Raw genomic sequence first — 72,089 nt, 5'->3', positions numbered from 1 at the left:
TTTAAGATGGAGCAATGCCATGAAAATTTGTGTGGATAGTATTTTTCTATGGTTCTGTAAGCAACAAATCATACTGCAAAGTAAAAGGATGCGTAGTGGTTAGTACGTTCACCTCGCACCTCCATGGTTGGGTGTTCGATTCCTGCCTCTGCCCTGTGCACGCAGAGTTTGCATGTTCTCCCTGTGCTTTGTCGGTTTCCTCCCCCAGTCCAAAGACATGCCTTGTAGTCTGATTGGCATCTCTAAATTGTGTGAATGGGTGTGTGAGTCACACAAATCTGTGCAATTGTGCCCTGAGGTGGGTTGGCACCCCATCCAGGGTGTCCCGAGTTCCCTGGGACAGGCCCCAGGCTCCCAGCGACCCTGTGTAGGTTAAGCAGTACAGAAAATGGATGGATGGACGTAAAGAATGTTAGTAAGCATTCTATGCATTTTGTTCTATAACAACATAGAACATTTGCTCATAGAACACTGGAGCAGTAACGTAAAAATATTCTTTCTGTAAAGAACAAACCAACATGAAAAATAAATCATTTCTGGACATTAGGATTTCCTATAAGCGGTTTGTAACATCTGAAATACACTGAATGAATTATAGTTGTCATCTGTCGGGTGTGATATTGCACTTTCAGCAGCTGAAGCTGAACTGAGAACAGCTGCCTGACAGGTCACATGTTAGCAATGACTAAGCGTTTGACAAAATAATCAGATACAAATGACTCTGTTTGGCTGCACTACCTAGGCTGTAGATGTTTTTATTTCCTTCTCACTGAAGTGCATTTCTAGGGGAAGTAGCAAGGCATCTGTGATCATCCCAAACAAGGACGTAAATTACAGATTATTATGCGACTGTAAATGGCCATAGCGAATAAAAACTGAGATGTAAGATCATGTATTGTACAAGGAGTACATTTTGTTGGAAATGTTTAAGACCATTTAAGTCAGATTAATCAAAATGGAGCACTCACTGATATTTTATGGAAAGCCTAAATACTACCAACTGTAAAGATGTCTCGTGTCTCATTTCTGAGCTTCATAGAACAAAGAAGATGCAAAAATTGTTGTTAATCAGATTACAGTTTATTGCAGCAAGGTGTCCCTGATAAAATTAAAAGTTTGACCAAAGAAGAAGAAGAAGAAGAAGAAGAAGAAGAAGAAGGAAGCCTTTATTTGTCGCATAGACTTTACAGTACAGTAATATTTGCATATCACATAGTGTGTTTCGAAGCTGGGGTCAGAGCAAAAGGTTAGCCATGTTACACAGCCAGAGAGGGTTAAGGGACTTCCTCAAGGGCCCAACAGTCGCACCTTGGTGGTGCTTGAGCTTCAGCCTCTGAGCGTGTCAACCTTGTGACAGGCTGTCAAGGTGGGAGCTCAGATATGAGCGCAGATATGATATTATACAGATCTATGACCTAAAACACAGCTCTTTGACCTTAAAAAACAGAAAGTGACAGGTATGTCCTCCTGCAAGTCTGAAGCACTGAGCCCAGGTTTCCCCTGCTGCTGCACAGATGAACCTAAACACCCTCCCAAGACACAAACACACACACAGACACACGTCTCTTCAGCAGTGCTACTTCTTTTCATACGCCCATGCCAGCCCTGATGAAGTTCTCCTAAAATGGTCTAATTGCTGCAAATTACCAATGCCACAAAGTGCTCTTCATTTAAACCTGGAGCAGAAAGAAGGAAAGCCAGAGTGACTACATCAGACACACAGACTCCAGAAGCAGCTGTTAAGTGCTACACCATTGCTAGCCCAAGCAGAGGAGGGGATTAGGGCTGAACATCGTTATTAGTCGTCTATTTGCATAGCTTCGTTTCTATCTTTCCCTGTCACGCCTGTTCTTTCTTCCGATTCCTTTCCGAAGAGTGCGGTCGTTCTTGGACAACGCTGTCTTTGTCTTCAGGAGCAAGAGGTGAAATGGCATTAGGAAGGAGGCTAAATGCAGCGATTACCCCCATAAATAATTCACACTGGATTATCAAAATGCATTTCAGTTCACCGCCGACTTGGAGAATAAATAAAGGTCAGGTAATCACATATTAGAGTGCAATCGCACAGATCCAGTGTGGTGTCTGGAGAGCGGCAGAGAGCAGCTGCAGGAACCCCCTACCCCCTCCGCCCCAATCACACACACCCTGTTCCTCACGCTCCCAGTCACTCATTATAATCCTGTCACCTCATCATCTCTCATCAGGCGCCAAACCACTGCAAACACTGTGTGTGGAAATCAGGCAAGCCACTTTATTATCTGTGCAATATTAGTGCCACAGCTCATGCATGCAAGCACACACACACAGACACACACAGGCGTTTACACATACACATACACATACAGAGCGTCTATCACACACGTGAGCATGCACACGTAAATTTCATTACTCATCTCTCCGTCACATGCCAATCATTTGAGATATTCCCTGATGTTCATTTGAATTAATTTTTAACAAATTAAGTAACAAGGAAGCAGATCAGGAATCTTAATAGTATCCGAGGTGCCGAGCTTCCAAAAACAGACATGGTGGTGAGGGAGGGGGGCAATAACTAAATGAACGAATGCTATGTTAAGGAGAAGCTGACTGCTGATCGTCAAGACATGAGTGATCAGGGCACATGGCAGCCCGTCCCAGAGAGACAGCTGTGATTTCTTTTTCGTTTTTTCTCCTGGATTTCTCCTCCTTATCTTCTTCTCACTCGTTCTTTTTCCTGGGAATCTGTTTATCCAGGCAGGGTGGCTTTGAACCCTGGAGTCTTTGTAGTTCTGAGGCTTGCGGTACACCGTGGCACCTGCTAATGTCAATGCTAATGACACAAGCCCTGTCCCCCTCCCTGTTGACATACTTAAAAAAGAAGAGCACAAAAAAAGCACACGGTTTTTACTTTTGAGTAGGATCCCAGAATTTATTTATGAATGCATTCAGAACACCGAGAGGGAAAACAAAGTGGAAAGGGAGCAGGAAAGTACCGGAAGAGCTGCAAAAGTCTACGGCTGGTATGAAGAGTTATTTTTCATGACAACACCGAATTAGCATAGGCACAAGGAGACAAACAGAAATCCCCTTTTTCCTGAACAAGGTTATAAGGAGCAACACAGTGAAATGAAGAAATAAGCCTGGATTTCGCTTCATTTCTGGCTGCGGCTCAGGCGACCCGGTGCAATGCAGCCCTGCTGGGCCCGTGGCTCAGTGGCCCACGGCGATGCTAAGCAGTTTTGTAGCGCAGCAAGAAATGGAGGTATATCAGTGTTAAATGAAAAAGCCAAAGCAGGTCAAGAAATATCTTGCTGCATGAAAAGAAAGGCTCCACCCCTTCGGATTTTCCATTTGAAGTTCTCCAGTTTTCATTTTTACATAAGCTGAAAGTGTGACTATGAGTCAGGTCCTCACATTTCTTCCTGCCTCTAAATCACACCTCAAAAACCCAATCTCTGATGCCTGTTCTGTTCGCCTGTTTGCTTTCTGCTGCTCCGATTTAGCAGCTGACACTAACAGGCTCTTATTTAGCAATTAGTGCCGGCTTCCACAATGAGACTAACCGCAGGTCTCTCGCCCTAAAAATATAAACACATCAAAAGCGATTCAATTAACTTGCCCACAAAACACAAATGGGAGATCATCACATTACGCAAATTAGAACGCTATGAAGGAGCATAACAACATGCTGGAACATGTTAATTAGAAACTTTCAGGCATTACAGATCTGCAGGGAGATGGGATTGACCCGAAATAAACAGTCGGCAGAGCATTACACACTGTGATTAGATAGCAGCTCTTATGTGAACAGCAATAACTCCACTCTGAGATTACAACACATTTTCCCATTTATGAGTGAGAGCCAGATTATTAATGGCAGTTAGCAACGTGTAATGGCTTTTGGCTGAGACAGCTTGATTTCAGACAGGTTTGCCCAATAAAAATTCATACTCTGTAAGCGTGTCAAGCACTTCTGAAAAAGTTCCACGCTAATAATATAACGAAAAAAGGTAGAACCTCTCACACTTGTTCATTTTCTCACCTTTGACATGTCTAGTGGTAATAAAATCAAATGAGCTGCTCTGAACAAAAAAATTGTTCCTATCAAGCAAGTAAATGAGTGTGTGGAAATATTCATTTTACATCCTTATGAATAATGCAGCAGCAATGTTCCTGAAAAATGGCACAAATGTGTAAGTGTCAACGCAGATGAAATGAAAAGGAACTCTGATGAGCAAAGCCAGTGCTTTGTCTGCTTCATTTGTGTCGGTACGGATGAGTTGAACCGTGCCGAAGGGTCTTGGCTGGACAGAGCTGCTTATCGATGGGAACAGTGTGTGGTCGATGCTGGGAGCAGTGATCCAACTGCGTTCAAAGTGCATCGCCACTGACTCGTATAACATGCAGATAGTAGGTGGCAGGTGGGTCAAGCAGGTGATTAAACTGTGTAACGCGGCATCTCAGATGTACTGGTCATTTTTATGAACTGATTTTTTTCTTTACAGTGAATTAGACCAGAAGCTACTGATGCTGTTTCAGATAAAGACTACAGTAGTAGCAGGTGGGAAGCCATGCTACAGACAGACAGACAGACAGACAGATAGATAGGGAGACAGACCTGCGGACAGCCTGCTGGATAGATGGATGGGTGGATGGATGGATGGACAAATAGATAGACAGAGTGACAGACAGATAGATAAATAGATAGATAGATAGATAGATAGATGTATGGATGGACGGACAGACAGACAGACAGACAGACAGACAGACAGACAGACAGATAGATAGATGGGTGAAGCATCGCTTTAAAACTCACCTATAGACATACTTAATTGTAATCTGTTCTTAACTTAGGGATGAATATAGCTCCTTTTAGTACGATCAAAATAATAACTGACATAACACATATGAGGTTTTCCTTTACTGTTTCACTTGATGCTTCAAAATTTCTCCCAGCCACACAGTGTGTTTGTGCGTCGTGTATACATACAGACGGGAACAGGCTGCCCAAATTAGACTTGACTCGACCGCGAGCTGACAGCGGTTTTGTCTGTGATCAGTGAGTGAGTTCAGATGCACTAGAGAGAACTTACCTATGGGCTGACAGGGGGATGTTATTGAGGGACTGCTCCTTTGATCTGATCTGCTATCAAAAGCCTTTCCACCATTTCCTGGGGTCGATACCTGACAGCTCACAACACTACGTGCAGTTGCCATGGCTTCCCTGCTGACTGTCCAATGCCTGAGCTCCTGACCCCTGGTCTCTTCACATCAGGTCCCAAAGGTGGATACTGGAGTAAAGCTGCCTGTCAAACAAAGCTAAGTGCTTGCATACCCACCACTACGGAATACAAATAAGGAACTCCATCACATATTTTATAAAGGCGTTTTGCAGAACTGGTTAGGAAAGCATGTTCTACAGGCAGCAATTCTTTGATGAATCGAACCTTTGATTTACTGCTGAAATGCTTTTAATGGTTAATGGGTCTTTGGCTTGCAAGAGGGGTTCAGAGCAGGTACTAAAAATAATCATCACCTCCACAATATAGGCCACATTAACATTTTAACCTTTATCTGAAAGGTTCAGGAGGAACGGTCAAATTCTCAACCTTACAATCTTGCTTTCTCTTGCTTGCCATCTGTTTTTATTATCCCTTCTTACCCATTCTTACTTAATTCGATTTAAATGGATACCTTCCTTGGTCCATGTGTGTACTTCCCTTTTTTCTTTGTTGTTTATTCTTTCACTTGGCACAGAAAGCACCAGCACAGCACTAACGCTGACCCCGCTGAGAATGCACTTTCAGGCCATCTCTCTCTCTCTCTCTCTCTCTCTCTCTCTCTCGCTTGCTCTCGCTCTAGAACACCTTCCGTCTATCCTAAATCCACACTGCCTTTTGCTATCTTGGCTGAGGGCTGCAGGCTGTGACCTCTCTGATCAGCCCTGGGGGAAAAAGAAAAAATGACTGGACCCCCAAATCTCCCTGGCTGAGAATCAGTCAGTGTATCTGTAATGCTCAGATGAACTCCTTCTATGTATGATTTGTGGGTCTGTTTCCATCAGTAAATATAGGCCTTATCGACCCGAGCACAAACCAAGTGCCGGGCTATTTGCTCAAAGGCCAATTCTGCCCCCTGCCACCCACCCATGAACAGGTTTGTGTTTTCTGATAAAGGACAAGGGAGAGCTGAGCATATGGCATTATGTGACCAATCCCCGATCCCTCCAGCCCACCTTTGTTCCACTGCTCTTGGACTCTGTGAACAAAAATGAGCCAAAACAGATTTCCTAAAGGGAAAGCAGGAATTAAGGAGCAGGCTGATTAGACATGGTGCTCTTGGGTTTGGGAGCTGAAGTAACAGGAATGATAAATAGTGTTGAAGAAGAAGCTTAGCCTAGCACTGCACCCCGTCTCCTGCAGTGAGGCTTAAAATGAACCCATGATCATTCCTAAAACCTTTGGAGGAAGCCCTACAGCAGCCCAAGACACACCAGCTATGTTCCTGCTGCTATATACATACATCAGCACCAGGCAAACACTCCAGCTGCTGAATCAAATCACATGGTCCTTTCTAATGAAAGATAAGCCTATTGGAGAAACATGCCACGCTTTGCCTGGGTACTGGGGACTTCCCAATATAAGAGAAATCTTATCAACTAACCAACCACACACACACAAACAAATGTTTATTGTTTTACTGTCTTTAGATAACTGTCATTATAAATACATACTACCTATATTTAACTATATCTGTAATATTCCTTCATTAACTTGAGGTGAAGTTATTATTATTGTTATTATTATTTTGAGATATATTTTAGTTTAGATTCTTTTCCCCAAGTGAAACCTGGTCTTTTACAAAATGTCCCCACAGCGTTAACATTTTCACAATTTCCTGTCACTGAGGGAACATTTAACAGGGAAATACGCACACACACGCAGCAGCGGCAAACAACTCCTCACAAAACTAATTTAATCACTGACGCAAAGCTCCTTTCCCAACATGGGCTCTGCATCCAATTATGAATTCATTTATTCCCGATTTATTTTATGTCAAACATGCGCAGCACCTCAGAATCTAATGGCGTACATTTGTGTCATGTGGCAAGGCTCGTGCTGGGTGATTGAACGGAAGCAAGGTGTGTTGAGATAGTGGCAGTCTCTCATGGGAGTTTTGAGTAGAAGGGTGAACTAGCACTGCGAGCTAATCCTGGACAAATCGCTAGGAAAAAGGCCTAAAACTGGAAGAGAGAGAGAGAGAGAGAGAGAGAGAGTGTCAAGGAAAAATGGCTTTGCTGCAGTGTGAATTCAAGGCTGAAAATGGGGCGTATAACCAAGTCTAATAAGCGCTTGGTTAATGTTTTGTATAATCTTCCCAAATTAATATGTTAGACACAATTGCCTCGTAATTAATTCCTGTGAGTATACCCAATAAGGAGATTTATTCAGAACTGTCAATCACACCATAAAATCCATCCCACCAAAGGGATTACACACCAGACAGGCATAATTCCAATTATATGGTAATATGGAATTACATGGTTCTATTGACCATATATACTATGTATGTATAAACAGCCATTACCTGGGCAGTAAAAAGCCCTGCTGACAAGGGCTGATCATCAAAAGGAAGGTCATTCTAATGGATGCACAGTCTGGCCATAGCCTTTTCTTTTTATGGCTTCATAAAGAATGTGTCTCGGTGGGGCTTTCAGACCTGGCTCTGTCTCTCTCCATTGCATCCTGCTATCTCTTGGCCACCCCGCTCTTCTTCTTCAGCTGCGTGCCTGGTGTGTGGGAATATATGCATTTATGTCCAAAAAGGCACGATGGAGTTGCAGTCTTGTGTCCTGGGAGTCAGGAGTCAAGGTTAGCAGAGGAGAGAGGCAGCCGGCTCAGAGGGATTCAGCCTTTGATCACAGGGGAGATTTAAGCTGAAGTGACAGTTCAGCTTTGCTTTGGACCCGATTCAAACCAGCATGCCACCTTCAGTATTCAACGTTGGTCGTGTGTGTGTGTGCAGCTGACATACAATATATAATTGTAATTGTGATAATTGTAATGGGTCCGCGAAAAATGTGGGAGGAATGTGATCTTGAAATTTTATACTTTAGACAGCTCATACAGGATTTTGTGAAGTTTTTTTTGTGTGATTACTGCGGCCAAAAATGCTTGATTTTGCTTCAGCTTTTTTCAAAAATTTGCGGAGTCTTTGTGTTTTTTGTGGAAAACCACTTGGTGAAATTGCAATTCCATTGCATGCTCTTTCACAGTGATGTTTGTTGGTAAATGAGAAGTGAATCGAAGACGTGGTTTGGCTATATACACGTTGTGATGACATCACACGGCGAGTTGTGATGACGTCACATGATGCGTCTTGACCCAAATTTGTGGAAAATCTGCAGATTTAGAAAAAAGCGTGAAAAAAATCGTGAAAATGGAAAGCTCCCATGAATATTGCAGCGTTTCCTTGATTTCGCATTAATTTCTGCTAGCGCAAAATCCTAGTGGGGCTTCTTAGAATATCATTTGACATGTAATATTTCATTATTAATTTGTAAACACGTTTATGAAACAAGCAAGTGCATGATACATATATTTTAATGCATTTATACATGTTTTTGGTAAATCATTGTCAGGACTTTTTCCAGTCTTCTGCCATTTCTTCTCATTTCAGTGAGCCTGTGTTCACTGTAGCCTCAGGTTCCTGTTCTTGGCTGACAGGATTTCAACCTGAAAGCATTGTAATAGCCCATCCACCCATAGGCGTCGAGTACACACGGAAATGGTCGAGCACCCACGGAAAAACACGAGATATTCTCCATTCATTTTAACCAATCAAAAAATCTATTGAAATTCGGGAACCTCTCTGATTGTGGATCTCGCGGGTCAAAATATCTACCATGCTTTCTAAGGGCATAGATAGAATGCCCGTCTTTTCAAAGTGTTGGTGGGCATGGTTATCAAACCGTTGTCATAAGGTCGACTCGTCTTTGCATTTCGCTTACAAACGGACAGGTTTGTAACTAAAACGTAAAATTTGATTGACACTAGCCCCTCTTCAATTAGTAGTAGTGCTGCTGCTACTTCAAATGACCAGTCGTCGACATCATAATTCAACAACAACAGCAGCAGTGAAGCCAGGAGGCAAATGAATTCTCGAACATATCAAGATAAATGGAAAAAACTTTCCCCTGAATAGCATACGATGCTACCAAAAGCAAGGTATTTTGTGAACTCTGCTCAAAAGCAAAAGACATACGCACTCTGCTCCCAACTACCACACATGAGCAAGAATCTTATAAGGCGTTTGTAAAAGATGGCTTTTCTAGATGGTCGAAAGCATTGGAAAAATTTAGGTGTCACGAGAGATCAAGTCTACTTGATCAAGTCTGTTTGATGTAAACATTAACTGAAGCTTTTGAATCTGTATCTGTATCATTTTTATGAACTGTGATGGTTCCATGTGATTGGCTGATTGGATAATTGCATGAATGGGCAGGTGTACAAGTGTTCCTATTAAAGTGGCTGGTGACTATATATTTTTTCTATACACATAACTACATACAACATATTGTGTATACTGTATGCATATATGTATGAAATTCATATATCCCACTATAACACAAGCACACAAAAAGACAAGCATCTGAGTCATCCAATGAACGTCCAAGTGTTTTCACAAGCCTACTGCCGAGGTTTAAGATTCACACCAGGACTGAAGGAGAAACAATGCAAGATTAATTAATGACAAATTAATGCTCACTGCTTCCTGGGCCACTAGCCATCCATTTTAATTCTATGTAAATATCAGCATTAACTGCTGTTATTATTACTCTACAGCCAAAGGGGATGTGCGTGTTGCTGTTTATATGATAGTGTTACTTCGGGCTTGTGTGCTTACCTTATATTAAAATCTGTACGCACAATTAGTGGGAGAATATCCTTAACCTCATATACCTCCCATAGCAGGAGGATATATTGCTTCGCCTCCATTATTAATAATATCTCTAGTGGAAGGGGGCTGGGGTGTAATATCAGTGTTATGTGAGAAAGGCTGTAGGCTTTGGGGGATGTGCATTATGTTGCTCTGAAGCGTGTGTATAGAACGCGGGTATCAAGCCTCATATCTGGAAGCGCAGAGCTAACCTCATTGGTAATGCCAGCCCCCCGTGAAGAGGTAGTAAAAAGGATGTTTTGAAATCCAATGCTGTTACAACCACTTTGAAGTGCCAAAGAACCCCCTACACACACATTCGTGTGCCAAAATCGGGACTTTCCCCCACATTGCCCCAGGATGGTAGGGACACTAGCGAGACATGGGTGGATTGGGGGTCTTATGGGATGCCACCAGCACTGCCCCCAGCCCTCTTTTTTAAATATTTACTCTCCGCTCAGTCGTGTGGTAATAAAATGAGAAGAGTGCTGCGGAGGCAATTTCTGCCACCTAGTCTGGGGTAGAAGACCACATATGTAGTATTCATTTTGATCTGAGTGGACACATTTTTATGTCTTGGATAGGAATAAGATAGGAATATCTGACTGTATTGACCTTGTGTGGACATGTGACTTGTCCCCATGAGGAAAACTGCTTACAAAAATATATCCTGCAGCTTTTATTTTAAAAACCTGAAGAGCAAAAGCTTTCCTTTTGCTTACTGATGTTAAGGCTAGAGTTAGATTCGGAGAGACAACAGAGAAAGAGAGAAACATGGAACTACTTCCAACCGCATAACTAGAAATCTCACTACAATGCAAATTCATTCAGAGAGAAATACCGAGTGTAGCAGAGTGGAAAAATAGCAATAATTATAATGAAAGCAATACACTGGCATGATCCCAGATCTATGAAGGAACAGGAAGAGAAGGACAGCAATAAGGAAGAAGAAGAGAATAAGGAGCAAACATATGAACAGATTAAAGAGAAAACAGAAGACTGCAATAACCAACACAGGAGCGATAAAAAGTACATTTTGCGATGAGTTCTAGATGTGTCAAATGGATGGATGTGATGCTGCGGCTGTGCGGCCCACTCACCTCTCCCCCATAATGCCTTGAGCACAGAGTGAACCGACACAGCGTTAGTGCCTGGTCTGTAGACCAGCCTCTCTGAGAATACTAATAAGATTACAGTCTTGCTGAAAAAACCTGTTCCCCACTCCAAACAGGCTTACACCACTTTCCTCGCCTGCTCCCAACATGCTCACATGACGCTTAGCATGTCTGAATGGGAAATGTCTGGACAACCTGGGAATGGCAGTGTCATCCTGTTCACAAGACATGAGGGAGAAAAGCAATAGCTTTTTAATTACTCGATAGAACCACTCCGCTCACAAACTCTCCGACCCCACAGACGAGATGGCGAGTGTGATAAAGAATGAGGACTGGCCACAATAAGTCTGCAACATGCCCCGAGCAGTTCACCATTAAGCTACGGTGTGGCCTTGGAATGCCAGATTTAATTGCCATCACATTTTGTGCCATGCCACACTATCTCTGACTCCGTGTCTGCTCTATCTCACAGAGAGAGTCACAGATGAAAGAGTACAGAGAAATGTATTCCCTTTATCATACACAGCATCAATGCTTGTGCTAAATTAATCATTCAGTTCTTTTATGAGCTCCAGATCCAAAAAAAAACCTCTTCACACAGGAGTTTTTTCCTACTTCAATGATGGCCAAAGGAAAGGGGTGGTGATGATAAAGCTTTAAGATGCGACTGTGAGGCTTTTCTGTTTCTACTTCTCTCTGCAACCTTATTCCCCCCACCTACGGAGTCCTGGAGGAACAGAAAGAGGAGAAAGTTTCTCTGTGCTTCTGTGAGAGAGGTGCTCTAATTCAAGTGGACGTTTTCATCTCCATAGGTGCACCGCAGTCCAACCTAATTGGTACAATTCCCACTTGTGATATAATTTCATTCCTACCTCAGTGTGACTCCTATGATCTCATGCTCCGATCCCCCTCTCCACTCTTCCTCTGAATCTTTCCCCCACCCCCTCACTCTGCCACATCGCTCAATCCAGTGCCAATGATCTTTGGACCAAAATAAAAGTCCTAGTCCTGACACTTTGACTTATAACATTTACAACATTCATGACTGGATGCCTTATGCTTTAAAGATCACGTTAATCGTAAACATATTGCACTGCAAAAGCTGTATTCGTAAATCAGGGAGAACGGAAACGTTCATCATCACCTCTAAAAATAATTTCCATTCTATCACCCTTTTTGCACTCTCTCTCTCAACACTCAACATATCTGTGATAGATTTGCCACTTGCAACTTCACGCTCTTCCCTGAATGCTGTTTGAGAGCTCTTAAAAATCGCATTGGATGTGCTGAGGGTCAGCTAAGGCCATGGAAAGGAAGGCAGGAGCACGTCATGATGCAAACGTCTGAGAGGTATGTTGAATGGACGCTTGGGAAATGAGCCCTTTGAGTGATCAGAGAATACAACATAGAGGAAGGTGATTGGAAGAGGTGGCACTAGGCTTCCTGGTCTTCCTCCTGTGTGTGCCAGTGGGATGTAGAAGCTGAACAAACCAGTCGCTGCTAGGGTCTATGTTCAACCCCCCCAAACACACACACCATGTGCCACACATGACAGGGGGAGGAGACAACGAGCTGTGTGTTTACACAAACAGATCAGTTACCATGGCTAACCATGCGAAGCCAGATTCACATGATGTCACCTGGGCCACATGAGGGGGAATAAACAATAAGAGCTCACGCAGCTAATTAAACAGCACAATGCAGGCTTATCTGCCACGCACCCACTGAGCTGATACTTCAGTGACGCTTCACTTCCACTCTTTGTTTGATTTCTGTTCTTCATGTTTGAGCTAATCATATTGACATATGTCACATACTCATTAGGACTAGATAAGGTAATTTCTTTTATTTCCCCATAAGTAAATACAATGCGGTACCAATGTGTCCAGTTATAGTATATAGGTATATACAGAAAAATAAAAAGATATAAAAAGTATATTATTGCACTTGTCATTAAGATCAAAAGAATTTTATTTTTTTAAGTTTGGAATGATCTTAAGTATTGACAGAATGCAATGATTTAAATTATTGCATTTTAAGATGTGTATGTGGTTAAAGAAAGAATCTAACACCCCAAGGCATACTATCTACAGCAACGTCCCCCCCCCCCCTCTTTCTCTCTCTCTTGTGCTGTGTGTGTGTGTGTGTACTATAACCATGGCCCAGTATGTGAGGTGTAGGGTCCTGCGAGGCCAGAGAGGGTACAGTGAGCACCAGCTGTTTCATACACAGGGAGACAGAGGGTTAGCAGTGGGAGAGCAACTCAAAGTAAGGCATGAAGGCTTCTAGAGTCCAGCTGTGACACAATTGCACCTGCCCTGCGCACACTTCCACACCTGCCCTCTTTTCGACCGCTCACTCACTTATACCACTCCTCTCACACCTGACCCCCCCCTCTGGGCGCATAAATCTGGCATGCTGAGAATCGCCTGCCCATCGGCTAGAGGTGTCCATCTGCAAACAGAGAGAGAGGCTAAGACATGCTATAGGAACAATACCCCCCCCCCCCCCCCACACACACACACACCCCTTCTTCCCATACCATTCTCTTCCAACCCCCTCTCCAGCTAATTCGCACTGGCAGGAAGACCTGTAAAAATCAATAGGGAAAATGTCCTGAAACAGCCAATCTAGCAACCATCTGCCCCCGGACTCAGCTGAGACAAAGACCCATGTCCCCTGGGAAAATGCAGGGAGAGAGAGGAAGCACAACACACGTACAAACTCAATTACTCTCCACTGCTAAAACACTCTATCCTACTGCAAAGGCAGGCTGAATGTTTTCACCAGAAGCCACTCTGTCATAATGAGAACCTTATTAAAAGACAGTTAAGTCCACATATTGTCAAGTCTTTTTTCGTGAACTCTGATTAATATATATTGCAGCCTAAACAAAAAGGTAAATGCAAATGTGAGTGGTAATTTATCATTCTAAGAACAGTAAGCAACTATGTTTAATACAGTCCCAGCAAGGACTGAGCCTAACCGAAAGCTGAAATAGGTTTGCTATGTTTTTGCTATATGTTATTATGGTTGAGCAAACAGAAACTGCAATTACAGTTACTGAACATAGCATTAACTTTGCTGATTAAAGCTGTAGGCTAATTAAAATTACTGTTTTATTTCTTCTAGCACTCATAGACAATATTAACAGCTTTGCCCTATACTGTTAATTGATATTAAGCATTGTTTTGGTACCTAAAGAGTTTTGGGTACCAAAGTACTCATCAGAGACATCAAACACAGACTGCAGCCATGAGTCAAGACAACAGCTACACTCTTCACAAAAGGTATTAAACTGTACCTTTCAGTGTCCCTGGGGTGATACCATCTACTCTCATACCGGTATCTTTTACATGGTGAGAATACATTGTACCTTTAAATTGATCTGAGCCACATAACTGAACCTTAAGGATCACTACTGTACTTTACCTGTACTGTACCTGTAATTAGCTTTTATATTTAATATGTCAATTAATAACATGTTACTCGAAGCTTTCTAGAGTAATATGTGAATGGAACACTTTATGCCCCTTTCCAGGTAAAGTAAAAGATACACACTAAAGGTGTGAAAGATATACCCTTTAAGATACAACTCCAGTGAGAAGGAATGGTACAGAGTGTGTTCTTTGTATTAGTCTAGCACACACACACCGCAGGATATCGCTACCTGGATTCTTACACTTCAGAGTGGCCAGGTGAAAAAGAGTGTGCTTGGCCTAGTTTTCTCTGTTCATTGTAAGTGTGATATGTGGCAAACTTAACTACACTCGGCTGGCCTGTATAGTTATGCAGTCACATGCAAACCAGATAACGGCCCTTAAAACCAGCTTTCTGCAACAGGTACCATGTTTAAGCAAGACAGCCTACACAAAGCTCCTTACACACTATATTTTTATAAGCCTTTCAAAAGGGTGCGACAGTTGTGCTGTCTAACATAGCCACCTGCAGGGTTTTAATTTAGATAGTCACTTGTCTTACATGTGCTCGATGTGCTGTGCAAATAAAAATAAAAAAATACAAACGTCCAAATTCTTGAATGTGTTTATTTATTAATTTATTTTAGGTTTATACAAAATCAATAAACTTCAGTATTGATTGTCAGCTTTACTGTGGCCTACGGGTGCCGTCAGTTTTGGAATTGTCCATTACAAAGCAACAACCAGATCAATGTGATAAATCAATATGACCAATGACGTAACATGAGCTAATGACGCGGTAGATGAATGAGACTATTAGATAAAGACTTGAAATAAAGCAGCCTTTATGTCTCTTTCTTTGTGCGCATTTGCAACCTGTAGCATATTTCTGTAGTATATGAAAGGCAGAGTTACATAACACTCAGAAAAAATGGTACTAAACTGTACCTTTCCTTATCGCTTGGGTGGTAAGCTTAAGCGCATAAGGGTATATGTTTTACCTGGAAAAGTAACATTTGGTATATATATAAAGTATTACTTGAAAAGCTAACTAAATAAGGTACAATTGTGTACCTTAAATAATGTAAAGGTACACTTCCTTCACATTACCATGTAAAATATACAAAAGCTGTACCCTTACTATTGTATTAAAAGCATGCCCAAATAGTATACACCATATGGTTACAAAAGTATGTGTAGTATGCACAATATGATAAAAGGTATGCGTAGAATGCACCATATGATTAAAAAAAAAAGTGTGTGTAGTATACACACACCATATGATTTAAAAAAAGTGTGTGTAGTATGCACAATATTATTAAAAGGTATGTGTAGTATGCACCATATGATAAACAAGTATGTATAGTATACACCATATGATTAAAAAAAGTATACATAGTATGCACCATATGATAAATATGTATGTGTAGTATGCGCCACTTGATAAAATTGTGTGTAGTATGCACCATATGATTAAAACAGTATACATAGTATGTACGCACCATATGATAAAAGTATGTGTAGTATGCACCATATGATTAAAATTGTATGTGTAGTATGCACGGTATAATAATAAAAAAAAACAGTATGTGTAATATGCAGGCTACAATTAAAAAAAAAAAAAAAAAAAAAAAAAAAAAAGTGTGTAATATGCACCATACGATAAATATAGTAACGCATGTAGCGGGTTGTGTGTGGTTTGGGATGCAGCCTACGCAATTTATTATTTCCGCCTAGGAAGTCGTCCTAAGCTTCTCTTTAAGCTGGCTCTGCTGCGTTCAAAATACTACTGTTGTTTTTTTTTTTTGTTTTTTTTTTTGCAACTCTGTTGTCAAATTCGGGGGTGTGCGACAAAAATGTAAGGGATATATGAAGAAAAAAATATGCAACATCATCCACAGTTATCAGATGTTTTCAATTACCATATCTTAGGGAAGTAACTCTCCGGTCTCGCTCTTAGCTCAGTGGCCGTTGTGTCCGAGGCGAGAGCGCCGAGGCCGTTATATAGCCCTCTAAAAATAGCTCACCTTTCACTGCCATGTACGGCCTGATTGACAACCGCATCCGACCAATCACGCTCTGTTATTCAAATCTAGTACCGCCTCTTTGCCCGTTTTATCGCCGCCTCCAGTGGGTGCCAGAGAGATCGTCAGCCCCATTTACTTTATATGGTCACGCACGGAATTGATGGACAGAAGACGACACGCCCACCTCGCGAGTTGCTCAGCTTCCTCTTACTCGCCAGAGACGGCTAAAGCCCGAGCAACTTGGCTGCTGCTGCTGAAGCACGGGCAAGTCACCGGCAAGGCTACCTGGATTTTACAGAGCAGAGGCGGCAGAGTGGCGATGCGGAATTAGGTGGCCGTTTCTTTTCCCGGGGCAAGCAGCGGAGAGAACGGGGATTGCAATTTAACTCACACGACATTTTGTTTAAAAAAAAAGCAACAAAACAAAAATAATTTCATAATTTCTTCTTCATATTGCTCCGCTTTTTGCATTATTTATTATCTTCAGATCTGTACAGGGTTTTTTTTTTCCAGGAGCGCGCGCTGGTCACGGATCTGAAGAGTTGTTGACGTTGTTGTTGTTTTCACAGATTTTCTTTTTTTTTTTTTTTTTTGAGAAAAGTGGGTGCTGGTTCGGTTATCATCACGGGATCAAATTCTCTTTCTTGAGAGAAACAAAAATGGACGTGTTGGCGAATTACAGTATCTTTCAGGAACTTCAGCTGGTCCACGACACAGGCTACTTCTCGGCGATGCCGTCGCTGGAGGAGAACTGGCAGCAGGTGAGCGCGCGCGCGTTACTATGGCGCCGTAGTTACGGGCTACGTCTCGAATCCGCGACGCTACCAAGCAGTCAAGATGCTAACCTGTGATAGACTACTTTCACGGCACGGCGCTTAGAGCTGTACGGTCTGTCACACAGTCGTAGTCGATGAACTATAAATGGAGTTAACGTAGAGGGCTTCTAATGAGTAATGTGAGCTGAACTGAACTCGGTTAATCAGGTGGAGCGTGAGCACCACGCGGGTTTCGGTGTTTCCAAAACACAGCGCGCGCCACTCTCGTGCGTCTCGTGCCGCGCTCCTGGTGCACCTCTTTGGACACGTATTTGTTTATGTTTGTGGTGACCAACGAATCGCTGTTTGTTTTTGTTTTTTTAAAATAGAAAACCGGTTGTGTGTGATGTGAGTTGGTCAATGGCGACGCTCTAAGTCGCGCGGTGAGGATGAACATTTGACTAAATAACAAGAGGCTCGTGCTTCAATAAATAATGTATGTACATCTGTCAGGCTGCTGTGCATCCAGCTCGTCAGAAATGCACAATCAAATGGCCGCCCATTCGGATGCAAACCCGCCCCCCCCCCCCCCCCCCCCAAAAAAAAACATCATGATATGAATACTGTGTGATGAAGAAAAGTATCCAAAGTAGTTTATTGTGGTTCATTGGTGTACTGCGTTTCTACCAGCGAGTCACCTCATGATGCACTGCCTCTCAGTCACACACTCTAGCCGGTTCAGCTGTACAAACACCGAGGAGCACACATGGTGAAATGAATGCTTTAGATGAGCTCGTTCAGCCCTGTTTGTTAGCCTGTTATGAACATTGGGAGTGATGTTTCATTCATTTCTGCTTGCCTCTATACTATGTAGTTTCGAATGGAAAGTGCAATGCATCCTGGCCCCCCTGCATGTTCTGCTTCACTTTAAACAGAAGGCTGTGAATTGAAACATGATTTGCCCCTAGTTTATGATTAACCCAAGATTCATGATTTGGTATCAGATCCTGATGGCTACGATTCATAATCTGGTACCAGCTCATTGCCATTTCATGTGCTTGACTGCAGGTGGAAAAAGCCAGTGTGTGAACTTAAAAGAACATCTAGGATCTTCCTTTTTAAACCTGCATGCACACACTCTCAGGCACCAGCTGTGCTCCAGTAGGGGTGATCTGAACCCTTACGACAGTGATTAGTACACAGCCTGGTCTCCGTCATCTGTTCTTCCACGCCTCCATCGACTCACATCTTTGATATATCAAACAATAGCTGGAGTAATTAGCCAGTGATTTCAATGTGCAGGTGTGTGTGTGTGTGTGTTTTGAAGTCAGTTAATAGCACAAGCACACATGGGGTCACAGTTTTTGCCTACTGATTTACATCAATTTGTACATTAGAGCATCAAAGGTTTGTGTGTGTGTGTGAGCAAGCCCCCCTGAACTCTCTGGTTTAGTTAAAAGCTATGATATTCAATTAAAACAATAGCTAAAAATTGTCCAGTAGACCTGCTGATTTACTCCAAGTTCGAGGAAAAATGAAAGAAGAGAACCAATAAATGTAGGCGTGTTTACACAGCAGTCACACCGAGGAACATATAACGTGTGTAATATCCTTGTGATGACTGGAAAGGAAACATTCAGCTGTAACCCCATCTCTTTTGACACGTTTTCTCATTCTTTGCACATGCTGTTGGGTGAACATGTGATATGGCTTACGAGGAAAAGGGAAGCAGTACTTTGGCAGTGGTACAATAAAGTGCCATGTAATAGTGAGATAGTGAAGGGAAGAAAAGGCCTTGCCTGGGTTGACAGGTGAATAAAAGAGGTGGCTGAATGGCAGCGCTGTAAAAAATCTGATGCTTTTTACTGGCAGTGATGGCTTGATAGTGTGACTTCAGATCTTCAAGGGAAGGGAAATGTCCTTTAGCCCAGGAACAAGATACATGGACACTCTCATTCCAGGGTGAGTGGTGCATGAATCAGACCCTAATAGGCACGATACGGGTGAATTAAGTTTCGGTGCTGTGGCTATGGACAGGGTTGGGCTGCGTGGGTGGGAGGGAGGGAGGGAGGGAGGGCAAGTGGGGACGAAGCACTGCACGACTATGATAAAGTCCTCACAGGGCCTGACGTGCACACCATCCATTCCCCTAACGGGACCGGCGGCTGCTGGCACCACCCCCCACCCCCCTCTTCCTTGAACAAAGACGCCATCTCTCACTGTCAGGAGAAGACAGGAAAGCAAAAGCAAGCGGCAGTGAAAGACAGAGCTAAGCGGCTCGGTGTAATTACAGCACGCCAACATCTTCTTTTGCAATGAAGGTTGGGATTATTTCAGCAGTGACCCACAAGGAAGGTTAATTCAAAGAGCAGCTGTTTGCTCAACAAGGGGGCCCCTGTTGTCTCTTGCTCGCCTCCCCTAGTAGCACCACCCAGAGGGGTCTCCTCTGGGCTCCACACTAGAGGCAGTCAGAGCAGGTGGAGAAGTCTGGGGAATCACTCTGTGGAGGTAAACAACACCATTAGAAGCAAGCATGGCAGTCTGGCCAATTAGCAAGGATCACCTGAGAGACTGATTGTAGGTGTGTGTGTGTGTGTGTGTGTGTGTGTGTGTGTGTGTGTGTGTGCGTGCGTGCATTTGTGTGAAATTGAGGGGGGTGTTTGTTAGTGTCCATCCATCTGTCTCACATGAGCCAGGAAGTCAGTTTTGGTTCGTCTTCCTTAGCTGACCATTTTTGTTTTTTTGTTTTCTTTTTCATTGGCTGTTCTAAAAATGGGTCACTCTGCATCACTTTGTCTTCCGTGCCTGGCAGAGCTGTCTCTCAAATTTGCCTCATTTTTCCTCTCTATTTAGGAATGGCTTTTCGGTTACCTGCTTTTGTTTCTCAGAGCATTATTTAAAACTCGCAGACCTGGTCTTACTGAAAAGCATGTTGCAGCAAGTGGTTAACCAATGCCAGAAGTCCTGTTTGTCCAGAAAAATCCCAGCAATAAGATGGTGATAGACATGAAACCTGGCGGTTCCACTGGTTTGACCACCTGTTCCATTAACACCTTTCATAGGTGTGCCACAAAGGGGCTTGATTTGGCTGAGGGGGTTACAGTGTGTCCAAATATAAACCTTGACAGGAAGCACACCCTTAAAGCTTTCTATTGGTGCAGTTCTACAGGGCAAGGAACCACACTGCATACATTTGAACTGGAGCATCTTGGAACAGGGTCATGTAACCATAAGAACCAGGCCGTAGACAGTCATCACAGGGCAACGACAGCACATGCCCTCATCCAGGGAGTTCTGACTGTCCCAGAGAAGGCAAGTTTGACAAGATAATGAATCACCCTGCATGCATATTCCGCTCTGCAGTTTTTCACATTTCACAGCCCAGTAACTCTCAGAACAGCGGCAGTGGGGTGGGGGAAAGCAAGTGTAAGAGCATCCAATACCATTTAAAATACATTCAAATGGATTTTGGCTGTGCTTCTGTGTTTCTGATGCTGTCATAACCCCCTCCACCCACACTTGTTCTTTCTAGCCACCTCCCTTTATCCTATCCCCTGTAGGCTTGTGTCCAGGCAATGGCCTGCTTTACATTCCACTGTGCATGCTATAGTATGCCTCCCTGGTCATGTTAAGTTTGATCCAGATGAAGTCCGCGCTCCCATTTTTGTCTGTAACAAGCAAAAATGCACATTGCATAATTCTTTAAGTAGATCTGGTTTATCACTGAGTATCCATTGAGGGTACAGAGAATGTCCAATCTTAAGTGCCCCCAGCTCCTTCTGACTCTGGAAAAGCTCTAGGATTATGGCCAATAGAGCTGCAGGGCTGGTGAGATAGAACCTGTCAAATATCCCACATTACAAATGGGAATGTGCAAAGACTATAGACACCTGTGCAGCTTTAGCACTCAAGATGCATGGTTCCATATGGGCGCTGCAGGAATTTCAGTACTCTTCAAATCTCACACAAAGACAAGTGTATATGCCTGTTTATAACTTGCTTGTCCATGCCACGCTCAGACCTCAGACGAGTTTTACCGGTTCATGCCTTGAAGTGATAACCGCGTTCTGCATGCATCGACACTCGGGCATGTGGGGGGAAACGTGAGGCTGAGATCATGTTTCAACTTTCAGCCTGATAAATCAGCTGTCACAAAACCATTTCATCCAGTTAGTGCAGGCAGACAGGCCTGACTGCCCTCTCGCATCCACTCCACCATCTCTGACCTCCGTGTCTCAAAAACACATGGGTCATAGGATGTAGGTCATGGGTCGTTGACAGTGCAGTGGTGTGTCTTGTCCTTTTTTTATTAGATAATTTTTGAATAGACAAAAATAAAGAATATGCACGTGCTCTCTGGTATCAGCCCTTTGGATTGAATGGGTTACCATGAATCAGCATGAGCCAGACAGCATTGAGTCACCCACTGGGAATTAACAGCATGATGTCATAAAGCCAAGCCATTGTACCAAGCATTTCCTGGATTCACTCTCTGCGACACAACAGAAAGAACAAAAATCAACACAGTCTGGTTGGTGCCGTGGTTCCAGTAGATACATCCATGTTTTTGTTTTTGTTTTTTTTCTCTGCTTCTCTTCATATATCTGAGAACTCCGCTGCTCATTACAGTAGAGTATACAGTCCCAACTAGACTCGCTCAGTCCAACTCCAGACAGCTGACAGTAATTAGACTCTGGCATGAGGCAGCAGACTCTTTCATGAATAGGACTAAGCCAGGTCTTCTTTGAAGTAGGGCAGCTTCACTTGCACACTCGTGTTGTTTTTGAACAAGCATGTTGCTTGTATACTCTACATTTTGCACAAGCTTGCAATTTTGTGACAACATGAAAATGTCTCCAACTTGCAAAAGAAGCTTCGTAAACAACCTGCCACACTAAAAGCGTGAACAACGTCCGATTGAATTAACCAGAAAAATCCATTATGTTAAAGAGAAGCAGCATAGATTGTACTCGATCATAATTCCTGTGGTTTGCACTGTCATTTCAACAGTGTGAAATTACCTCCAGAATTTGTTTTTGAAGGGACACCGAGACCTCACCCACACAGGTTGATTGAAAGCTGTTTACCAAACATCAGTTGCCATGAAATTTGGCAGTTACTCTATAATTTATTCTCTCAGCTAGATGTAGATCAAGGTAGGTGTCACATTGGAAGTTTGTAGGTTGTCTTGCAATGGGGTTTTCTAAGTGAGAAACTGAGACAATGATTAGCGTTTCCAATGCATTATAGATCAAAAACAACCATTAAGAGAGTTGTGTGTGTGTGTGTGTGTGTGTGAGGGAGAGAGAGCTGGAATTGGCTGTGAACAGCTTACTATTTTTTTTTTTCTTCAATAGAATCTATAGAATCATTTTATGGCTTCAGTAACTGTAAATGTGTCAAATCTCTAATATTAAGGTGAGTGGAGGATTTGGGAATATTCTTATTCCCTAATGTTAAAATAGCACAGTGTTTCTCTGACAAAAACATAGTGTTCATTGGTTTGTCTGAAGGTAAAATACTTCCATATAAAGCCTTGAGAGCAAGGAAAACTATGGCCTGACTCACAAGGCAGCTGAGTGACTTTCTGCAGTGTCATATACTGTATATTATAGGACTGTTGCTAGAGTGGCAAAGCCAAGATAAACAGTTTTGAGACAGTACGCACATTTGTTATTGGCTGGACATGTGGTATGAATTCAGAAGCAGACATTTAAAGGGTAGGTGCTTCTTTACTCATTTGATTGACAGCCGTGCTAATCCATAAGGTCGCAGGAGATATTGGAGAGGCCAGGTACGGCTTGGAACACATCTTTATGATGGTAGCCTGTGTATGGAACAGTGGCACGCTCCTTCCCTCTGTAGTGCTAGGAGAGAACAACCCTCAAGCACCCCCCTCCCCCCCTGCTAGTCTAATTATACTCCATTAGACCTGTAGTATAATAGATTCTTATTATCCCATCTCTGTTATAAGAAATAAGGAAACGGATTACTTGTTTGCCATGAGTTGCAACCCATGTTGGTGGAGGAAGAGATCCTGGTCCCTGAGAAATGTGGTTTGCTGCGGCTTCCACTATTTCAACGCAGTACTTTGGCTCGTACTTCTCCTAGGCAGGAGGTTGGAAAGGCTCGATCCAATCAATCGGCCGGTCAAGACATGCCCTGGAAATATTTTGTGATAGCTGAACATTAAATATCTCTCTGATTCCCAGTAGGCATTGGCAAAGGGTCAATCAAGTAAATCGAGCAACTTCATTTGAGTATCTCCTTTCATTCTGATGGGAGATTTTAAGTCATAACACATTGTGGGGCAGTAATCACTTTAACACAAAAGGAAAGAAGATGAAGACCCAGGACATGGAACATACTCTGCTACCGACCTGACAATTTGTCAGCCTGAATTATTTTTAGACCTAGTATGGAATGTTTGGCACGACCTCTGTGGAAGTGACCATTAAAAAAGCAAATTGGTATCAATTTCAAGCCTTCTGTCATGAGAAATTGACACAGCCCAGATGCCATACAGAATTTCACCGAAACGCTCATATCTAAAGCTAATGATAGTCCCAAGAAAATCTTTAAATATAAAATATAGACGACTTCCATTGTTTGATGATCCATGTAAGGAAGCTATAAAAGATAGCGGGGAAAAAACTGAATAATGAGTAGAGCATGAGCAAGAAGAATTATAAATGAAGTATAAAAAAGAAAGCTGGAGAAGATTCCAGCATCTCCAGCATGATAACAAGTACTCCATCATACAAAATATGGAACCTGATATTGAAAATGAAGGTGGGGGGGGAAGCAACTGTCCTCAAACACAACAGATCCAACAGCACAGCACACTCTTGACTTCCAAACAAGAAATTGCAAACATTCTAGCAAAAACGTTCGAAAACAATTAATCTATTGAGAACTGCACTCCTGCTTTCTGAACTTTTCTTACTCAATAAGAAAAAGAAAAGATTAGCTTCGGCTCCGGTAAAACCAACCTTTTACTATGGAAGAACTACAGCGAGCCATTAAAACAATCCCACGACAAAAACCAAAACCACCTGTATGCATTTCTGTCAGCTTCGTTGGCTACACAATGAACCAGAGCTGTTTATGGATGGAGTCCCCACTAAAGTTGTCAAAGAGGATAGGTTTCTTGGCATCACTTTTAACAACAAACTGTCTTTTATTCCTCATATTAAATTACTAAAAAAATAGAAATGTCTTTAAGCTATGAACGTCTTAAAGGTTTTATCCAAAACCAAATGGGGAGCAGACGGCTCAACGCTCATGAACTTGTACAGAACCATGGTATGCTCAAAGCTGGACTATGGAAGGATCACTTACAGATCAGCTAGGAAGTCATGCATACAACTTCTGCATGCTGTACACCACCAAGGTATACGACTATGTGCAAGTCTCTGTGTGGAAGCCAACGAACCTTCCTTGGAAATCAGACGCCTAAAGTTGGCCTTGTATAAAGGATACCCAAATAAAGGAAACCCAGCCTATTCAGCAGTTTTCCCACTCCAGTAGACAACAGTATATAGATCCACCTGGATCTAACAAGGAACCAAAAATCAAAAACGTAGCCGAATGATTTCCATCAACAACTTCTGGACAGAAGAGTAGTATATCCACAACATATCCCAATATACACAGAGCGATCTAAACCGGGAAATAAAGTGGCAACACCTATTGCAACAAACCGACTGTGTCAGGGTATCCGCATATCGGATCCAAGTTCAGTTTTCACTGCAGAGGCAAACGCTGTACTACTGCCGGTGCAATTTATTGAGACTGCTCCACAAAAACATTTTCTTTATAATAACCAATTCAAAATAGTGTTTTGAAACATTGGTAGCTACTAAAAGTGATCTCCCAACAATCGTGAAGATTTTAATCAAACTGTCATCGATTGAAGCAGAGTTTTAATATTATTTTCTGCTGTGTACCTGGACCCTCGGGAATCTCCGATAATGAACAAGCAGACAGCGCTGCCGGAGAAGCACTAGCTACTGAACCAGTAAAGTGCCCTATACCTTCCACAGATCTGAAACCAACTCTGAATGTATATATCAAAAACAAATGACAGTCAGGGTGGGCTCAATGTTTAAACAAATTGCGGGAAATAAAACCTGTTGTTGGGACAAGATGCGTGTTCCCTTTTAATAATCACATAATAATAAGCCATTTACACACGAGGCCGGATAGGACATACAAGACTCGCACACCAATTTTTACTATAAGGAGAAAATCTACCAAAGTGCTCATCTTGTCGGAACCCACTATCCATTAAACATATTTTACTGGCCCGTCATACCTCTACACATCTGAGGAATCTGTATTATTCAGCTACTACTTTTGAAAAGATTTTTAATCAAGTGAATCCAAAATTTATTTGAAAGTTTTTAGGATAAATGAATCTAAAACACCTAAGCTAATAACTAAACCCGGTTCCCAACATGATTATAGCCGTAGAAGCTGGCATGGCAAAAACAAACAAACAAACAAACAAAAAAAACGAAAGAAAGATATTGTTGAGGTTAACAGTTCACGGTTTGAATGGACATGTCCGGTTCCATAAGCTCTGCGGTTTAAATGTTCCTTTTTCAAAGGTTAGATTGGTTAGGAACACTTCTCTTTTGCCTTTTGATGAATACAATGAAGAGTCCTTCAGCAAGCGCTAATGACCTCTACCTTCATCTTCCTGACTCCTACCTCCTCCTTCCATGGAGAAGTACTGACCACCTAATTATCCGCTTGCCTATCGGAGCACTGATGGATGCGGCCTTGTTGTCAAGAGATCAAGAGATTTTCGGGATCTGCATCTGAAATAGGGGCGTTTGGTTAAGAGGTGAGGTGAGGGGGGGGTTGTGGCCACTTCTCTGACTGCTTTTCAAGTGTCTGTTAACCCACAGAGAGGAGGAGCAGTGAAGGGATGGAGTGAGAAAGGAGAAAAAGACGGAGTACGGAATGCATCTTTATGCATGAGGTCTAGCGTCCCCTCAGCCTGATGGAGAGGCAGCTTAGCCACTCAAGTGTTTGATTAACAGCCAGTGAGGAACCAGCCATTGTTCTCCTAAGTACACATACTGTTTAACACGCGCAGAAACAAATGCACTCCGACTGAATGGCAGCTTGATGGCATATTTTGCCTCAGTGTTTTAAAGACGACAAAATTCAAGCCGATTCGAACTTTTCCAGCAAACTCATCCATGTATTCCAGCCTAGCATGTTTAGCATAGACTGGGAGTGAGGTAGTGATGAATAATAGATAATGGTATTTTTGGTATTCCTAACCAGCTATAAGTAGCACGGCAGAATGTCAAAACAGTTGAAGAAAGAGGGAGTGAAGAAAGAGAGGGAGAGGAGTCGTGTGAAGAAGTGAAGGGCATCTCAGCATGGAGGAGAGAGCTTATGTTTATTCAACTTCTTCTGTGCTTAGGAGGGGTAGAAGAGCCTCCCACACTGTTCTTCCTTTCACTCTCTGGTCGAGCTGCTGGAAATTCCCTCCACACATCCCGCTCTTTCTTTTTTTTTTTTTTTTTTCCTTTTTTTTTTTTTTAAGCCATCTTCCAGACAAATGTGCCAAGAGAGAGAGAGCTCGAGGTTGCTTTCACATTCACTCCTGCTCATTTTCCACAGATGGGGATGACTGAATGAGATTGGGGGTGTGACTTATCAACCAGTTTGAAAATTACACTATGAAAGGGAGAACTTTTTTTGTTTTGTTAGTGATACTCCTCCTTGCTTCCTGTGCACAAATAAACCAGATAAATTTGATTTCGCATTTAAACAAAAGCTTCTCTTGCTTGTTAAATCAAGATATTCCTCAGAGAGAGGAGGAACACAAAACATGGTTAACTGAATATAACCTTGAAAAGAGAAGGCCTGGAGGAATGTGTGTGTGTGTGTGTGTGTGTGTGTGTGTGTGCGTGCGCGCGTGCACACCAGGGTAGGGCAGCAGACATTTGTTTTGGTAGCAGTGAGGTACAGTGAGGAGGCATCAGACACAACACTGGCTGTACGTTCAAACACAAACACTCCGGGACAACAGGTACTTTCCATCAAGGAGAAAATCACCTACAGGGCTCCTTCTGTGTCCTGAAATAGCCCCTGAAAGTGAAAGAAAAACCAAACCCAGAACATAACACAGGCCATGTGAATACGAAACCTGGATGCGTGGTCTGGAATTAAACACACCTCGGGGTATTTTGTTCATTCTAAAACAAGTGGTCATAGTTTTGATGAAGGTACAAAATCCTAGCGCTGCTTTTCTGACCTTCTTTCCCTCATATTTTCAAGAGCTGCAGTGTGATGATTTGCTTGTACTGGTGCGCGTGTGTGTGGTGGTGGTGGATATTTGCATATGTTCTGTGTCTCTGTGTCCAGTGACTACATGACCTGGCTGCTGTCCAGAGTCCCATTGTGTTGTGCCTGGCCTGCTCAATTCCACCGATTTCTCTTTCTCTCTCTCTCTCTCTCTCTCTCTCTCTCTCTCTCTCTCTCGCTTATTCCAAGCTGCTGCTGCAGGCAAGGTTGGCATGCATTGCCCCATGCAGAGCTTCCTGCCTAACTATAACATGTCTGCTCACTACAGAGATGGAGAGAAAATAAAAAGGACAGATGCCCCCTTGGCACCCAATCCCCGCCACTCTCTAGTGGAGCAGAGTGATGTACACACAATACTCTATGCTCTCATGAGCAGAAAATGCCCCATAGAGATTACAAAAGCCGTGTCGGAGAGATGACTTTGAGCACGCTTTTGGCATGGGACTTCCACCATTTCACATGCACAAAGCAGAGATGCCAGTCACAGCAAATTTCACATGTGGTTTCGCTGATGGGTTTGTGGCACTAAAAGATCTACATTACTTATGACGCTTTCTAGTACTCAGGAAACCAAACCTGTACATGGGTTCTTCTACTATAAACCCCATACAACTCTGCTCTTTTCACCATTGCTTTGGCTAGAGCTCCAGGTGATGACCACATGGGTGCTATGTGTTGGTTATGTTTTTTTGTATTCCAAGGCTTATGCCAGGTGGCATAATGCACGCCCAATATAGTCCTGGCTATGGATTTACCAGTACTACTGTCTTCCCTCAGAGTGTCTGCATGCGGCTCTGCTGTGAGACCCACCTGTTCCCCTCTGCTGGCATGATCCAGTTTTTTAGTGAAAAAGACAAACGAGGGGCTCCGTATCCTCCACCGTGACCTCATATTCAAATTAAAGAGCAGCCACATGCCAGCAGATTTGACATTAACATCCCCCAGACAGGCTATAAAAATACGCATTACAAAAAGAAAAGACGGGTATTTAAGCAGAACCATAAAAATGGATGAAAAGCCCTTTAGTTTCTCTCCCGTATAACAAATTGAAAGTTCTTTTCATGCTTAAAAAGATCACAACTGATATTTAGACACTTAAATATTTTAAGAGGAGCCAAATGTTTGGGCTGCGGCGCTGCAGGCTGTACTAGTAACCCTTCAACCTCCTTCTAATTCTCCTATGACATCAGCTCAACAGCATTGATTCTCTTGAAGATTCTGAACCAATAAGGGGTTTGTTGAGCGAGTGGGGCATGTGTGCTCTACTCAGCCATTAGGACTGAAGTGGGTCACATGCAGAGTGTTATCGACTTTGGGAATTCGTCCTTCTCGCCGAGACGTTCAGCCTCTCCTCTCTTGTTTTGCACAGCCACGCCGAGACCCATTTTCCGAGGGAGGAAAAAATAAAAAGCACCCCATTCAAATTGTTGTCACATTTACATGCAAGAAGGTTGATAGAAGCTGATTTGGGATTCATTTGCAAGAGCGTTTGCGGCGCGTTCGTGAGATTCTTTTTAGCACTCTCTACTTCAGTCACCTGGCTGGGAGATGTATGATGATGTTCACACCATCTGGTTGAATCGCTTTAGAAACAGGACGAAGAGGTAATTATGATCTGGAAGGTACAGCCGGCGCATTGGTGGCGGGGCACGGAGTGCAAAGTCTGTCTCCTCTAAAAGGGAGCCTGCGCCAGTGCGTAGCTATGTGGGTCGCCAGCTATTTTAATCTGCGATGTTGCCGGGAATACCTGAGGGATTGGCCAGGCTCTGTCGGAATGGGGGCTGACTGTGTGCGTGTGTGTATAAATTGCTTGTGTAGTCGAGAAAGGCTTTGTGTGTGTGTGTGTGTGTGCGTGTGTGTGTGTGTGTGTGTGTGTGTGTGTGTGAGAGAGTGAGCGAGAGAGAGAGAGAGAGAGAGACTGCTGCACGTTGATGGTCCAGTATCGAGCACTTTTCCCTCTGTCAGATTCAAGTAGCAAGTAGTGTGTGCTTTTAGGCATAGAGTGCAGCACTGAGCAAGCCCTGTAGTGTCTAACTGACTTTGTCCCTTTCCTTTAAAGAAGACACTCGTAAGTACACACACACACACACACACACACACACACACACACACACACACATCATCTCCAAATGCTCTCTGGCTCTCTGGCTTTTCACAGACAGGTCAACAGCTTAATTCTTCATGGAGTGTGTGAGTGACTCATCTTCACTCTTATTCAGTATTCAGAATGAGATCACCGAATAATTCAAAGTGCTAAGTGTTGCCCTGCACTTCCACAGTCCCATCCACACTGTAGATTCCTGTAAAAACGATGAGGTAATCCTTCTGACTAGTTCTAGTTTTGACTAGTCTTCCCAGCAACCATGCCGTCATCACAGGCTTTGTGACCTTGTGGTAGACCGATGAAGGCATGCAGGAGGGAATAAGGAGTTTAATGAGGGAGTGCAGCACGTCCTCAACGTGACCCCACCCCCACCCCTTGCAGCGCAGACAGGTGTGATGGCAGCAGGGGCACCTGCCGAACCAGCCTGCCCTGACGTGGAGCACGGTGGCTTCAAAAAGCTCAGCTCCCAGTCTGGTGTTATTTATACACTAAACAGGTTGGGGCACCTCGGGTAAGCACGCTGACGCCAGAGGGGCAAAAACTGGAGCTCCACATGGTCAGCCACAGAGACACTGCTGACTCCCCTGGCCTACCTTCACAGTTCACTCTTGGCAAAAGGGCTGCCTTTTTGTGGCTTCCATTGTAGTCAGGAATTAATGGACTGCAAAGGCATTCATCAAGTCCCAGTTAGGTTTCCTTTTTATGTCTCTGTAGCCGTTGTGTCAGACGCTGGTAATTGGGTTCAAAGTACCATCACTGTAAAAGGCTGCGTGGGAGTGAGTCAGAAGAGGGCGGGGCCCTTGCCGTCTCAGGTGACCTCACTCTCGGCCTAACTACTCTGGAGCATGCCTGGGGGGAGGGGGGGGGGGGGCAGGAGAGATGAGGTCATACTTTGAGTCTGCAGGCGTGATTTGTATAGGCAGCTTTGTGTACACGAGTGTTTGCATGAGTGAGAGACACTGAGGACGAGTGGAAAAAGACAGGAACTTTCAAGCTTTCCTTAGTTAATTTGCCTAAAAAGGCATGTTCTTTTGTGCTATTTACTGTATATATATTGTTTTTTTTATATATATATATATATATATATATAAGTTGTGTTTTTGCGGATGAGGCAGATTGTGAAAGCAGTGACAGCGAAACACAACTGATTCATTCACACTTTGGGAAGTGCTCAAAAAGGTGGCATCACAGCTATGTTTTTCTGTAATCCCTGGTTGTGGTTCTATAGAGGAGATTTTGTGTGTCATCTCATGATCGCCACCCCCCCCCCCCCCCTCTCCCACCAGACACGCGCTCACCCTGTCTCAGTGCCGACCGGCTGAGTGGCAGGCATTTTGTCTGGTGTTTAAGAGATGAGATATCAGAAGAGGAAAGGACACTGTGCACAGATTGAGACATCACAACAATGCTGTGGCACTCTGTTCTGTATTGCAAGCACGTAACAAGAGCAGGATCAGATCAGAGGAAGTATTTCTAAAGCAGCTATCTCCTTTGAGATGGCCCTGATACATGTGTTTTGTTTCTCCAAAATGGGTTTAAGACTCAGAGTTATAGCTGCTAGTTCACTTTTACTTTCTCATACTTGGGTCTGACATTTGATCTGCTTTAAAAATGCGATTTGGTTACTTTCACACACTCGATGGTTAAAGAACTCTACAACCGACAACATTCTGTGAAATGGCCCTCGGGATTTTGTATTATATAGCATAATTCTCAGTATTTATGATAAACAACAGCCTCATTGCTCCTTATAATATTTCATTGAACCACCTTGATTGTTTTTCCCAATGCCTTAAATTATCTCAAAGTGCCCATGTTTACCCCTTCTTTGACATAACCACAGGGGGAAAATAAGAGCACCGGAAAGAGCAAAGGAGTTTGTTGTCCCATAAAATACGAGCTGAGCTCACTTGGTGTAATTACCATTCTGCAAGATAATTATAAAGAGGACAGAGTCAGGGATGAAAAAGTCATTTACGTGCTCCTTAGTGAGCGATGGCAATTAACTGTGTTGCTTAACCTGGTGCTGAAAAATTGGGTTGGGACGGGATCTTGTGCAGTTATCTCACAAAACAGAACCCGTCAGGCCTCTCCTATCTCTCAGAGGTGAGCTCCTAAAAGGGGGTTCGTGTAAGTTGTTTAATTTTTTAAGCGGCTTTGCAAAATCAACATTCCTCGTTTTGTTTTGGAGCCTTTCGTGCGTGAAAAATCCCTATAGCACAAAAAGCTTTTCAGAGGCAGTGCTATAAGATTGGTTGAAGGCTTGAATATGGGAGCGACAAGGGGGGGGCTCAGGTCGGGGCTCAAATTCTTGTTATCTTAACTGCCTTTGCCCATCACTGCTAGCTAATCTGAACTCTCAAATTGGATTGGTTATAGCCATCTATGCCCTTCTTCAAACCCTTCTCCCACCTTAAGTAACATACTCACAATGGTTCACAGTGACTCTACACTGGAATGTGCCTGGCAAGGTCTTTTGTGTGTTTGTCCTTATCTGTGGGATAGTAATCAGGACATGAGGCAAGAGAGTATGGCATAACTTCAATTCTTAGCTCCAAGTCAAGGTACGGACACGCTATCTCGCACTAGTACAGGCCCCTGTGTCGTACCTCCACAATATCCAAAATCCTTGGCTTACAGAGTCTTTTAGGCAGATCAAACAGGAAAGAAGCTCATATGCATGGAATGTGTTTCCTCTCTGTTAGGGCCTCCTTGTCACTGCTGTCACACTCTCTCAATTGTTACATCCTGTGGTTGGGTACAAAGAACTATCCAGAACTTATTTACCACAACGTGGCTCAGATGGCTAGCAGAATAGCATCAGTTGTAAGACTTCTTGCTTCATAAAATAGTCTCAGAGAAATGTATTTACCAAAAACATTTGATTTGTTCGTTATTGCTGTTGACTATCCAAGAAGTCTGTTCGTTTGGTGCAGTAGATGTAGTAGTCACACCCCAGCTGCTTCGTTGTCGGATGCTTTGCTCCCAAGGTTGTGTTACACACAGACTATTGTGCTAGCTTTTAGCAAGGAAAAGGAAGCAGGAATTCCTGACTGGCCCCTACAGTGTAGTTGGGATAACAGGGGCTTCTTCCATAGCTTAATAGAGCAGGGTAAAGGCAACAAAATGAAAGGGGACAGACACGGTGAACTGACATCTCGAGTATATAAACTTGCATCGCTGTGACATAACTGTGACTAAGGGAACGCTGCCCACTGGTCCTCATGCTTGGGTAAGTTTAAACTTCCTCCATGTGGCTCCCTGCTTGTAATGCAGAAGGTTGAAAGTGCAGAGGTATCTGTTGGACAGAAGCCCAGAAAAAGTAAAAAGAGAGAGAGAGCTCAGAGCCGATGTCTTTAATGTAAGGGTTAGCAAATGGATGTAGCAGATTTTGTTCAGTACTGCTTAAATTTCCACAAAACAGAGGGGGAGAGAGAGCTCAGTCAACCGAAGTGCTCACAGCATCACAACTGATCCAGCCAACTGATGCAGGATGCTTTAATATAGTTCCTGTAGCTGTAACTGCCTCCTTCGAAGAACTTGGCCTGATAGTGCGTTGACTTGCCTGTGCCAGTGTGGATGTAACTTTCCACACAATACCCAAAGGACTATGCATCGTATGAGACAAAAAAGCCCCAGAGTCAGCCCCCGCCTCCAGCTCTCTCTTTGTTGCCCATCTCCTTTTGTCTCGCCACACTCTCTCCTCTTGTTCTCTTTTGTCTTCTGGTGTTGTATCCCCCCGCCTGAGCACTGATCTCTTTGCAGTGCGTAATGAAGATTAGCCTACACAATGGGAACCCCCCATGCTTGCACACTTCCCCACACACACACACACACACACAAAACGCACAGATACAAACACGCCAGTATCCCGCACTTAGTCTCTCGAATCTTATAACAAGCTGTTAACCCCACTTAAAAGTGTCCCCTTTCAAGCGGCTTCTGATGGGGAATAATCCTGCCTGAGCGATGTAATGTAAATCGCTGTATCCTGATTAGATTACCCCAGTGCCACCAGCCAGCGGCCATTAGCCGACCCATACACAGATAAACAGCAGCTCGTCCCCAAATCCAGTTAAAGGAAGACAGGGACCCATTCTTTGGGGCTAAGTCTGCTCTGCATGCTTAGCCTGAATGCTGTCTCGCTGGCTTTGTTGGTATGATTATCCTACATTTGGCGTCTTGGCACAAATCTTCACATTCTCATACCTTCTCACTGTGTCATCAGCTGGCATGAATTTATTTATTTATTTATTTTTATAGAGCTGGTTTTTAGACCAGGCACTGTATAGAGGATCAAAAAAAAATTGTCTTTATTATAATTTAGCTCTTAATTTGCACTGAATACAGCAATGTATTTCTTACCACTTCAATTCACAAGCCATTCTCCTAATTCTTTGCTGTGCCTTGCAAGCCCAAAGAATGGAATCTGCACACAAGCAATAACAGGCTCAAGTTTGAATGGTTTCTAAGAAACTCTTGAATGTTTGACCTAGTGTTTTTGTCTGAATGACATGTATTTATCCGTTAAACCATGCCCTGTTCTACCGCAATGGATAGAGGGGAATTGCTCAACAGTTTCCCAAAAACAAGTTCGACTGTTGTCTCCCCCACCCCAACGAAGTCAAGTGTGTTTGACTGGATGTTAATGGGACCTGTGTTGGTTTGGGACCTGATCAAGGGGACGTTGTTTCTTTCACAAGCACTCGCTGATAAAACAAATGAGTGCAGGGTTTTGTGCCTTGCACTTCTTTCACAGCCCTTTCGTCTCCCGTCACACATTTGACCACCATTTTGCGACCTAAATTGGTGTTTGTAGAACTCAGTAAAACGGGATTTGGTGGCCACACAAGCATATGTATTCATTAGCTGCAGCTGTGTAATGTCAAGCGTACAGCCTCCTTGTGTGCCTGGGTACAGATGGAGAAGTTGGCAGAAGCAGTTCTCCAGTAGCAGTGCCATTGCCCATTTATTCCTTAGAACCCCCATCATTCCTCACTTCAATTAAGAGGTAATAAGTTATCATAATAATTAGGAGTGCCAACTCTGTCTAGACAGGGATTATGCCAGTGGTCCATTAAGGCTTGTTGGATCTATGGAATAATTTAAATTGAATTTCCAAATCTAACTTGGCCTATTGACTTTTCTGTCCCAAACCTGGGAACACTTGAGTTAACCCTTCTGAGCACTACAACACAGTCTCAAATCGAACTATTAATTTACCCTGGGATCTCTATTAGTCATGTGAAAATAGGCTAATCACAGGGCACCACCGAGCTGAGAATCATATCATCAGTGCATAAGCGTGCACTGAACATGACTTGTACTATGTATAGAGAAATCAGGTGTGTTAAACAAGCATACATTTTTTCCCAGGGTCATCTTTATCTCACCCTTAATTGAGAGCTCACAGCTTTCATGTGAAAAGGTCGCTTAGTCTACGCTAGTACAAAGATACATATTGGTGGTAATCCTTACCAACAAGGGTGCTTAGTGTACATAAGGTCTGCTAATTACTATGCATGGCCAGGGTGAGCACTGTGGTTTGCTCCTTCTTATAAATGTAGAGAAATGAGTCCTGTGTCTACAGAGAAATGAGGTATAATGAAGTTCTTCCAGGCCTGTTTATGAAGAGATGATTATTTTTTTCGGTCAGCGCGTCAGTGTTTTAGTATCGAGATGAGACGAGGTGTTTTCTTCTCCTTAGGTGGCAATCTTCAGACTGCCTCGGGAAAGCTCATGTTATAATAAACCTGTCTCGGTTATGTCATGAACCTTAACGGGGGCCCTAATGTTCTGCCAAGGGCTGTCAGCATGCATCAGCTCATGCACACCTCTGTCTAATGAACATTTTTCTGTTTCTTTATCTGATTTCAGGGTAGAATACTGCAAAGGATGCTTTTCAAAGAATGTTTGTTTTACAGCACCGACGATCTCGAAGGGTTTATCATTTGGAACTCATTACAGTAAAACTGAGTTAAACGTCCAGGATATTTTAGCTATAAATGAAATATCACTTCCTAATTAAAAAACCACTCCCACAACTCTGATCCTCAGTTGATCGTGGAAACAGGAAGGGAATAGGGAAAGCCTGAATCCGGAGATAGGCAATAAGGAAATGTGGTCAATTTTTTTTATGACCAACATGTTTTTGTTGGGAGAACCACTTAACGTATCCTAATGTAAAACCTAGTAGACCCGAAAGAGATTATGACCATTTCCAGCACACTTCTATGATTCTTAAAAAAAAAAAAAAAATTAAACCCCAACAATGTGGCTACCATGGAAACCGCTTCAGGGCCTGTTGTGCTCGTCTAAGGCTGAGCCTCTGTCTGGATTTCCGTTCGTCTCCCAGAGGAGCTGCCCAGTGCTCACCAGCCACAGACTGAGAAGAGGAAGAGGAAGCGAGAGCTGGACTTCGGCCACCGCAATGCCTAAGAAGGCCAGTCTTGAGAAGCACAGCTTTAGGTACAGGAAGGAGAATGGAGGGTACACAAAGGATGAGGGTGCGATTAAACAATGAATTTGTCATGAACCGGCGAATTCGTATCGCACAATGAGCATGCAATTAGCTTTTCGGAAGAGGGTAAATATTGATACAAAGTAATGAGTGTGTTGAATTTTGCATAATCTCACACCCAAAGCCAGTCTTAGCCTTTCACCGAGAGCGTTTAGGAAGATTACGTTTACTCTGCGCTACTAGGGTACTTTTCGTTTAAGTAAGTCTTCGAAGTAACTTTCATTTCATTTTCATTGCTACCTTGAGGACGTGCTGCTCCGTTTCCCACCGAGTCTTTCATGAACATCTGGCACCAGCGCTGTAATCAGGCACCAAACTGTAGTGGGTTATGCAAAGAAACATCAGGAAAATGACACTAATCATTATCCTAATTGGCATTACATTATTAAAGGTATTGTACAAGATAGATTATGTCATGCAGACTGGTATCTCACACACACACACAGGATGATGGCATTCTTTATATACTTTATTTATTCTTCATCTCCCTTACATATGAGATATTAAATTATACACTCGTGTAACATTTGTCCTTCTTTGTATTATACAGTGTGTGTGTGTATTTATTTATTTATTCATTCATTCATTCTCCTTCGTAGTACATGTGGTAATATATCATAATTGCATGTTGGCCAGATTGCTGCTAAATTAAGTTCCGTTGCCTGTGCAATGACGACAAAAAATGTTTAGTTAGTCAGTTTTACATATATACTTCTGTTAGAGCGACAAAATCATCTCCTAAAGACTTCTATACCTCTTAGGGTATTGGTACTGTTACTTCTAGACAGCATCTTGATATTAAGTGTGGTAATAATTACATAACTCTGAACTCTGAGGTTTTGGCAGCTAGACCGCATCCCATAGGGAGGGAAAAAGGGAAAAACCCCTCAAAGTGTGTCAAGAACATGAGACCTGCCACATATAAGCTGCTTGGGTGTGGAGACTAATGGCCAGCATGTATTGATTTTCTGTTTTCTACTAAGCCTACACATAGAAGGTCAGGGTTACTCTCTCTCTTGGCTCAGTGATGTGGAACGAAAACCTTTTTGCAGTCTTATTGCAATATGAGATCCGGTAGTTAAATCCGTAAGATATACAGGTATGTGTGTAAATGTATTAGTGTAACACATATTTTTTAGGTTCTGTAGCAATGTCAAGGTCATATTCTTTTGGCGTCGTAAGCCCTTGGATTTTTCCGTTTTTTCGGTTTCGTGTTGGCTGTCTGGCTCATATACTGTAGGAGTTGCTTTTGCAGATAGACACAAGGGATTTAACTATCGCCTGGTATCCAGGCAACCACAACAATAATGATACGCATATGTAAATGCAGGAGTTGTGTGGCACACAGTTGGCCTCTTTTTTTTTTTTTTTTTTTTTTTTTTTTTTTTTTTTCCCCCCCTTTCTCTCTCTCTCTCTCTCTCTCTCTCTCTCTCTCTCTCTCTCTCTTTTTCTCTCTCTATCCCCCCCACCCCACCCCCCCGAGAAATCAAGTGCACGGTTTCCACCAGCGGAAAGATACGACGAGAAATCTGCCGCTGAGAAAGCGGCGTCAACAGGGCAGCGAGAGCCCGGGGAACGTCTGCAGTCGGGCATCGTTCACTCTGGCTTTGTCTGGCTTTGCTAAGAGTAATCTGTCAGAAATGGTCTTTTATTTCTCTTCTCTACACCCTCACAGGACAATGTCTAGTCTTGATCGCCTAGCTGTGTGGGTCAGATTTAATCTCCGCCCTGCGTTAAAATATTCACACATGCTATGAGATCATTGTAAAAGATGTGGGATCGTGCTATTCTTTCCCGTCAGAGCCTTTTTCTTGTTCTCATAAATATCGATTCCGAACCTCTGACAAAAAAAGATTTCCCTAATTTCAGATGACACCGCTTGGCTTGCTTTTTAAAAAAAAAAAAAAAAAAAAAAAACTGTGTAGCAGAGAAACAAGGCATTCGTGCCAGGCGGTTATTATCACGTCATCCAGGAAAGCACAGTGGAACGAGATATGGCTCTTATCAATAGACTTTAACAGGATTTTACACATTCATCGAAGCGTGTCCTGTTCCTTAAAAATCTCAACTGCTAGAAGTGGCTCGTTTTATATTTAATTGCCTTCGCAGTGAAATACATTCCCAACCACATTGCACGTGATTTTTTTTTTTTTTTTTTTCCCTCACTGTGGGCAAATGTCAGAGGGCACGACCCAAGATAAAAGAGCCAGCAAGTGTGAGTGTTCAGCCTCTGCATCGGTGGCCACAGGCCAAATGAAACTGGATTAAATTATCCGTCCAAATTAAAAGAGCATATCTGGGCTGTCCTAGCTAACAGCTGTTAGCATTTTTCTTCCACATGGATCGCCTACGTTCATTTATTTTATGGCCCATGTTTATTAGGCCGAGGGTGATGAGGATGGAGTGGAGTAGAAGAGGGAGAGGATGGTTAGTGCCCAGGTGCTAATTGACTTGCTGTGCTATTGTGTTTTGCGTGTGTCTGTGCGTGTTGAGGAGGGGGACAGTAAGGCTACTGTACTGAACGGGAGGGGGTGATGTTGGGGTGACACAGGTGCAGAACCAGGCAGAGAGGAGGGCCATTACACAGCAGGAGAGTCTGAGTGGACTCACTCCATCATACATTGCTCATTAAAATTTCATAGGAGGCAAGAAAGAGGAAGAGATATAGAGTCGCTTGAGAAGTAAGTTGAAACACTGAGGAATTGTCAAGACATCAGCCACACTTGTTTGTCCTTAGGTGTGAACTGCGTCGTATTGCGTTTTGGAGTTTGTCGTGAGCGGCTGTCAGCTCCCCAAGCCGTTTGCCGTTCAAAACCTTGTAGTTTAGCTTTAGTGACAGCTGGTGGAAAGAATCAGGTGATCGAGTGTGTCTCTCCTCCCTAAAAAAAAAAAAAAAAAAGATGCTGAAATCCCCTTTGTGAGACAGCGGTTGTGATTTGAGCGAGTCTTTCATTTAGAAGGCTTTCTTTGATGGTGGGAATTGCAAGCAAGATCAAAAGGAATCGCCCGGGCCACTCAGCGCTGTACCAAGCTGACGACCGTTGACTTTTCACATAAGCACCTTTCAATTTATTTGTCCGTTAACCATTTTATTGGGACACTTTTTCATGCTTTTGTTGGGTCTTTTGTTAGGAAACCGACTGTTAGGTACGCCACTTCATTGGTTTTATGGCCACTTTTCAATAGGGCAACCAAAAGCACACACACACACACCCTTACCAAAATAAATGGGCACACACAGTTAGTCAAACACACACACACACACACACACACACACACACACACACACACACAGTAAATCACAAAGTGCTCTCTGCCTCATGGTGTAACTGTATCCTCTAAATGTCAGGATTCCTGGGGCTTGGAACCAGGGGGATGGGTAGATGACAGTGAATGGAGTGAGGAAGCTCAGGTCCACTGTGTGTGTGTGTGTGTGTGTGTGTGTGTGTGTGTGTGTGTGTGTGTGTGTGTGTATGGTGTGTTGGACTCAGTCTCCACAGCAATGCTCATCGCTACTGTCTGAACAACAAGCCAAAAGTGGCAGCCCTGGCCTCTGGGTCCTACCACCCAGCCAAAAAGGCGAGCAAATCCATGAAATCCTATCCACGATGGCGTGGGCCTCAGATTACGGTGATGTTCATCCCGTTGTGGTGATAGCTTAAATGTCATTGGGAAAGATAGGATCTACCTCTGACAGAATGCGTGTGGCTGACTAGCTTCCTTCTTCTCTCTCTCTCTCTCTCTCTCTCTGCAACCTGAGGGGTGGTCTGTCATGGACGTGCAACGGAGACTCAAAGCGCCTCCTGCAGTTGATGATAAGCGTCTGTCACTTGGCACAATGGCTTTCCCAGGGTTCCTCAGTAATTGTCATGTCGTTACAGAGCTAATGGTGCAGCAGCCGCCACAGGCTCCTTAGCCAAAAAATATATATTTATATATCAGTCCAAATCAAATGAATGGAAGACCCAAACAGGGTAAAATCCTTCCTTAAACGAATCAAGGACAGAGTCCCAATTTTACAGAAGAGTGGTTATGATCAGTGGAATGTATGGGTGATAATAGCTGTAGTGGATAGACAGGAGCCGTGGGTTATTGTTCTGGGCACTGCAGGGGACGGCAAAGATGGCATATCATATAGACAGATTTCATCAACCCGGCTCATTGAAAACGACACCATTTCCATGCAGAATCACAGTGCGAGCCGGATAGCAACTCATCTCTCCCTGCCACTTCAGCCTACACGAAGTGCACAAAAAACCCAAAGTGAAAGGTTTTGTTTAGTTAAAAAAAAAAAAAAAAAAAAAAAAAAAAAAGTATTCTAATGGCAATAAAAATCAAGGGGTAGTTTTTAGTTACCGCTCCATTTTACTCACACAAACACGTACGTGATGCAAGAGTACACACACTTGGGCTTCCCATCAGCAAATTAGCTGAATAAAGAGCCTCTCTTCGCCGGGTCGTTTGAGTGGCTAATTAGTCATCAACGCATGCTGTGGAGGGGGGGAGAGAGAGAGAGAGAGAGAGAGAGAGATCAGTGTTTCATCATGAGGTAGAGCTTCAAACAGCATCTGATGAAAGCCAAATCGCTTTAATTAAAACCTATTTGTATTTAGGGAAAAAATATAGTTTCAATCCAAGGATACAGGGAGCAGGGGAGAACAGTTTTGGTAGATGCAGGCGGAGATGTAAAAGCATTAGTTTTAGATAATGTGCCGACTTTATTACGTACACAGGGAGCAGGAAACGGTGTGAGGAACCGACTCAGAGATTGGCCGTAATTTTCTCTTTGTGTCTAGTTTGGACCCGAGCCGCGTTTGCTAATAGCAGTTTGGCGGTGTTCTCAACGCATCCCCCCCCAACTATCTCTCTCTCTCGTGCTCTCTCTCTCTCTAGCTGTCTCTTTGTGTGATAACGCCTCTTAGCACCACATATATTATTGATAGAGCTCAGTGTTGCAGGTGCAGCAAATATAAGTATAACATTCTGATATTCACTTCAGCAGATATCAGTCTCAGTTAACGCTAACCTGTGACTGTGTGTTTGGTAGGAACGTGGGCGAGTGAGGTCTGAGCAGAGATATGATTTGATCTTTCATTTGCTATTCACACTCAGGATTCCCATAATGCATTATTGCTGTAGTGTGCGTGATGTAAACGATTAGGGGCAGTAAACTCACTAATATCTATACTAGTTTACTATTATATATATATATATATATATATATATATATATATATATATATATATATATATATATATATATATATATATATATATATATATATATATATATACTATTTTAACTGTGAAATTTTTGGTATATTTAAGTTTTTTTTTTAAATTATTATTATTTTATTTTTAGACATTTTGAGCAGAGTGAGCATATCGTTATTGACTTTACCTTCCAGTTATTCAGATTCACAAAGCAGTTCAATTGTAGTGTTGTTCAGATAAACATGTACTATTACAGGGTTTTTCTACCCTTGCTCCATTTGTTTCTGGAAGCTATAATGGAGTACTGTGTGTTCTCGTCTCTCTGCGTTGCACGCTTGGAGAATAAATAAATAAATCTGTGACTGCAAATAAGCTCTATAAAAACACACTGGCAACTAAAATAATTCAAGATGCAAAACTTCAGTCTACTGCTGAAATTCTCACTTGAACACCTGGATGAAAGGCCCTATATTCTCAGTACACATGGATAATTTACACACCTGCCGCATAAGCTGAAGCTCGTGCAAGCGTCCCAAAACGCACAAGCTTCGCATTACACCCGCTGTGAGGTTTCACGCTGTTTCAGGAAGATCCGATTGTTCAAATAGAGCCTGCATATAAAAAGTTTATAATGCAGGACAGAATCATGAACAATAGCCTTATCACAAATCTTTAATATGTTCCAACATATTAATAGTATAGAGTGTCGTATACATATATTATTGATTAATACTAGTTTTTAGTATGGATAATGCTGCTCTGGAGTGGTGGATATCGTTCTAGTCGAGGTGTTATGATGAAACCTGAATAAACCCGGTGTCTCAGTATTAAACTGTAACAACAGCTGCTTTTCTGCTGTGCTACAAATAGATTTTTGAGTTGGACCAAAAAAAAACAAAAAAACAAGTGAAAGCCTTTTTAACCAGGTTTGACGTTCCATTCCAAGCAGGAGTGTAAAATCCTACTGAAACATGTACATCCTGCCAACGTTTGGCTATCCAAAGACCTATAGTACCAAAGCCTTGACTATGTACACTATTTAAAATATGCTCATGAGTTGGTTTGAAACCATACCCTCGAAGAAAAACAAGGAAAATGTACATTAATATGAACAATAAAAACGTAATCCGATCGTTTTTCTTTTAACTAAACGTAGTTTTCAGCTTGTTTACGTGCCACAGACAAAACATACCGTACACACAAGCTGTAGATGCAGTCCTTTATGTTGCTTAAGTTAAAATAATGGAGCTGCTGCAGTTATAATTTGTACTGATGACATGAAGGAATGAGCTGGAGGGTTTTTTTTCTTTCCCCGACGCTCTTCCGACCTCGCTGCCAAAGTGCTTTTACTGCGACATGCGGAACAGAACGCTCTAATATCCAAACTAGTCAATGTGACTGAAGAATAATATTGTTAGACCATTAGAAAAGAAACTGCTGAATAGGCAGTCAGTGAGCCATAGACACTCACTCTCTCGCGCTCTCTCTCTCTCTCGCTCTCTCTTTCCCTCTCTCTTAATCATTCACTCTTTCGCTCTTGCTCAACTGAAGTATTTCTCCCTTTAATGAATCCCCCCCTTCAGAAAAGAAGGGGAAAGGTTTATTATCTTAAGCAAGGTGCTTGTTTCTAGTGAAAGGCCATGAAGAGGGCGGACACTGAGGAAAACCATAACCTGCATGGGTAAATACCTTCCCCTCGCGGTTAGCAAGTAATGAAAAATTCCTGGGATGTTTGATTTCTCTCCCAGAAAGACGTAGAGAGGGCAGAGCAGCCCGGCACCTGTGATCAATCACTCCAAAATACTAGTTTTCTCGCGCAAGCGTGTTTGTTGACAAGCCCACAGTGACACGAAACCCACCAGCCAGCAAGCTTGTGGGTACTGAAATTTCCTAAAGCTGTTATAATATGTACCTATTGATGGCATGACGCTTGCCCACAGGTTTAGCTACCTCTTCTGATGAAATGAATTCACTATCAAAGTTGTTAAAGTCTATTAATGGTCTATTACCATGGTGATGTTTGGTATTTTAATGGCGTAATTTTTAAATTGAGCTGTTTTTTCTTCTTCCCTGTTTAATGTTGTATTGCTAGACTTTGTGTGGCAAACAGTTGATTAAACAAGTGATTTATCAGGTAGTACAAGGTGATTAGTGTCACGCTGGAAAGTAACTAGAGTTATGTGTTTGACCTTATGTCCTTCTCCCCGTCTCTCTTTTCCCACAGACATGTCTGGAGCTGGAGCGGTATCTACAGACAGAGCCTAAGCGACTGTCCGACCTCTTCGATGAGGATCTGGACTGCCTGTTGACACCAGGTTTCATGAAGGGGGACAGTGACGAGGACCTGATGGATCCACTGCTTCCCAGCTTGTCAGACCAACCCAGTCCGCCGCCGCTGCTCGTGTCTCTGCCCAAAAACCTCCACACTCCAGCCAGTGGTAAGACCATTGAGGCAGGAGTGAAAGAGGGTAATGGGGGCGTCCACCCAGCACAACTGAGTGCCGTCACCTCACTAACGCCACCCTCCTCACCAGAACTGGGCCGGCACCTGGTCAAGCCAACGCAGACCCTCACCGCCACGCCTGACGGCACACTGACGCTCAAGTTGGTGGCAAAGAAAGTGGGGCTGGCTACTGCCAAATTGGTGGCGACACAGTCATTGCCTTCACCACCGGCCCGGGGAGCACAGAGCGACGGAGAAGGAGGCTTGGGATCAGCAGGAATTAGTGACATCCCAGAGAACAAGAAGAGGGTCCATCGCTGCCAGTTCAATGGCTGCAGGAAGGTTTACACAAAGAGTTCCCACTTGAAGGCACACCAGAGGACACACACAGGTGAGATTCAATCAAATCATCAAGGCATGTGATGCTAATAAAGGATTCGTTTGGACGTATTTGAGAGCCCCTGAAGTTCTGTTCTTCTCTCAAAAGCAAGCGGAATGAGGAAAAGCATGCAAAGTTTATATATATATATATATATATATATATATATATATATATATATATATATATATATATAAAATCCTACATTCTGCTATAGAGTAGCTTGGATTGAGGCCTGACTCTGGAAGCATGGCCAGAATGAGGTAGTTGTCCCCCAATTCACTTTCAAACTAAAATGAGTTCAGCCACACTATTCAAAACCTGTCAGCGCGGTCAGTAATTGCAGGATGATTGATAGACTGGCTGGGCTAAAATACGTATCTCGGCTAATTCAGCCACATCCACCTCTGCTTTGCTGCTGTTGCCCTCTCGCTGAACCCTGAGAGGGAGTTGCGCTCCACTGTGCCCTCAAGTCCTGCTGTGTTGATGGCCTCGCTGTGGCTAATCTTGCTCCTGAGGCCGGCTGTTGACTCAGCGGGTTTCTGCAAGCGGTAGCAATGCTAATCACTATACTAGCTCACCGGCGGTGTTCCTGACAGGGAACAGAAACAAGTAACAATGGGAGAAAGGGAAAAATAAATAAATCCAAAAACAGAAAGCTGTATGCCAGAATCTGTCAAGTTCATTACACGCCGGATTCAATGATGTAATTAGTTTAATCCTCTTTTTTTCGGTTATTATTTCAATAGATTACTGGCACAGGGACATTACGATTACTGCAGGATTCGATGGGAAGCCTACTTGGTGTTGGAAAGGTTGGTTTTGGCTTTCAGACAGTGTTTGCAAGGTTAATGGTGTGTATTCTAATATACACTATGGAGGAAACGTGGGTTACAGCCTGAACACTTGACTCTGATGTAGGGGCCGTGATCGATAACTCCTGCTCCAGGAGACGGAAGTAAAAATGCACACCCTGTAATTGCTCAAATGTGATCCTTGGCGATCATTGTAGCTGTTGACTGACTGAAGAAATGTAATTAACTGTGGCTTTAGTACCCAGGCCAGTGACGGAAGGGCAGCAGGGGGTAGTTGATTAGAAGACAGCGAGTTGCTAGGAAACCCCATCACATGCAGAAGAAAGGCAGTAACAGGCTAGCTGCTTGCAGCACTGGACACCAGTTAAAGGCTTCAGTATGCCAGTCCAGCCAGAGCTCAGAGCTTCACCAGCCTAGGGTCCAGCTTTAGACTACTGCATACCCCGCTCCACTCCGTACATTTGGGTTGCCAGGCAACTACATCCCACTCAACGAAAGCGAACAGTAATTGGCTGATGCCGCGGAGTGTCCCTCCATTGCATGCTGCAACTGCACAGCTCTCCCTCACTCTTAACTTTACACACTCACTCTCACTTTCTCTCTCTCCCTCTCTCTGACCGGTTGCTAAGCGACTCCATCATGCATCTGTGCCTTCCCAAGTTATAATTGGCTGGTGTTGCGGTTGCCGTGGTTGCAGGTCCAAGCCTGCCTTGCTGCTGTCTGAGCGCGAGAGAGAAGAAGAAGAGGGGGAGAAGAGTGGGGGCTGTGACAGAAGGAGGGAGATGGTGCATGTTTGTGAGTGTGTGTGCGTGTGTGCATGTGGATGGATGGGTGGATGGGGGTAGGGGTCTCTGGCCAATTACCCAGAGTGCAGTGTGAAACGTTTGGTGTCTCGCACCTGCGGCCCCACCACTTTGCAAATCTCAGCGTAAGGGAGGGCTCCTCTCTGGTTCCGTCCATCTGTGTAGATACACGAGTACACATTGGGGGTATTATTCACCGCTGATTTTATAAACCAGGAGAGCTCAAGGACAGGCAAATCCAATAAAAGAAAAAGGCACAAGCATTTGGAACGCTACGTGTCTCGGTCAAACTGACCAGAGAGAGACACCGCAGTCTGTTCGGCATTGTGCAAGGCGCCAAGGAAGTTTAGCGGAAATAATTGAAAATATGGTCTTGACTCCATTTGATGCCTGTAACCCTCAAAGAGCACTAAGGATGATGGGGGAAGGGAAGAGGAAACGGTTGCAGGAGTTACATCACACGGCTTGCGTTTGTCGTCTGTGCTGTGTCATCCTTTACGTCGCATTGCCTCATCACTAGCCAATGCAGGATATTCCCAGATTACACACTCACTCGCCATATTACCTCGGCTTGCGACCAAATTTGTGTGCCGAGCCACCCCTCTGCACGATGTGCTGCCATTACGTGAACATTAAGCAAGAATACGCTTCGTTTCAATCCCATTTTACAGAGAAAAATAAGTCGTCTAATTAGTAATTCCTTCCTGACAGATCCTTGGTCATTCTCCATCTGCATTAGATGGCACTAGCCAATGTCCTAAGGCATGAGTGCTACAGACAGCAGCCCTTCTTTTTACTGTACTGTCATTTGCAATCTGCTAAGCTGCACTTTTTCGATCGAGCGAGCCGAAATTTCACTTCAAATGACTCTTCAAGTCTAGTTAGGAAGATTGGCGGACATGAGGAAGAGCGGTAGCACTGGCAGCTGGCTGAGCGTGAGTACGATATTACTCCTCATTAAGCGTCATTAAGACCCCAATTATCCTTACCACCCCTGGATCTGAATCAGCACCGCTGACACCCCTCCATTTCCTTCAGCAAGCTAGGCGGCCTAGGGCCAGAGCCCCGTCTGCTCGCCACAAACGCTAGCTCGAGGCTGGGGTAGAACCGTGACCACAGCAGACACCCCACCCATCACTTTAAGCCTGATGGATAAAAAAAAACAAAACAAAAAAACCTACAGCGTGTTGAACAATGGGGATCGCCTCCCCCATCTGCTTAACTTCATCTGAAATTCAGATCTCTCATCGGGGGGTGGAGAACAGTTAATGGAAGTGGTTTCATGTTTTGGAAACGTGACTCTGGATTATAAATTAATGTTGTCACAGTGAATGAGTTAATTTGCACAATTTTTATTATTTAATTTTTTTTTTTTTTTTTTTTTTCATGGAATTTTGCAAAAAGGGGAAAATTGCTTTTGATTTGGCTCATTGAGCGTTCCAGACATTTGGGCTGCAATAAGAGATGTGAATAGCTGGCACGCAGAGAATGAAGAGAAGAGATGAGTAATCACTGTTTAATATAACAGATCGTTTTTATCTTCTGTTTCATGCAGTGGATCTGTCCTGCATAGGTGTGCGTGTGTGAAAGCATGCGAGTGCAAAAGGCTTGCTAAAGTGGAGTGTGTCACGTGTCTGCAGGTGAGAAGCCGTACAAATGCTCCTGGGAAGGCTGCGAGTGGCGCTTTGCCCGCAGCGACGAGCTGACTAGGCACTACCGCAAGCACACCGGCGCCAAGCCCTTCAAGTGTAACCACTGCGACAGGTAAGACACACGCTATCATACACACACTCGGCTTCCTTCTTAGAGAACCGTGTGATTAGAAAGCTCTCTCTCCCAGAAATTTTTTTCTTTTTTTTTTTTTCTTTTTTTTTTCTCTCTCTCCGCATCCGAGCAGCAGGCACAGCACCTGTCTCTCTCTGTCTATCAAACCTGCTTTCTCGCAATCCCCTCATGCGCACAAATAAAATTCCTTTCAGCTGGGAATCAGCAACACTAAACTGTCTTGCTCAGAAGTGTTGCCCCCCCCCTTTCTCTCTCTCTCTCTCTCTCTCTCTCTCTCTCTGAAATTCTCTCTGAAGCACAGCAGCATTTGCTGTGTGCTGGGATAGATCGTTTGGCAGTTAGTTTAAGACTCCCGTTCCCTCATGAGTAGTTCATTCACAGTCCAGTCCTGTGATACTCATTACCAAATTACTGCCGTGCTCTCCCTCTCTCTCTCTTCCAATCTGCCCCCTTCGCTCTCCCCACCGGTGCAGCGTGTATCGACTGGAGAGAACAGAGGGGGGAAAAAAATAAGGGGGCGTGTTTCAAATACACGAGTTATATAACGGCAATAAAAGAAACTTGGCGTGGCGCAGGAGGACTAGCGCGGAGAACATTCCGTTGGGTTTAGGCAGACGGACCAGGTCATGCACGACATCACGGTTATATAGAGGAAAAGGGCAGCTTTAAATACCACCTTATCAATCCAAACTCTTTCTTTTTTGTTTCTGAGGGATGAGCTATATATGTTATAATTGGTGAAACAGCAGCTGAATCAGTTCAGGACTGTTTTTTTTTTTCCAGTAAGCTTTTCAGAGCATAATCATGCGAGGGACGAGCACCTACACACAAATAGTTCATTCAGATACACACACGCTAACACAGTACATCAAACATTGTCATTACATCCCACAGTCCTGTCAGAAATGAAAGCTCTCTTTGTCTCTGTGTGATGTGACAGTGATGGGTTTGGGGAGGACTGATTGAGCGTGTGTGGATGAGTGTGTGTGTGTGAAAGTGACAAAAGGAGTGTGTGTTTCCAAAAGGAAAGAGGAGCGCAAGCAAGATTTCCATGCACACGGGGGTAGCTTTGAGTGATAGCCTGTCAGTTGACAATAGTAGGACGCTGTCATTCGGGCCAGCCGCCCGGCGCAAATTACACGGCACGGCTGCGCATGCACACTGATCCTGCTCCAGGTGGAAGCGCAATTATACACGGCTCCCCGGCTTGCTGCCAGCATGCCACCAGGGCCTCGTCTCATGATTTCAGTAGCCATCCATCCAGATCTACTCGCCTGCTCCATCAACAAACCTCTACTGTCTTCTGAAAGAATCTGCGGCCACCGAGTCCATCTCCGAACGCTGTCCCGACAGCGTCCTAATTACGCTTTACGTCTCGGTTTTGGAGATGAAGTACTGTCGCGAGGTCTTCGATACAGAATCCATTAATAAATTCACAACAGGACTGACTGTGGAAAAAGCAAGACGGGGGCCGTTGGCACGTGGATGTAGAACGCATCACTGTAATTGAGTCTCTCTGATTGCCAAGCTTTTGACAACAGCTGCTTCGGAGCCGAGAACGTGAAGTGAAGACCGAGTCAGCCTCCTTCGCCGCAAGTTAACCCCTGGGGAGCTTTTTTAAATTGGGCCCTCTGGTTCGTGTTTCTTTGAACTGGACTTAGTATTAACCCATGCAGAACCTCACTGCAGAGTCAGCTAATCCAGGTGTGGATACTACTCGGTTCATTTGCTAGTGGACTAATCCACAGGCGTAATAAAAGGAAGGTTCACTTTAAGAGAGACGGAGGTTCACTTTAAGAGAACTTGTAACAAATGTGTCTATGGATGCACCGATTAGGATTGTCAAAAGTACCGGTACTTTGGTGCCAAGTCAGTACTGAAAAGGAAAAAAAGTTGACGGTATCAGATTTTCATAAGTACCGGTAGTACCGAGTACCGGGTCAACCCTGTACTGATGCCCTGTCTGAAAAGTCTGAAACTTTTCATGGGTGCACCATACAGCAAGAAGACATTGGAGCTCCACCGGTTGCCATGACTGTGTCCGAAACCGCATACTTACCTACTATATATACCTGCGAAATACACCGATTTCTCTCGGACGCTCGTTTTCCGCTTTCAGTGCTGTTACCGCTAAGTGTGTAAAAGCCCCGCCCCTAAAATTGATGTGCAGCTAGATTAACCGTGGGAAGTATTCAAGCAGTATTTATTCAAGCAGGTGAGTTTCAGTTGTGATAGGGTTGCATTATGAAAGTTGTAGAATAGTTTCATTGGAGTGTATTATTGCAAGAAAACATCCTCGTTTTTGCTTACTTAATGTTTAGCATACGCGCGTTTAACACTAATACAGTCAGGAGTCCTTATTAACCATTTAATGCTTTAACTTTTATTGGGGTTAAATAAATGTGAGGACATGATGGGGTTTATTAATTTTACACATCAGAGGCTTTTTGATGAGCGATATATCTGAAATGTATGTGTTTAGAAAATAATCGATTTTTATGTCTTTAATACCAGTCAGTCAGAAAAATATTTCTCCTCGTGTCTGGAGAACTCTAGTAGCTTCAATAATGATATACTTGAAGTATACAGAATGGCATTATTAAAAATACATTTTATATTGATATTTAACTTTATTAATAAAGTAGTGTGTTGTTCAGTTGGCATGTTTTTTTGTTTTGTTTTGGTACCGAAAGTAGTACAGGGTACCGTGGAATTTTACTGGTATTGGTACCGACTGCTGAAATTTTGGTACCGTGACAACCCTAGCACCAATACAGATACTGGAATTGGGTATGGGTCCGATATTGTGCTCATTTACTCGTACTCGTAAAAACGGCTCCAATACCACGTGATGCTATGTGATGTGTGTGCCTAGCGTAACGTCGCGCTAATAACAGATGACATGAAATTAATGAGATTAATGATGGTGATCAAAGCAGAGCAGACTGCTAAATGTGCTGTGGGAGAACATCGAGAGGAGGAAGTACAACACCATCCTAGTAAAGTAACGTGGCATGAGGACTTCATTGCTAGCAACCAACAGTGCAGCAAATGCTGGCTAGGCAAGAAGAAACGTCTATAAACTACCTTAGTATGGAATAAAATAACAGCAAATATAACAGTTGCAGTACATTGTTCTTGAGGTTCAGGCAGTATCATCAACAACGAGGGATTCTGACGCAGTGAAACGTACTACTAGCTGTACAGAAGAGCTTCACCAAAGTGGAACAAAACCCATAACCCTTCACAATCCAGGGTAACTAATGCACTTGGAAAGAGCGCACAGGCTAGCCCAAGTGCATGAACATGGACATGTGCGATTTTTATGGCCACTGTTTAATCTGAGGAAATGTAAACAGATAAAAGAAATGATCTGTGACATTCCAGATTGATTAACACCGAGTAGTTTAGTCATTTCAGTATTGTTATCGATATTGACACGCACTGGAAAAACATACGCTCGTCTGAAAAATGGATATCGACGCATCCCTAATATCAGCTCTCGCGGCCGTACCCCGGCGAGTTAAGTTAGAAGTTAATTTATCCTAAATCGAATAGCCTCTCGCGTGCTTTAATGTGTGAAAAACGATGTGTAGGCAAACAGCTGCTTCTCCCTGTCCTCTCTATGAGCCATTCTGTTCCGCCTCCTTGAGGGACCTCACCCGTGTGTGTGTCAAGATGATCCTACATTACCATCACAATGGACAGCGGAGAGCAGCCGTGGAAAGTTTAACAGCTAATACAGTCAGCTAACACGCACACATACTGTTACTGTGTCATACGCACAGACACACACACACACACACACACACACACACACACACACACACACACACACACACACACACACACACACATGGCTCATCATTAATCCTGCCTAATCAAGTCCAGCCCTCCTGTTGGGTGTGGAGTGGGACTGAGTGAGGGTGAGGAGAGGGGGGTTATGGGTGTGCCAGCTGGTGTGATGGCCAGTGTCACAGGGCCATCTGTCCAGCAGCCCTTCACATACACACACACACACACACACACACACACACACACACACACACACACACACACGCACACACACACGCATACACACACCTCTGCTCAGTCAAGCTTTGATTTCTCATAGCAGAGGCATTAACGCACGATATGAAAAGAACGCACAAGGGTTGTTGTTATTCAGAAGAGCTCGTGTAAAGGAGACAGGGATGATGTGCGTATTACCGAAGCCTGGATCACTTCAACCAAAAATGCTAGCATTGCTAACTATATCCAAAAGCTCACGGGGACCAGTGAGCATCTTCTCATTTGCATAATGCCAATAGTGCATAATTGCACTACTACTAGATTTCCTTTTTTAAAACATTTTTTCACCGTTAGCTTTTTTTTTTTTTTTTTAAGCAAATATTTCGATAAACCCATCGTAAATGTCCACCTGTATGTCTTTCCCCCACCGCGAGTCCTCTGCCTGTTCTGAATAAGCACGCAATGGCTCACTACTAATTAATAATGCATACAGCCAAAGGCAAATTCAAATTTTAATACTTCATTTCAATCCCACACACGTTTCGCTGCCTTTTTTTTCTTCTTCTTCTTTTTTTCTTTCTTTTTTATTAGCCGTTGTGATTCATCATCGTATACGAATGTTCTACGGTAATCCTTGTAGTTTAATGTACAGTATGTAAAATAGCGAAGGCATCTCCGCTGCAGATTTTCTTTCTCTGTAGTAGTTATTAACAGTGAACTTAATCGAGTATGATTTAAAAGAAAGCCCACGGCTCAGGCCAAAACCAACCATCATGATTCAAGTGCTATATAACTAATGCGACAGTGTGATTTATTATAGAGTAGTTTCACCACCAGTGTTGAAATAAACCCCCCCCCCCCCCCCCCCCAAACAAAAAAAAAAAACTCCAGCTGGTCTCAGATTTCTCCTACATTCCAAAAATATATGTAATTCAATTTCTTTAGCAAAGAACAGCAGAGTCGCAGCATGTATCAGTAAGCTGGCAAGCTTTCGACTTTCGACGATCTGTCGTTAACTTAGGGAGAAGAATCTAGTGCTTAAATATTCATTTTTATTTATTTTTTTTCCCCCTGAAAGCCAAATGTTGTTTTCTTTCTGCTCTGAAAGACTCCATCTGCAAAGCCTGGGCTGACTGTCATATGGTCCCCCATCACTGTGAGACCCCAACCCGATTCATCAAATGCTGTTATGCTAGGCTAGTATCTCATGATTAGCTAACATTGTGTTTCTCTCTCTCTCTCTCTCTCTCTCTCTCTCTCTCTCTCTCTCTCTCTCTCTCTCTCTGCAGGTGTTTCTCTAGGTCTGACCATTTGGCTCTGCACATGAAGAGGCACATCTGAGTCGAGGAGAGAAGGGAAATGAGAGTGAAGGAGAAGGGGAGAGAGAAAGAGAGAGAGAGAGAAGGGGGAGAGGGAAAGAACGTCTAAAGAGAAGTTTTTTTGCCCCGTCCAGAGATGAAGACTCCTGTGGAGACCTCAGTGAGAACCAAGCCTGAAGGAGGCTTTTATACAAAGAATAACACAAGGCAACGAGAATATAAGAGCAGAGCTTGCTGGATTCTTCACTTCTTGACAGTTTTCAAAAACAAAACAAAACAAAAACAAACAAAAAAAAAATAAGTAATCATGCCATTTTCTCATTTTTTTTAAATCAGTTACTTAGCTCAAGCTACTAGCTTGGGAATCAGACACTGCCAAGCGATAGCTGTTTTTCCGCACTGTTGCTCTTCTTTGTACAGTAAATCATAAGTACGGGACAGAAACCCTGTGAACACTGCATCGCTCACATCACATTTAATCCGAAAACAACACTTCAGCTCTAGAAATGTACCTGTGCTCTCAAGTTACACAGACAACACCTTCTGGGGGAAAAAAAAATAATAATGACTTCCTTCTTCTTCCGTCTGCACCAAGGACTCATAATAAAAACCGAACTGCAGGTTCATACCATGTACAGCAAGCTGCCACTTTGGAGGATGACGTTGCCAAACATTCTGGACAGTGACCAATGGAGCTAGTGGCCAAAAGCAAGTCCCTTGAAGGAGCCCCTGCGCTGACCTCCTCTGCTCTTCGCTTCAGAGCGTGCTCCTCTCTTCATGCCTGTCACCTCGCAGGCATCTGAAACAATGCGCAGCGACACTTTCTTGCCTTTAGTTTTTTTTTTTTTTTTTTATTTTCTAAAGACAGTGTTACAAAACAGAAGATTGTTTCTGAACTGAGATGTCTTAAAACTCCAAAAAAAAAAAAAAAAAAAAAGAACTTTTGTTTTTGCTTACATGAGCGTGAATGTGCACATACTGGCACAGGGTTTGGGGGGGAGAGGGTGTTGGGGGGGGTTGAGTACAGCGTATGCGTGAACGGTTCAGTTCAGTGGTGCCTATCTTAGCACTGACAGCGAGGAGTTTGAAGAACGCAAGGAAGAGTATATGAAGCCCGAAAGGACGTGAGCCGCTGACTCCTAAAGCTGGGCCCTATGGTTTTTTTTTCATTTCACTCCGTTCTGATTTGATGCAGACTGTTACGGAAACCGGGCGTCTGCACGGACACACGCGTGATGCTTATTATATTAACACTGGAAATGTTCGCTGGCTTCATGCTGAGACTGGATCCCATATTAGAGCTCAAACCCTGCGCAAGGGAGAAGGGGCTTATGGGAGACCAGCTCCTGGAGAGGACGCGGAGGAAAGCAGGCAGGTGATGTGACTCTGGGACTAGAGACGCCTGCTGGCATCAGGATTTTAAAAAAAAAAAACAAAAAAACATGAAAAGGAACCCGGTGGCATCGCGCCAGGCGAACTTTGCCTGCCTGTTTCGTATCCATTGTCTGCACTGACTTTTTTTCAACGTTCTCTGTGCTTTTTTTCATACAGACAAAAAGGGGGGGGGAAAACGGGGGAAAAAAAAACAAGAAAACTATTATGAGAAAAAAATGAAAAAATGAATCTCTCTCACATAGACACGCGCACGCAACAAAAACACACAGAATGGTTTTATTAGCTCATGGCTCTTTTTTTCAGAGATAAAGCTGAAAATAATCAAGGGAAAAACAATTATCATGTTAATGAATGAATTAGAAACAAAACACTGCATGGCAGCCTCTCTCAAACATACACACTTGTGCACACAGATTGCTTCCCGGAATTTTTTTATTTATTTTTTTTCCCTTTTTTTTTCCTTTCTTGTTTTTTTTTTTTTTTTTTGTTCTATTCCAATATCTTCAAAGTAGGGTTTTTATCCATTGTTGTTTTGGAGTAGGATTTCTTTCTGCCTGAAGTCAGGCTTTGAAGTCAGATGATGAGAGCTCATTCACATGTCCTAGCTATTTTGCCGAACTAGGCCTAGGATGAGCTCTAGCATAACAATCAGCTTCTAAATAATTGTGAATGAGGTTATAATCGTTGTTCCCAAGGTTGCAAAGTCTAGCAGGATGTTGGCCCACTGAACCCCTCTCCTCGCTTTAGTTGATGAGGGTGGAGGGGGAGAATCAAAGCCATGATTGTAACTTTTGAGCTGTAACGTTAAGGTCATCGGCGTTCAGGGCAACAATACAACCAGACTGATACCAAAAACATGGCGCACATCTGCTTAACACTGCTCTCAGAACAAGGCCTGCTCCTTCTTCACTAATACACATGAAAACAACACAAAGACGTAACAGTCTGCTCAGTCTGCTTGAATTATTATTATTTTTATTTATTTTTTATTTTATTTTCATGCTTAAGGTTCTTGGTTTGACTTCATGGGTTGAGATGCAAAGGAAGCCCCAATCAGTGGAGGATCAAGACTATTTGATATCGCCAACACTTTTTTTTTTTTTTTTTTAATAAATGTACAATCAGTTTGAGAAAGTATCACTTTCCTCTAGACACGGCATCTATCCAACGATCCGAGCAAAGCAGGACACATTCCAACCCGAGCATCGATTATAAGAGTCATATTTAGCATTGTGAGTAACACTAGTCGTAGGTCATCAAGGTTTCTGCTGCGCTCTGCGTTGGTTGCATCAGCCAATAAACAATGGGATCAAATTCAGTTCATTCTGACACACATCTAAAAGATATGACCAACCCTCATTTCAGTGTAGTCATAGAAACCAGCATGATTTCATCCAGCTTTTAAGATGCTCACATGACTCAAACCTGAGCTTTCCTGTATTACACTTTGAGAATCCGAAAACAAACGTCACAGTTCTTTCTGTCTAAGGAACAGCAAAGGAGTCGGGGGGGGGGGGGGGGGGGATAATGAATAAAACATTTCAGTCACTTCCATATTCCGACCTGTAAATTGCCATTGTAAATGCAAGACTACAACTGAAGAACTATTTTTTTGCATAGAAATATTATAAAGTTCCAGAACCTACCAAATGATAATGAAAATAAAGGCCCGTCCATTAAAATAGCAATCAGCATGCTCTAGACATCGCCTGTGCTCTTTGAGTTTTGATCACCCCCTTACCCCACCCCACCCCCCTTTCCTCTCTCCACACTCCAAACGACAGCAGTGATCAATGCACAATCAACTACAGCAGGAACATCAAATGCACACTTTGCCCAAAGATTTATGCGTCTGCAAGCAAACTGCTGAGTGTTCAAAAAAAAAAAAAAAAAAGAGAGAGGGAGAACAATGATTTTTATTGTTTTTAACCCTCATTAATACCACTTATCAGATGCTGTCCCCTAACCTCCTCCCTAAATCAGCTGAATCGCATTAAACTTTTATTTATTTATTTTTTCCTGAACATCAGTGTGTGGCCATTGTCATGGTCTTGGGTATGTGTGCTTGTAATATAGTCATTTAGTGATTTTTCTCTTTCTTTTTCTCTCCAAGTAGCAGTGCCGTAACAGCGAAATAGTCGCATTGGTTTTAGTACCTTGCATATTATACAGTGGAGTTTACAGTTTCTTAAGGATGTCTAAGGTCAAAGGAGTCTTCAGGAACACGAGAAATGCCTGTTGCAATATAATCCCAAACCGATGAAATGGAGCGAGTGGATTGCTTAAGAATTTGTTCTTATTGGCTGGTGTTTTTCCTTTCGCTTCCAAAGCTTGATTATTTGGACGAAAAATCCACTACAAAATTTTGCTTATAGGGTATTTTTTTTTTAAATAGGTTAATTATGCATCTAAGGCAGGAGTTCTCAAACTGTTTGCAGCCATAGAAATAACTATTGACTATTAAGGTCCCGATTAGTAGTACGGATTCGGTTTTTATGAACTATTCAAATATTAGGCTCATTATTTAAATGAGTACTCTTTATTGGAGCTTTTTTATTCCTGAATTAAGGTCCATGATGAAATTTGTAGACCTATTTTGGAGATTTTGGATTAAAGCCATTTAATTTAAGAGACCTCAAGTCATGAGGACAACTTTGATAATGGTCCATTGTGATTTCCACCGGTGTAACAAAGTAAATAATAATAATAATAATAATAATCTCAGACCCCCTGGCTGTTCTTCTCGAACGATACTTTGAGAACCCCTGATCTCCAGTACCTTCCAGTGAAATAACTGCCCTTCCGTTATATTTCGGCTTAAAATAAGGTGTTTGTGTAACAAGAGAACACCTGAAGCAGAGGGATTTTATGAACAGGCAAACGGTTCCGCTTGACTCTAGCGCCTCTTACAAGATTGTAGGTGTTGCAGTTCTTTAGTTTATTAAAACATAAGCATTTCAATACAAAAACATGCGCACTTCATGTGTATTCCTAGTGTAGTCTGTTATTTCGCACCACTGTCGATTGTCCACATAACATAATGTTGTGAGATTTCAAGATGCACCTGTCACAAGAGCACGTGAGCCATGGCCGAATAGTAAAATCACACTGAATGTGACATTTTAGTCTCTTCAGTCTGCTGTGTCAGGCTGGATCAGTTCTGGCATATTAGAAGGGTCAGTAGTCAGTACAGTATGTGTCATCAAGGCAGGTCCAGTTTGATACGTGTGGATGAATTCGTCCTGCTCATGTCTTGTGATGTTTAGTGCATCTTGGACTCTATCCGCTGTGCTTGTCTAAAGTCTGTGTCAGTATATACCGGATTCACCAGTACTTTCCTTTCCTCTTGCTATATATAAATATATATATATATATATCTCCTCCCCTCACTCATTCTGTCCCCTCACGTTTGTCCCACCCTGCGTCAGCAGGACGGCCGCTAGCTGCTCCCAGATCACATCCCGGTCCTCAATCTGCTGCATTCAGACCACTATATTTCTACCCTTGCTTGTGTTTCCAGCAGCAAAATCTAAACGTCGCAGGCAGTCAATAACCAGGGAGCGAGCCACCCAACGACAGACCTCAGCTGAAACGCAGTTCCTCGAATAGGTGCTTTTCTTTTACGGCCGCTTCCTCTGCCATGGCCGGCCACGACAGCTTAGCGCAGGTTGTGTAAGAACAAAAGGGAATACAGAGTACGCCATCACTCGGACACATCCACAGTGGCACGACAAAACTCACACCACTTGTACAGCACGTTTCTCGCTAGAGCAGGGCCCCGCCCCCACCCCCAGCCACGTTCATCATCGTAACCGTTATCCTCACTTGTCCACACCACACCCACTCTACCCATCAACCCCCTTCAATTCCTGCTACCTTCGTGCTCACTTCCTCTCCGTTTTTTTTTTGTTTGTTTGTTTGGTTGGTTTTTTCTAATCTGTTCCTTCTGGGGTTTTTTTGTTTTGTTTTGTTTTTTGTTGTTCATTTCTTTTTTTCGATTTTCTCCTTTTTATTTGCTGTACAAAGTGTTTAAAATATTATTTGTATGATATAATGTTAGTATGGTAATGTTCTTTATTAAGGAAGAAGATGAAATTTATTTTTGTTACTGGTCTGTTTCATAATTCTTTTTTAAATTGGTATTGTAAGATATCTATGCAAGAACTGTTCAGTGGAGCGTTTTTATTTAAGAATGTAATATGTGTAATAAATGGTAGAATCTGACTGCTTTGGTGTGATGATGATTTTTTTTTTTTTTTTTTTTTTTTTTTTCCTCTGTGACAAATAAAGCGAATCCCTGGCACATGAAGCGGGAGAAGGGAAGGGAGATGAAACGAGAGAAAATTAACATTGGAAGTCTTTTCATGTAGCTACCAAACTTTGGCAGGGCTTTTTCAAAGAGTCGAGACTCATTACAAAATTATCTGACTTTCTCTCTCTCTCTCGCTCTCTCTCGCTCTCTCTTGCTCTCTCTCTCTCAGCAAAGAGGAACACACTGCAACAATGGCTCTCTTTACAGCTTCTATTAATGACTTCTTTTGTGCCCAGCAGTGCATTTTGCTAAAGAAGGGAAAGGCTGCACACTACTGTTCACAATAGGAGTACGCTGGTACTAGTGCTTCTTCCTCATGCATTGGTAGTGATTTTTACACTTTATTACAAATTAGACATTCTCATGAATATCTAACCACCACCCCCCCACCCCAAACCTGTCTCTCAGGGACACTTTGTGCGTCTCGTCCTTTAATTAGAGCCGTTACCAGTGCACCAGTGTCTAAGCCACCATTTGTAGAACCCATGTCCATGACTTACAGATTAAAAGGGGTAATCGAATAACTGATGGCTAATTAGAGAGTAATTATGAGGAAGAAAAAGGTGATTTTACAGCACTCCAGTCATGTTAATGTCTTCCAGAGAGCATTTTTCCCCCCCTTAGTCACAGTTGCTTATGGTTGTAATTGAAATTTGCACCGTCATTGTCGAGCTCCAACAGGACTCCAAGGCCCAGTTCAATTTAAAATATTAAATCCCTCCCTCACTAGAGTAGGCTATATGTCATTCTGCGTAATTCAATATCTACAATTAATGTTTAGCCAATTGGGGGGAGGGGGGGGGGGGCAACGAATAAAATGAAGACTGATGCATAGAAAGGAAGTTAGTTCCTACGTTATAGGGGAAATGATCAAACGCTAATGGGACAGGAAGCAGTCTTAAGTCTCCTGTGTCCTTTGCTGCGTACTCATATAGTCAGCCTACTAAACCACATGCATATAAACATGCACCGTAACATGAACTGTAAGCAATAATTAATCTTGAGTGCAATTCTGTAATTGAGGGGTAGCATGTGGCAGTGACTGCTTAATGAACTGACGCATCAAATCTTACACTCATGAACAAGAAAAGGACGCCAAATTCTGCCTGTTGTCATTTCTCGGCGGTCTCTTGAGAACCATGTCAGCTACTTAATGTGCATATCGCAGCCCACCCGTTCAGCAGAGCAGTCACCCCTCTCCCCTTGGCGCAGGGATGAATGGCTATGTCCAAAACCACACACGCCTATTACTGTAATAAATAGTACCACTGCTGGCATAGCATAATGGCCTACATTATGAACTTTGCTTCCTTTGTTTTCTGAAAGGCCACTTGCCTATGAATTTGGGTTACTGCTGTGCAATGAAAGTAACCATTAAAAAAAAAAAACTTTTGAGTTTGCGATTACAATGAATAGTTTCAACCCTCTGAAATAAGCTAAAATGTTTTTTTTAGGAATATGCTACACTGTGTTTGAGGCACAAGACATTTCAAAATGATTTCTGGGCCACATCAATTATAGGCTATATATTAAACAGTCATTTCTATATATGTTGCTTTATTTTATTAATATCTAACATTAATAATATTAACATTAGAATTGAATCAAAACATTTCAAGATTTTATTTTTTGCATTTTATTGTTGGTGACATTTCATTTGACTCTCTGAATTATCTTTTGTTTATTTTATCCATCAATATGACACTTGAACTTGTCTAACACTCATAGGTTTTTGCAAATAATCATTTCATTTGTCAATAAATTTAAAATAAATCCATCGATGAACGATCGTCAGCTCAGCTAACATGATACTGGTGAATAACCAAATTGATTCATTTTAAAACATCTCATTTGAATATGTTTTCATACATTTAACAAAAAAATATACGTAATATTATTTAAGCATTTTTAAACTTTCCTACAGACCCCCTGAAATTACACCACTGACCACTAGGGGTCCACGGACCCCCTCTTGAGAAACATTGCACTGGAGAGTATACAGTGCATAGTGTAAGTGTATAGTAGTCACTTTAGTATTTACTCTCCGGAACGTGTTTTTTGGAAGAGAAGTAACGTAATGAGTAAATTTACCACACGCACACCAGCTAATGAGATTCGTTGACAACGATTTTCATAATCGGTTATTATCGATTTTATTGATTAGTTGTTGTAGCTCTATTTAAATGCATTTACTTTTAGAGACACCAATCATCCATAAATGGTAAATGGTCTGCACTTATATAACGCTTTTTTCAACCTTAGCAGTTCTACAAAGCGCTCTACACTGTCTCAATTACCCATTAACATACACACTCACACACCAATGGTAGCAGAACTGCCATGCAAGGTGCTAGCTTGCCATCAGGAGCAACTTGGGGTCCAGTGTCTTGCCCAAAAACACTTTGGTATGTGGAGTCATGTGCGCCGGGAATCGGACCGCCAACCCTATGATTAGTGGACAACCTGCTCTACCATTGCTTGTGCTCCAAAAACAGCTCTGACCCATTGCGGCATGGACTCCACAACACCTCTGAAGGTGTGCTGTGGTATCTGGCACCAAGACATTAGCAGCAGATACTTTAAGTCCTGTAAGTTGCGAGGTGGGGCCTACATAAATCGGACTTGTTTATCTAGCACATCCTATAGATGCTTGATCGCATTGACATCTGGGGAATTTGGAGGCCAAGTCAACACCTTGAACTCTTTGTCATGTTCCTCAAAGCATTTCTGAACTATTTTTTGCAGTGTGACAGGACGCATTATCCTGCTGAAAGAGGCCACTGCCTTTAGGGAAAACCAAGGCCATGAAGGGGTTTACTTGGTCTGTTTAGGTAGGTGGTACGTGTCAAAGTAACATCTACATGAATGCCAGGACCCAGGGTTTCCCACCAGAACACTGTGCAGAGCATCACACTGCTTACATAATGCATCCTGGTTACCATCTCCTACCCAAGTAAGGGACACACACTCACCTGGCCTTCTACATTATGTAAAACAAAACATGATTCATCAGACCAGGCCACTTTCTTCCATTGCTCCATGGTCCAGTTCAGATGTTTACATGCCCATTGTAAGTGCTTTCGGTGGTGGACAGGAGTCAGCATGGGCATTTAACTGGTCTGAGGCTACGCAGCCCCATATGCAACAATTAGTGAGCCATGACCCTGTCACCGGTTTACTGGTTGTCCTTCCTTGGTTTTGGTAGGTACTAACCACTGTATACCGGGAACACCCCTCAAGACCTGTCGTTTTTTAGATGCTCTGACCCAGTCGTCTAGCCATCCCAATTTGGCCTTTGTGAATGTCATTCAGATTCTTACGCTTACCCATTTTTCCTGCTTCCAACACGTCAACTTCAAGAACTGACTGTTCACTTACTGCCTAATATATCCCACCCCTTGACAGGTGCCATTGTAATGAGATACGCAATGTTATTCATTTCTCCTGTCAGTGGTTTTAATGTTATGGCTTACACAGTACACTCTATGTAAATGTAATATCGGTAGGACACAAATGACAGCCCAATCATGGAATGATGCATTTGGTTATTGGTTCTGATAGATATCTCACAGTCAAGTTTGGGATTGTTAAAATCGTCTCTTACGTTTTTTTAATACAAACAGTTAAGAGTAATATACTGTTTAGAATGCAAGTGTGTACATTTTGACGTAGCAAAGGGTTCAGGTGGCGACGTGTGCATGTGTCATATATTAATGTAACACGTCCTCGTGCCCTTGTATGCGTGCCAGAGACAACTGCGCCAAATTTAGTGTGTTGATTAAATGAATATTATGCAGCTGATGTGATTATTGCTTTAATAGGGCTAAACCTCTGTAAATGATGCTAACTAACAAAAGGTCATTTAATTAAGCAGGTGATAGCTGAAGATAATGTGTAATTTGCAAGACTCATTGGCTGGCTGGGGAAGAATGGGACAATGTTTTTCGTTGCATGGATCTCGCCCCACAGTGCCGTTCGCCTGATCGTGTCGGAGTAAACATGCTTCGACATTCTCAAAGGAGAGCATTCTGGGATTTGTGCAAACATGACAACAAATGAGAGACGAATAAGGAAAGCTCTCATGAGTCTGACTCTATTAAAGCTTGCATCTAAAATAAAACGAAAACAAGGCGAGAGAACACACCTAAGATAGGCGACAGCTTCCTATTTCTGGAGTGTCAAAGAAGAAAGTGATTCCTTTAATTAATGACTAGATTTTGATATTCACCAGGCTTACTTAGTCACATGTTTCTACCATGACAGTGATACATGATTAGATGAACAAAGAACAAAGCTGATATAAAAAAGATACTTTTACTATAACTTTTTGATGTTTGAATGAAATCTCTGAGAGACACCAACATTTTCAGATGCTGATAGATGTTATTTTACTTCATATTGGTGCTAGCAGAATGATCTAGTCCCACATTAAAAAGCACATCCGCTCTAAATACTATTGGAATGGGACAGCAGTGAGGCCTAAACATAGGAAGAGTCAGGGGAATAATATTTACTACACCGGAGATGATGGGTTCTGCAGGAGTCTGTGTCTAGCGTAAGTTTCCCATGACTGACATAAGACAGGAAATGCTCTCCATCCTGATACAGTGGAAACAGGAAATGAGTGGAAGCATGGTAGTTTAATTAATGCATGCTCCACACACTACTAACATCCTAGGACATACTGCACCACTGAAAAAGTATTTTAAAAGGGTACATAGTAGGGATGATATTAAACGAATTACATTAGACTTAAAATTTATTTAGTTTGATTTGAATAATGGATTTACTATTTCAATGACTAATACTACAAGGGTGTCCCAAAAGTCTCCATACACAGGGGACTATGTTTGCACCACTTTTGTTGTGCCTTCGTCAGTGGATGTTCGTGGATGTCCACTTCTTGGTTGGACTGCAATACTTCCAGTCTTTTTGAATTTGTTAATAAGTATGTCAACAGTGTCGAGTGTGTGTGTGTGTGTGTGTGTGTGTGTGTGTGTGTGTGTGTGTGTGTGTGTGTGTGTGTGTGTGTGTGTGTGTGTGTGTGTGTGAGTGTGATGTGCTCACCTTGTTTCCTGTTAAAGTCCATCGCAACCTTGTGACAGCTTCCTGATCCAGCCATGAGAATGAGTTCAATATGTTCTTCTTTTGTCAAAGGCTATCTGAAAAAAATAGCTGTAATATAAACTAAGTATGAACATTTTTGGAAGACATTTTGCTAAAAAAAAGTGTTAATTTCCCCTAAGTATGGAGACTTTTGGGACACCCTATATAAAGACATTAAAGCGTGTGTCCGAGTCAGCTTTGATGTATGTTTTGCTCTTATCTCCTCCCATTAAAATATATTTGTATGTTCAGTATAGGTGAGGATTAGGCAAAGGTAAACATCACTTTCATTCATATATTGTTGGTGAAGTAGAAAAAGGCTGGAAAAAAATGTAGCACACGTAGACCAAGGTGTGAAAACAGTGTCAATACGTACCGTATCCTTGTCAGAAGGAAAGAACGTCGAGCCACATTGTCCTTTGTGGTCTTTTGTGAAGAAAAGCAGGAAGGAAACTCGAGTGCAGCAGTATAGAGGTGCTACGCGTGTGCATATATCTACGTGTAAAGGACGTGTTCTTTCACTTAAACAGCTTGTTGTTGTACCATGTAGCCTTTGTGTGTTAGTATTCCATACTGCTGTATCCACCCATTTGGGTTGTCTCCACCAGCCACAGGTAATGTGCTATCAGCTGTCATGCTACTCAATCCCACAGCAGCTTAACCTGCTACTTAATTAGCTTAGCAACATAGTATCCAGCTCAGCCTATTTATCCTAACAACCCCGGGAGGCTTAGCAGATCCAGGCTGAGCTGCCAACTGGACCTGAGACCTGGAGGAACGACTTGTTAATTTCTATTATTATGGAGAATAAGAGGGAATAGCATTGGCAGCAGTGGAATAAATTGAAGGTTTGTACAAAAAAAAGAAAACAAAAAACAATCAAAATGACTAAACACAGATTTACCCACATTTGAATCAAGTCTGTATCTCATTCCTGGTTTCACAAACCGTTTGACTAAATATCATTACAGTTTGGTTTTATCTCAACCATTCAGATTCACTGGTGGCCTTTTGGTTGCAATTACAGCCTCCAATTTCCTGATAGACTTCATGTACCACTTCTAAATGGAGTCCATTATGATCTCAGTATCGAGGAAGAGGTTCTAACTACAAAGAGTTAAGCATGGTATCTTCATAATTCAGGCATATGGGTGTTCGATCCAAAGCTGCAGATTTTTACTGAATTGCCAAAGGTCAAGCCTTGGCAGAGTTAGAGGTTACGAAGGGGTCAGCTGCTCAAAGCACTTTAGGCAAATCTTCTTAGCACGTCTGGACAAGCTTAACTCGATAAGTGAGGCAATTACACTGGCTAGTGAAGAGTACTACACAATAAATACATCTAAAAACTTATCTCTCAGTGACGATAGCTCAAGTGCTCATTAAGATGCAGACTCTTTCACCATATTTTCCTCTCTTACACACTCAAATACACACACACACACATAGTTTCCTACCCACCCATTCTGTACTACACATCTTTTGTGTTTGCTTCTTGAAGGAACATCATATTCTGCCAGCTAAATGCATGTCGGAGAAGGAAAGGAGTAATTTTCCCCCTCATCTGCTAATTGCATGAGCTTGTCATTTTCAGTGTGTTTTGCAATCCGAAATAAGAAAGCGTTTTTTGGGGTGGTTTTTTGTATTTCCAAGTCTGCTTGAGGCATGTAACGAATGCAATCAACAAATCCCACTGACCCTCATCATGTCTTTCAATACCTCTAATCGAGTTTTGATTGTATCAGAACATTAGGACCAAATCCGCTAAGACTATTACATTCCCAGTGATGCTGACTGGCCACTCCAGTTATTTGCAAGTAGTCAATACCTGCCACTTATATTCCTATCTGCGGACTGCTGGAACACTTTCCTGTCGCTCGGAGTCTTTATCAGACAGCAGCTGGAGTATTCTTAAATTTTTCAGCGTAAACACATGCACATCTGAAGACGTTCTAGGAAGCTTATCTCAAATCCCAGCCTCTTGTTTCTTACCCCTCACTATCTCAGCACATGTCACCCCCACCATCAGTGCATGGGCTCAGGAGTATCTGAGGCTGTCAGTCTATATCCTCAGATCATTGCAGCTTTATTGTTGAAGCTGTCTTTTCTGCTGACTGACTCTATCATCTCCTCAATTGGGTTGAATTTGCCTGCAAATGTTCCTTGTAAAATACTGTAATGCAATACTGCATCAATATACTGTAAATATGACATTTAAAACTATGCTGCTATGAAGACTCCTGAAATGTTGCACATCTTGTATCTTTCCTTTTTCCCAACAAACAGTAGGAAGTGGTGTCAAACTGTCAGGTCTCATAATGATTACATAAAAACTCCTCTGTCTAAAAATCATGAAGCATGTGAAGCAACCATAGGACTAATGCAGTTTTATATCTTATTTTTGAGAGGACCCATTGAGCATGGAGATGTTGAATGATGTTGTATGAGTCAGGTCTCATGTGCTATGATGGTCTTTGAAGGCTAACTTGAAAGGAAAGTTATTTCCTCCTCCACTCGTAAGTAAACATTCCTGACAAATACTTGCACAAAGCGGAAACCCTTCGGTTTTTCTTTGGTTATTCATTTGCTGAATAAGGAAAAACACAAATCACATGCGTGCGTAAAAATGCAGACCAGGCCCACATGTGTAAGTTCAATGCTTGGTTACTTTGCTAGTGAAGACTGCTCAGTTCTACGAGTTAAATTCTGAGAGAAACAAAGAGCGTTTTTCTTTAAACCGCACGACAGAAAAAGTGTATAGAGAAAGAAAAAAAGACGCAGGCAGTTTTGTATTTCATCCTGTGTTTTTCCTGTGATATCAGGCCTGAGAGGGAAAAGGAAAAGGAAGCTGAGAGTGACACACATACATGCACACGTTTTCTCAGCGGTGCTGACCAAAACACATTTCCTTTTTCTCAAGGTCTGCATTGTTGTGGTCACAGGTGTGGACTTGAAGGGGGGAGGGCGGGCATGAGTTGTAGCTCTTTCACTTACTGCCTGCAGAAAACACACATTCCATCTGTGGTGAATGGTGTGACACAGAGCACCAGCCTTCCAAAGCTTCCTTTTATAGTCATAATCTTTACCCCAGATTTCACAGGATTTTATTTTGTACTCGACTGAAACTTCAGATTCTCCTCAGAAACTAGATGAAACAGAAATGTACAGGGAGTAAGATAGCAAAAAACAGAATGCATTGCCGTAGGACCTGCTGTCCTTTGCATTTCAGCAACAAACGCCACAGGAAGTCTCCCACAGCGACAGAAGCGTATCATGTGGATGATGGGACTCAGAAGCTTCCAGCAGAGATGCAGACAAATGTAGGCCCAATATGCCAGCCTGGTGCCCCTGGAGTGGCCTGTGAGAGGCTTTTTGTATGTTATCACATGACTGGGGAATGAGGAAGAGCCACCATGACAGACCATCAACTCTGGCCGCCAGCACTTTTATGACAGTTGGCCTGGTTTCTACCACACAGACACACACAAGCACAAACACTCGCATTATCCGGTCGTCCTTTCTGGAGTCCACTGTGCCCTTGGCTGACTCTGCACTGAATAACTCATCCCATTCACCTCCTCAGCAAACAAGACGATTTCAGCCTGCATGTGGGCCTCTAAGCAAAACAATGGAAATAGTAGAACTCATTGAGGTAATTTCCCATGCTGTAAATGGCAAGGGCAGTGGGAGAAGCCAGGAAAGAAAAATTGTTCCATTATCTAATTGGCAGTTTGTGAACATAGAACTACAAACACCACAGAGTGAGTTCAGTGCTGTGTCAGGACATAATTTCCTTAACAACACGTCATTTTCCCCTTGGTTAAAACCAGAGATTCTAATTTATTCCACTGCTTATCCTTGTCAGGATTGTGGTGCATTTGGAGTCTATCCTGGGAACACTGGGTGTGAGAACACTGGGAATACACCCTGGATGGGAGGGCAATTCATTGCAGGGCACCCTGCACACACGTTCACAAGATCATTCACTAGAGTTAATTTACCATTGCCAATCCACCTACTGCCATTTTTTTAGACAGTAACCCAAGCTCAGGATTGAACCTGGAACCCAGGAGCTGTGAGATAGCAACACTTTTGCCGTGCAAAACCAATTTTGATCTCTACATATAATGCAGTCGCTATATCCCCATATAAGTGTAGTTGCTGTGCTATCAAAAAAGAAGTAATTAATTGGATTATAGTAATCCAGACAATACATCTCTTTTGGTTGCACACACAAAAGGAAGTAATTGGGTGAAATAACTTTTTCTTTTTGGGTAAAAAAGGTTCATCTTTTAGCAGCACTTTTTTTTTTTTGACTTTGAATAGCTGTTCAGTGTTCTTGTTTCTTTAGATCTTCTAAAAGATGAACAACTTCTTAGCTTTTTACCACATAATTTCAGTCTGAAGGCTTATCTTGCTCAGTTGCGTGCTTTTTTCTCTGCTTCACTGTTTTCTGTTTTAACAGAGACAATGATCCAATAAAGTCTGAGCTTACAGCTTATCTCTTGCCTGTAGCCTGAAGAAGCGAATGGGCTCTAATTGCCTTTCTTAATTGCCACGCTGATACACCTGGACCTAGGGCCAGATAGCTGGGAGCTTTGTGCCCCTCCTGCAGCCGCCGTATGGAGATTAACGCCTAATGAAGTTACAGGGCAAGTCTGCGCCCTGACTCTGACAGCAAGGTAATCCAAATCTAAAAGGAATCACAGCTTTCTGGGGAATTATGGCTTACTGAGCTCCAGGCTCCCAGTAGAGCTTCTTTCTCTTCTTCTCCTGATTTCAGCCCCTTTGTTCTCACCGGCCCAGGAGTGGATCCACCTCAACCCTATTATTTTGGCTGTCCATGCACTCGGAGATGGCATATTTCATAGATTAGCCCTGAAGGGCTTCTGGCACCTTTTCCACTAGCAGAATGACCGGCAAGTCATAGCATTGATTTGAGCATTGACTTGGGTAAATTTGAGAATCACATCAAAATGAGAGATCAATAAAGATCAGGCAAAAAAAAAGAGAAACCTCAATGAGAGGATCTTATTAGTTGTAAATTTGACTTTGAAGACTTTAAAGACTTAAATGTTGTTGTAGCAATATCTGAAGCGGGTGTCTTTTGTTCTAACTGAATTACACTTGATGCTGAGGAGCACAAACTGAACGTGGTGAGACCACAGAGATGACTTGCAATGTAATGCTTTTATTCAGTAGCAGTACATCTAGAGGCAGTAGATAGAACATGTAACAAAAAAAAGGAATGTCTGTACAAAAAGATTTCGAGAAATTGGAAATGCGGCTCATTACAGATTCCGTTCAGTTTACTAAGCTTTGGGAGCGTTTTATGTAACGCTTTATGTTCCTTGGACAGGGTGGTTTAGTGGTTAGCACGTTCGGCTCACGCCGCTAGGGTCGGGGGTTCGATTCCCGTGGTTCTGTGTGTGCAGAGTTTGCATGTTCTCACCGTGCTGTGGGGGTTTCTTCTGGGTACTCTGGTTTCCTCCCCAGTCCAAAGACATGCATGGTAGGCTGATTGGCATGACTAAAGTGTCCGTAGTGTGTGAATGTGTCTGATTGTGTGCCATGGATTGGCACCCTGTCCAGGGTGTACCCCGCCTTGTGCCCGATGATCCCTGGGATAGGCTCCAGGTTCCCCGTGACCCTGAAAAGGATAAGTGGTATAGTAGATGGATGGATGTTCCTTGGAGCAGTAGACATTGATACACTTTTCTGACAGATTTGGAATGTTTTTAGGCTGCCAATGCAGGGTTGTTGTTTTTTGACAGTTGACCAGCTCATGTACAATGCATTTAGTGTGATGTGCAATCTATGTTATTTGCAAAAGTTTTAGTAAATTGAACATTGTGGTCAGATGTATTGCGAATGTGTTTTGCAGTGGCGTTTGGCACAGCACCTCCTCCAATACTTACATCTGGCCCACAACAGTCTTCATGATACTTCATGAACTGGAGTAGCCAACTACGAAAGGCATATATTAATACATGCAATATGTGTGTGGATATTTGACTAGAGTTAGAAGAGCACGCCTGAGTCTCTGTAGTATTCAGCGGTAAGTGATTGAAACAAAACCACTTTGCACTAAGACTAAAACTGTCGTATATCAAGGAGGTAACTCTGGACTTCATTTCCCAGCAGCCACTGCACCATATTACTGTCATATGACCACCTGCACCTGTATCAAGTTTTTGTTTAACGAGCACTCTTATATATAGCCATTGTTTGCACTGTTTCTTTGTCTCACGTAATTGTCTTCTTGACCTGTGTCCCTGTACCATGTTTTATTTGATAGTTTATGTTTAGCCTTAGCCACAGTATTTTGTGGAGTTGTCTTCGTGTCTTTATTTTGTTGTTTGTTTGTTCATTAAATAAATTGGAACTCTGCGATTGCTTCCATAACCATCTTTGAAAACGTGACAAAAACATAGTATAGTCCAAGATAGTATTGTATTAAATCCTACAAATCAACATAAATACCGGATTCATTGTTTCAAAGCTCTTTATAAAAAAAAAAAAAAACAGGTCTCTATATACTTGCATGTTTCTGTGGGTTCTATGTGTCACACGAGTGCCTGTGTGTCCTCTACTTTGTCCTTGTACTGATTGTTTATGCACGGGACACAACGTGGAGCTAATGCTGAGCGATTAACACCATACCAAGTGGTGGGGCATTGACATGCACAAGGAGACAAATGTGTGTGCTCTCAGCCAAGAAGATTGGATTGAGTGAGAGCTCTAAAGCGTCCCCGCACTTCAGAGCCTTGGGCCAGTCTCCAGGACCCATCCTCAGCAACAGTGGCGGTTTTCCCAGTCTCACTGGTGGAGTCGAACCCCAGGTGTGGATCAAAGAGGCACTTTTAAGCCTCATTGCCATCAAACCTGAAGGGGCAGCCAGATGGATGGAACAGTCTGAAATGCAGGATTAGGTCCGAATCTTCTAGAAAAGTGTCTTTAGCTACACTATGCAATTAAAGATGGAAACCCAAACATACAGAATACTGTGGAAGTTGTTATGTATTTAATGGTAGTGAACTGTTGTGTAATCCCAAATTTGCAATGGTCAGAAGCAAGTGTAGTAAAAAAAAAAAAAAAAAACCTGAAGGACACTGTCATCTGGAATCCTGATTATGACCTTGGCCTACAACATCCACAAAGCAGACTTATTGGCCAGTGCTCTTCACAGAGGCATCTCCCCGTGATTAACATGTCTCATGGCCTGGTGACATCGCATCTGAAAGGGGGGAGACGGGAGGGTGGTTGGCAGCAGAGGAGTGTGAAATCTGCTAATTAACGTGACCTGCCTTTGATCCAGGCAGAAAACACAAATGACATCTGAATCAGGAGGGGCAACAGGAGCAGGAGTGGGCCAGTACCTTATCATGCTGTGTTGGCGCTTGGCATGAGGTTTTAACCCCTCTGCCAAAAACAAAGATGTCACAGGGGTTGATGATTGGATGAGAGCTAAGAGAAAACACAGTCAAACTCCTCCCTCTCATTTCTTCCCTCTCTGTGTAATCAAGCCTTTATTTCAAATATTATCTGCACCTTTTCTGAACCATACCATCTTCACTTTCACCTTGAGTTCTTCTAGGTTCTCACCTGCAATGGAAAAACATGTAAGCACCAGGCCTGGTCTCAGCTGCCAGTTTGCACCAGGTCTGTGATGGGTGTCCTCAGGCCCCTCCTTGCCTTACAGATGGCTCCGGAGGCACCCGCCTGGAGATGTGTTATTTGGGGTGTGCACTGAGGCGAACTTGATTAAGGGAGGACACATCTCATCTTCTCCTTCGTTCTCTCAGTCTCTCTCTTTCTGAGATATGGGTGCTCATCAAACCTTCCTGCATCTTGAGCGTCACCAGTGGCTCAGCTGGGACAGATTGTAGAGTGAAAGGTGTAGAGGTGGTGCAGGGAGCTTGTCAGATGCAATCATACTCTTTTTTTTTTTCCCCTTCTCTTTCCCTCCAGACTGCTCAATGCATGCCAAGATAATGCACCAGCCTGTTTGCTCGTTCCTTGGCGCATCGTCCTCTCTCTGCTGCATATGTAGCAACACGAAAACTATTTCCTGTGCTAAGTCTCCAGAACCCACAGGGGAGTGTCACACACACGCGCAAATACACACACACACACACACACACACACACACACACACACACACACACACATACACATACCATGATAATGGTTGTTTACCTGCATCCATTTCATCCAGCGGTGACACAGGAGGAACTGCCTGCATCCATGCTGTCAATTCAACCAGGAGAACACTTCATTGGTTATCATACAGGAGATAAGTTCTTGACTGCAGAATTAGTGTG

General features: G+C 42.8%; 1 protein-coding gene across 2 annotated transcripts; it reads left to right on the top strand.

Annotated features, from left to right (window-relative positions):
• The first annotated feature begins 16,696 nt into the window (after positions 1–16,696).
• klf7b (Kruppel-like factor 7b) lies at positions 16,697–58,574 on the top strand. Of its 2 annotated transcripts, XM_053680935.1 has the most exons (5): positions 16,697–17,240; positions 43,625–43,838; positions 43,935–44,234; positions 47,481–47,604; positions 52,926–58,574. In XM_053680935.1, exons 1-5 carry the CDS (start codon positions 17,139–17,141, stop codon positions 52,975–52,977), a joined length of 792 nt encoding a protein of 263 aa, XP_053536910.1. In that variant the 5' UTR covers positions 16,697–17,138; the 3' UTR covers positions 52,978–58,574. The 2 variants fall into 2 exon arrangements, with proteins under 2 accessions (XP_053536910.1, XP_017326075.1); XM_017470586.3 differs by having other exon boundaries at positions 16,698–17,240; positions 43,625–44,234.
• Positions 58,575–72,089: the final 13,515 nt, after the last annotated feature.

The sequence above is a fragment of the Ictalurus punctatus genome, chromosome 6, assembly GCF_001660625.3.
Source record: "Ictalurus punctatus breed USDA103 chromosome 6, Coco_2.0, whole genome shotgun sequence".
NCBI classification, from domain to species: Eukaryota; Metazoa; Chordata; class Actinopteri; order Siluriformes; family Ictaluridae; genus Ictalurus; species Ictalurus punctatus.
The sequence above is the reverse complement of the archived record's forward strand: the minus strand, read 5'-3'. Positions and strand labels throughout refer to the sequence as shown.

Coding starts and splice junctions, on each gene's coding strand:
- klf7b (XM_017470586.3), top strand. CDS start 17,139: ATGGACGTGTTGGCGAATTACAGTATCTTTCAGGAACTTCAGCTGGTC. Junction 44,235..47,480: donor ACACCAGAGGACACACACAG/GTGAGATTCAAT, acceptor ACGTGTCTGCAG/GTGAGAAGCCGTACAAATGC. Junction 47,605..52,925: donor AAGTGTAACCACTGCGACAG/GTAAGACACACG, acceptor CTCTCTCTGCAG/GTGTTTCTCTAGGTCTGACC.